The 68,684-nt window shown below is 33.4% G+C and overlaps 2 protein-coding genes and 1 long non-coding RNA gene across 3 annotated transcripts in view; 2 read left to right on the forward strand and 1 right to left on the reverse strand.

Annotated features, from left to right (window-relative positions):
* The window catches only part of LOC134689580 (uncharacterized), a 4,908-nt gene extending 1,192 nt beyond the window's left edge, over window positions 1-3,716 (reverse strand). The window contains exons 1-2 of the long non-coding RNA XR_010101870.1: window positions 3,551-3,716; window positions 510-602 (exon numbers count right to left, since the gene is read on the reverse strand). This is a non-coding gene — a long non-coding RNA (uncharacterized LOC134689580). The remainder of the gene's footprint in view (window positions 1-509; window positions 603-3,550) is intronic.
* Window positions 3,717-27,574: 23,858 nt separating this feature from the next.
* LOC134689581 (perlucin-like protein) lies at window positions 27,575-36,636 on the forward strand. Its single transcript, XM_063549550.1, has 5 exons — window positions 27,575-27,657; window positions 28,468-28,574; window positions 29,227-29,317; window positions 34,834-35,047; window positions 36,507-36,636. The coding sequence occupies exons 1-5, from the start codon at window positions 27,621-27,623 to the stop codon at window positions 36,538-36,540; spliced, it is 483 nt and encodes a 160-aa protein (XP_063405620.1). The 5' UTR covers window positions 27,575-27,620; the 3' UTR covers window positions 36,541-36,636.
* A 9,441-nt stretch (window positions 36,637-46,077) lies between these two features.
* On the forward strand, window positions 46,078-60,744 carry LOC134690814 (uncharacterized). The gene is made up of 5 exons (XM_063550899.1): window positions 46,078-46,218; window positions 53,945-54,074; window positions 54,905-55,081; window positions 57,155-57,325; window positions 58,117-60,744. Exons 1-5 carry the CDS (start codon window positions 46,078-46,080, stop codon window positions 58,782-58,784), a joined length of 1,287 nt encoding a protein of 428 aa, XP_063406969.1. The 3' UTR covers window positions 58,785-60,744.
* Window positions 60,745-68,684: the final 7,940 nt, after the last annotated feature.

Here is a 68,684-nt window from a genome sequence, read left to right on the forward strand (position 1 = left end):
GTCAGTCGGGATTGGAGAAACAAACAATATTTTATATTCGGCCTGATTTTTTTTTTATTAATTGTTATTGCCTTTGAACATGTTGAACTAAATTGGATTGTTTAAATCTTTATATGTTGAGATCTTTAATGAATGACCTATAAAGGAAGTGTTTTCTCATTATTGAAGGCAGGCCCATGATTGGCCTTTAATTTCTTGCATCCGCTTCATTGAACTCTGGTGGATAAGTCACTCATTTACTATACCACATTTTCTTATTTTTTTATGAGTCATCATTCAAAGGCAATTTCTTTTATTACTGTCATTCAGAAATTATCCAAACTTTTTAGTAATGCGAATAATGTGACTGGGTGAGTATCGCAGAAATAAGAAATCATATTTTGATAACAGAAACATATATATATATATCATGTAACTATATAGATCTTTACGCAGATTTTTTTTGTAATCACAATAAGTTGTCCATTCCCTGAAAAATCTGAATTTACAGTATATAGAAGTGGTCTTACCATTTAGGCCTTGTTGTATTCTGTTTATCTTGTTTTGCGCTCATTTCTATTGCAACTGTTTATATTTTATATTATTTTTCTATATTTCTTGTCCTATAAAACATAAAAAGGGTAAAAATTATTATTAAACATCAGTTTGTGTTTTTCTTTATATGCAGTTATATTTAAAAAGAATGGAATATTTGTGCTATTTCATTTCACAAACTTTTTGCCAGTCATGACTTTCAAAGACTTTCACCCTGGTCAATAGTTTAAAAAACAAACATTCCCATACTTTTCTTTGTGTTCGTACTAATTTTTCATTTGACAAAAAAGACATGATTCAACTATTCTTCTATAATTTGTTTCGCTTGACTATGTTAAACTCTGAAATATTGTTAACAGTATTTAAATCTGTATGTGTCTCACTTGTCAAAATTTCAAATTAATATATAAATAACCAATAAAAATGCTATGCATGGCTCAGCTTGATACAAACGTATAGGTTGAACCCAGAACAGTTTGGGCAAGTATGGACACAACATTCAAGCTCGATACAACTCTGAATTTTAAATTTTTATTGTGATTCAATAGTTGATGCAGCATAGGTTTCTGACACAGACTGAATGTGGTCCAAGTACTTAAAAAAATTTAAATTGACAATTAACCTCTAAAATGATCCAATATTCAAAATCTCAATACATGGTTAGATGCAGCATATCAACATGATCAAAGAATCCCATTAATTCATTTTTTGATGAAATCAAATAAAGTTAAATTTTGGACCCTTTAGAACTCAATGTAGACCAATTTGATAATGGGCCAAAATATAAAAAATCTTAACGAATGGTTAGATTCAGCATATCAAAGAGCCCCATATAATCAATTTTTGTTGAAATCAAACAAAGTAAAATGTTGGACCCCGATTTGGACCAACTTGAAATTTGGGCCCTTAATAAAAAAATCTAAGTAAATATTCAGATTCAGCATATTAATCTGAACACCAAGAATTTAAATATTGTTGAAATCAAAATAAGTTTATTTTTGGACCCTTTGGACCTTAAGGTAGACCAATGTAAACAAGACCAAAAAACTAGGAATCTAAAGATTGAAATAAACAATTAATTTCCCCATAGGCGACAATGGTAGCCTTTTTCGAGATACAGACTTTAGAAAGTTGATTTTCCTAACGAAACCTTGCTAGAATCAAAGAAAAGTTATTAGGACAGTATATTTTGGTCTAAAAAATATAGGGTCGCGTTGCTTTTCTTAGCGTATTTTGTACTTATCTCCCATGCCTATCAATTTTGCCCTTAAAAATACGGGTCTTGTCCTAGCGTTGAAAAGTCATCTCAGTGCCTTTAGGGCTACGGAATAATTTTTATTTTGCCTTTTGTATTTTAAAGCAGAGTGCACGAAGTCTCTAAAAATAAAAAATAACGGGAGCACATATCGACCAATCAGGATTCGCCATACTCTTAATTCTGAATACCATGTTATGCTCATAAAATGGCTGCGCCCATAAAATCTAATGGTGTATTGTAACCTATATGCACAGTTAGATTTGGCATATATATATCAAAGAACTCCAATAATTCAATTTTATATAAAATCAAACTAAGTTTAATATTGGCCCCTTTTGGCCCCTAATTCAATTTTATATAAAATCAAACTAAGTTTAATATTGGCCCCTTTTGGCCCCTAATTCATAAACTCTGAACAAAAACTCTGGTCACAAACCTTGTGTTTGAATTTCACAGATTTCTATCAACTTGTACTAAAGTAATTAAGAGGAAACTAAATGTCCTGGGACAACGACGACTACATGATAAAATTGAGAATGGAAAAAGGGAATGTGTCAAAGAGACAACAACATGACCATAGATTAGAGGGTTGGAATACTTTTCTTTTACTGATCAATGCATTTGAATGGGAGATATTATAGTTGGAACCCTTCTTTACTCATGGTTGGGACCCCCCTTTGAAAATGGCTGGATCCGCCCCTGAGAAGCATTATAGAAAAATCTATAACATGTATAAGCTTTAACTCAAAATAAGGATCACTTTATTTTTAAAGGGCAGGCACAGATCCAGAGGGGGGTTCAAGGGATTGGAACCCCCCTTTTTTGGATTATCAATGCATTTGAATGGGGACATGTAATTGGACCCCCCTTCCCCTTTTGTCCTGGGTTAGAATCCCACCCCACCCCTTTTTAAAATGACTGGATCCACCCCTTAAGGGTCTATAATTAAGTTTGACAACATCAGACATACTACTTTAATAAAAATAAATGCCACATTTCATCCAATTTAATTTCATCTCTTACTTGCTATTTCATCCATAATATTTAAAGAAATATAAATTTGGGAGTAGTATTATTTTAATTTGCAAGTCATTAACTATCCAAACTAGAGACCTAATCATGCTAATAGAGTAGATATACTTGTCTAATTTAAATCAAACTTGGGGTGACTGGGAACAAAGATTTAAGGGAATAGATGACAGTTTACCTACAATGACCTAGTTTCATAACAATAGCATACATTAATAAAGACTACATGGTCACTCTTATGTTAAAATTTTGGGTGTTCATTTTTTAATGTTTAATGCTAACAATTTCAACTACATACAAGTATCAAGATTTGATCCTACATTATTTAAATATTGAAAAAAATAGCTTTTTAAATTTGGATCTAATCTAATTATATATAATTGTGTATGTCACATGGATGTATTTTAATGTAAAGCATCTCAAAAATCATTAGCCGTCTCATATTAATTTCAGTTCTTCAAAAGGCAAATTTATATGACATGTATGAGCTTATGCTGACAATAGAGATTTCTTATTAAGGAGAAATCCCTGCCCCCCTTTTTGTGTGAAAAATTTTGTTGATTATAGGCCTATAGGGAATCACAGAAACATGACTGAGGTAATCATCCCCCATCTGAATAGCTAGTGAGTAGTGTAGGTGTAAGTCAGTCAGGAGGCAACCATTTGATTTGTAGGGTGAAAAATATGATTAATCTTGTTTGGTAAACTTGTGCTATAAATAAAAATTACCAATCCATTAAAAAATCCGTGAGCCCAATCTCATCCAATGAAATAGATTATTGTCTGTTTTCGAAGTTATATGGAAGAAAGTTAGTAGTCCAGATAATTATGACGCATTGCAAGGCATTTTTTCTGAGGAGAAGTGTAGAACGGGGGAACGGAACCAATAAATTGATCGGATCCGAAATGTCCTTCCCAGTAAAGGAGCACCTATTATTTTGTAGGTAATTAGCCTTCATCGGGTTAACTTGTAGGAAATAGACGTATTTACACTTGTATGCAAATTTGTCCGCCATTACATAACATCACACAGGTTCCCGTAAACTTTGACTTCATAATTCAAAACATATGACGTCACAACCAAAAAGTGATTATTGCTTGACGTCAAAAGGTTATTTGGAGGTGATGTAAGGTCATTCGGAGGCAAGATACAGCTTAATACCAAAAGTGTATATACGTTTATATCCCAAACGAACAAATCTCAATATTGTCTGAAACGTACGAAACTGACCTGGCATGTAAATTTGACGAATTCAATGGGAGATCGCTCGATGCCTAACACGTACGCTGGTTTATAACATCTCACGAGTGCCACTATAAAATGATTGAGATCTATCAGTCACGGTTCTACGAATGTTATTGAAAACAAATTTAATGTACGATCAACAATGAACAACGACAGTTACATTTAACTGCATATTCAACGGGATTTCAGTGTGAATATTGACAAAGTAATAGAGAATTTTGTTTCTGTCCAGACCTGAAGAGCAGATTTTGGACAATTTTGAGTAAATTATGCATAACAAATATGTGTTGTTTATGTATTACTCTATTCAAAAGATTTATAGTTTTACATTCCTAAATTTTTATCTACATATAGCTCCTTTTTTAATCGTCCTATGACCGGAAACCGAAAAAAAACTTTTTCTGCATATTATGGTCCCAAAATTTTTTCGCCTCCCTCCGCTCGGCGGTATTTGCTTGGATCCACATCGTTTTTTTCTAGCTACGCCCCTGATTATTATTAGTGTCGGTGGTATCACAAGTAAATCATAGTGAATATTGCATGCACATTAACATTAGCAGAGAAGAGACAATTATCAACTTGTGTTTTATTCACGTTCTCGCAGTTATTTACGGTAAATCAGCTATATAGACCTGAGATACATGTATAGACATAGGAAGATGTGGTGTATGTATTTATAACCAAAAACAGATGTTCGGTTCTAGTACTATATTATATATATAGTGGCTATGTGGCTATAGTATAGTATATGACTTTAAAATAACAATCTGTATTCTGTGGCGGGTCGAAGGGGATGGCATCCGGGGTTGGACTCCCCTAGCTTTTTGTGAGCAATCATTGCATACATGATAATCTCGGGAATCCTCTCAAGGACCTATATACAATAAAATCAACGGTACTAATTTTGTTGCACCAGATGCGCATTTCGACAATACATGTCTCTTCAGTGATGCTCGTGGCCAAAATATTTGAAATCCAAAGCATATATAAAAGATATACAAGGTGATAGGACGTTCCGTTGGAATAGGTTACCTGTGCATCAGGGAAAGTTTTAATATAGGAACCTTAAAAATATGTGAACAGGTCGTGAAAAACTCTCTTTTGACACTTAGGTATTGCACTGTTGCATTACACACCAATCAAAACGCAAACAATATGGGAAAAGATAACATTTTAACCTACACAATATATGAATAAGGTATACACTTTTGAAATGTAAATTATATGAAAAGGGTGGGGTAACATAAACCCAGCGGCAATGACACCCCTTATTTAATGGAGACATGTAGTTGGAACCCCCTTTATCATGGCTAGATCCGACCATGATTTTTACTTGTAAATCAAGCCTCGGGTATTTGTTGGCATAACGGTAACCACGAAAGGGGGGGGGGGGGGGGGGGGCTAATTAAAAGCACGAGGAATTATAAATATACAATTCAACAGGGGTAGAGTGCATGGAGGAATGGGAATTAAAATTGTCTCTTCACGATTATCGAAAAAAGTATCTTGCACGTTATTTTCATCATCTTGTCTGAAACCCTCTGAATAATCGGAGCTTCAAGGCGAAAACAAGGCATGTGAAATACTAATAACATACACTTCTTTTTTTATACGTTGTATGGACGAATGTAGGACAGAAAGTCAGGACAAAAAGTCACAGACAAAAAGTCACGGACAAAAAGTCACAGGACAAAAAGTCACAATTTAGTTTTTAGAATATTTTTCTTTAAGCAAGAAAAAATAATTTAAAAAATAAAAGTTTTGTTTTTTTCTTGAAGTGTTAAACTTAAAGCAACTTTGTAATTAAAAATTATTCAATGAATATCAATAATGATCAAATAATTGTTATGAAAACAAGATGGCATCATGACATGGTACTTAAATGGCTTCATGGTGCCAAGAAATATCATTTTTGAATGATTAAAATTTACTATTTTTTTATTTAACAAAGCTTATGAACAATGTCCTACACTTCAAAATGAATAGATGTTATAAAAAGATAATATTTCAAGATCTTTCTTTTATATATTCAAACAATTGTCGAAGGATTAATTGTGACTTTTTGTCCTGTGACTTTTTGTCCTATCTAATTTGTGACTTTATGTCCTGTGACTTTTTGTCCTGTGACTTTCTGTCCGTTTACCGTATGGACAAACCCATAAATCCCTAAAAAAATGCTTGATTCATGTCATATCAAATAAATTACAGCGCGGAAAGGTAACTTTAATTTAATATCAAACCTAAATTGTTCAGTGTTATATATTTTTTCAATAAATTTAAAAATCTTAATTAGGCATGCGTGAGTTCCATTTCATGAGACCTACACAGATTTCTATAAAACAAATTAAAAATTATAAATACAGGTTTTCAATTCTTTCCGGCATAGATTAAAAAAATATGTATATAATCTTTATACGAGTTTGGTTGAATTATTTCACTTCATTATAATGATAAATCTTTTAGTTCTTAAATTTTTAATTAAAAATGAATTTATCATTTTGATATTTAACGATAAACTTTTTAAATTAAAGTGACATGGTCAGTAACCCAATTAGTTGCATGGCTGATTATCATCTTACAGGTGACCCAGTAATTTTCCATATGACAGTAGCGTGTGCCCTTGGGGTTATAACGGGGTGTGTATAACTTATTTTCTGGGGAAAAAGATAAAGAAATATTAACAAATAAAGGTGAAATTGAGTAAACGGGGATTCGTGTTTTTATGAGCTTATTTTTAGTGGACAACAACAAATGCAGTTTTTAACGACCTTGTGTGACCTATAGATGTTGATGTTTGTGTCATTTTGGTCTGTTGTGGATAGTTGTCTCATTGGCAATCATACCACATCTTTTTTTTTTAAATTGACTGGCTATATACATGATATAATATATATAGCACTTGCACGGTCGGTCCAGTGGACATATTTCATACTAGATAACTTATACAGTAATTCTTTTTATATATATGACAATAATTGTCCGATCTGATACACGTACCTATAATGTACAGAATTTTGAACAGCTTCAAATATATGCGGTTCGTAGAAACACCGCAAAGGACCTCATTAGTGCACTTAGAACAAAAATGTGCACTAAGGACCTGATGGAATGGTACAACTGTCACAAAGGATATGGCATATAGAAATAGACTTTGTAAAAGGAGAAGGTCCGGTAAGACACCTTTTTGGCCCCAAAATATAGCAGTTTTACAAAATTGTTAAAAGTAAACTTTTAGTTATTTTTTGGACAGTAGAATGCTTCAGCTTCATTAATATGGGCTTTTTTTGACAATACATGGCACATATATCGGGTACTGGCACCTTAAAGTCATGCTAAATGGCAAAAACCATCTGAAAAGTGACATTTTCCGGCATATTTGGTGGATTTTTCTTATTTGAGCTTGAATCGGATCGTTTTTAATGACAAAATCAGTGAAAATCTTCCACATACACTAATAGAATCAATAAAATAGACCCTTAAGTGTTTCAAAAGTGGTCAAAATCTTTCGTCAGATGAACCTGAAATTTGAGGCCAAAATCGGTCCTAACCGGACCTACTCCTTTATATCTTTTCTATAATGTTTTCTCGACACGTGCCTCAAAAAGTTGATTGTCACTGTTAGTATAATCGGTAGAAATTCATGTTCGCTCAACCTTGAACCGTGAATAATCTGCTAGTATAATGATTAAACATGTACTAGTATATGGTATTTCAAATTGTTCTCTATTTTTTTTCATTTGTTTGTTTCTGCAGTATTTATTCTGTCTGCTATATTTTTTACTTCTAAAGTAATAGCGTATTTTCAACTCTTTTCAGTTTGGGATTTTTTCATCCTTTTAATTTTAAAAATACAAATAATTGTGAACACTTCACGGAAAAGTGAGGATTGATATTTGGTTGCTTAACGTCCAGTTGCCAATACTTCATTCATTTTTCTAATGTCAGGAACTATGCCATTTATCAATATTTCGATTAAATGATTAAACTTATAGAATTAATACTTAAAAGTTTATTTATAGTAACCATACGCCGGATGAACAAAAAGTGTGCCATTTATTGAAAAACATATGGTTTGGTATAACAAGAAAACTTCTCTAGTGTTCTAAACATTTCTCACATAACCCCTCCCCCCAAACCCCCACTTCAAGCTCTGGATCCGCGCCTGCCCAAAGTGCTTATTACATTATAAAATAAAATGGTATTCATCTTCAATTGTTGAAATAAAGATGAATTGTAAAAAAAAAAGCATTGACACCAGTTTAAAGTTATCTTTCATAGAACAGTTATGATTTATTCTATAATTCTCTTTTTAAAACGTAAAATAATTTTACCACTTGGAGTTTTTCTATATTACTTCTGTAATCGGAGTTTGAAGAACCCCATGGACACCACATACTCTCAAATGTCTTTCAAGGAATAATGATAGTATGTGAACTCTTGTGTTGTTTGTAAGGAAATGAAATATCAAAAGCCTTTATTTCTCAATTTGTATCTCAAAATAGAGTTCGATAATTAAAAAAAAAGCTTGCATAGCAATTTCCTTAAAAACTAAATATATATAACAAAGGCAAAGTTTTAAAACACAAAATTTATTTTTTATTTTTCTTTCATAAACTTGAAATTATACCACGCTAATCCGTTAGGTTAACAACCATTGTCAATTTGATTAATCAATAAGTAACGATCAAAAGACAATAGTTTATTGGATTAGGTTGATTGAACATGATAATTCGGGAATCTGCAATAAACCGTTTGTCACGTGGCGAGTGGCACGCGTTTATTAAAAAGTCATTTAACTTCAAAATTACAAAATCTATTGATACCTAACTTTATAGATATGAGGTTTTTAATCATATCCTCTTATATTCATGCTCGCTGTGATCTTAAAACATCGTTTTAGTGTCCTTAATGCAAAAACTTTCTTCTTAGTGCACTATAAGAAGTCTTTTGCGGTATTTCTACACACCGAAATATATGGCCTTATTATTGGTAATATACCATATTAGTGTCACTAATGGCTTAACGTGTTACCAAATTAAAAAGAAGAAATAGGCTCAAAACCGCATTTTTAACTTTAGATTTTTTTCAATCCCACAATAGAGAAGAGGTCCGGTATACAGACTAATTAAAAAGTCCAGATGAGAAGTTTAACTTTTAACTGTTTCTTGACGCATGCAAAAAAATGCAGTACCTGGTTACAGTTGCTCATTGACAAATTATCATCTTTCGATTAAATGATCTTAAATCTTTTTGGTCTTAATTTTAAAAGTTATTAAATCTTAATGTGAAGTGATCTAAAATGTTCAATATTAATGAGTATTTTCGCTGTAAAATGAATCTAAGGTCGTCTAAAAGTATATACATGTGTATTTGACCCGACTACTGACTACATAGTAAACTATTCATTATGTATGTATAAGGGGGTCTGAGCGGGACTCGGGATTGTCGAGGCATATTTTTTGTAAACGTGACACATGAAAGTCAAATTATGACACGAAATCCCGGGCTTAAAAACACGAAATCCCGAGGTCCCGAAATTCGAAAAAAGAATTATCGGATCCCGATAGGGTCAATCCCGAAATCCAGAGCTTAAAAACACCCGATCCCCGAGTCCCGATAAAGGTCCTATATCCTCCCTCAAATTATTGTGCCGTGAAAATGCGAAATGAAGTTTAGCGGGACATGGGAAATTACAAAAATATCAGAATTGTTCACTTACATAGTGTAAGCGTAATGGCATCATGCGGGAATCTAAAAAAATAAATAGTAACTAAGCGGGATCTGTGAACAGAACCCCCAATGAGACCCCCATTAGTTGTGGCTTATTTTGGTCTTTTTAGTTCGTTTCTTTCCCCTGTACATTACTTGACCGTTTTTGTAAAACAACAGCACTCGAGGTCTGACAGTATTTTACCAAGAAATGCACAAAATATTCAAAAAGAAGGCCTAGAAAATTTAAATATTGGTATGCACACATACTCCCCTGTCAGCACAGACAATTATATTTTTGTAAACGCGCCAAACTCGTTTCTAATATTTATAATAGAACTGAAAAGAAAATTGAAATGGAAATGGGGAATGTATCAAAGAGAACAACATGACCAAAGAGCAGATAACAGCCATAGGTCACCAATGGGTCTTCATTGCAACGAGAAGATCCCAAAACCTGAGACTGGGGTGGATCCTGAGTCATATAAAGGGGTTCCTAACGCAGGACAATTTTTTTTTTTTTTGGGGGGGGGGTCAAACTAAATGTCCCCATTCAAATGCATTGATCGTCCATTAAAGAAAGGGGGGCTTCCAACATGTCCAACCCTCAGCCCCCCCCCTGGATCCGTGCCTGTGAGTCATGCTTTAGCTTGCCATTAAACAAAAATGTATACTAGTTGAGTAATAATGGACGTCATACTAAACTCTTCAATACAAAAAAAAAGAAACTAAAATAAAAATCATACAAAGGTCACAAAGGCCATAACTTCTGGCTCCTAAATAAGAAAAAGTGCAAAATGCAGTGGGGATAAAAGCCTTTACTGTAAATTCCTGAAATTACATTTAAATAAATCATCTCACATCACTGTGCATTTCAAGAAATTGGTCGTATTAATAAATGCATGCAATATTTCAGAAAATTTCAATATATAGGCTTTTAAAAGTCAATCTTGTGCATGATTATCAATGATTATACTCGCACAATTAACACATGTGGTTCTCAAAACTCGAAGGTGTCTATGCTATTTATGACAAATTTTCATACCCCCGCTTTCAAAAAAGGGGTGTATACTGTTTTACCTCTGTCTGTCAGTCCGTCCGTCCGTCAGTCAGTCATTCAGTCCGTCCCATGAATATTTTTCGTCGCATTTTTCACAGGAACTACAATACAAGGATTTCTGAAATTTGGTTTCAGGGTTTATCTAAGTCATTTATACCGTGTGATGCGTTTTCAGATTGATCACTTGTCAACTTCCTGTTAACCGAACACTTGTATGATTTTACTCATGATAGCCAAGTTGAAAATTTTCGTCACATTTTTCTCAGGAACTACAATACAAGGATTTCTGAAATTTGGTTTCAGGATTTATATAAGTCAGCTATACCGTGTGATGCGTTTTCAGATTCATCACTCGACAACTTCCTGTTTACCGTACACTTGCATATTTTTACACTATTTATATTATCCACTTGCGTCGGGGGTATCATCAGTGAGCAGTAGCTCGCAGTTTCACTTGTTAATCAAGTATAAATTTACAAAATATGTTTAGAACTATATGATTTTTAGGTTTTTAAGCATAGATATAGTAGGTCAGGATCTGCGAACTCTCACTGACTGACTGAGCACATAAACTCAACACTTGTTTTTTGGTGATGTTGGTGTTGCTAAGTGTTTTGTTTTGTTTTTCTTTTCTGCATCTTATGTTTTGCCTTGGCCTTGTCAGTTTCATTTTCATTGCCTTTGTTTTTTTTTGTTATGTTAAATAACAAGTCACATATAATCATGATAATTAAGGTACTTTTTAATTTTTAGGGATTTTAAATTTTTAATTTAAAGTTAGGGATTTTATTCATAAAAGGGGGGATTTTCCAGTACGTATACTATTAATAATGCTTTGAGCAATTTTCATGAAACTTGGTGAATTATTTTTGTATAACATAAACATGATAATTTTCCTTTTAATTTAAAAAAAAAATCTGATTTATGTCATTCTACTATTATGACTTGGAATTAGGATAGTCTCAAGAATGCTTTCACAAATTTTTATGAAACTTTGGTGAATTGTTTTTATATCTTGACATAAACACCCTTTTTATTATTATGACCCAAAGTGGAGGGGGGCATAATGTTTAACACTTGATTGTTTGTCCGTCTGTCCCAAAGTAGTTTTTTGTTCTCTTACATTACTTTAGTTTGCCTCAACCAAATTCAATTAATCTTTTACAAAAGCTTGTTATCACAATACTCAGATCAAGTTTGAATTTTGGTGATGTCAGTGTTACTGTACTAGAGTATCAGAGTTATGCCCCTTTAGAAATGGGGAAAATATGCTGAATTTTTGGTTTCCTGTTTTCTAAACTTTAGTTTGTCTCAACCAAATGTTATGAAATCAATACACAATGCTTATCACCACAAAATACAGATTAAGTTTGAATTTTGGTAGTGTCTCTTTTACTAAATTCTATAGTTATGTTCTTTAAAAATGGAATTTTTTTTTCGGCCTTCTAACTTAAGTTTCCCTCAACCAAATTTTATTAAACTTTAAAACAATACTTTTTATCACAATTTTAATCAGATCAATTTCAAATTTTGGTAGTAAAACTTTTACCGTTCTTCAGTTATGTTCCTTTAAAACTTTGAATAATATTCAAGCTGGAGTATCATTCCCTATTTATCATGTATATTTTTTTATAAGATGCAGAGTTAAGGAACTTTAGTTGTTGCAAAGTTATTTAAAATTTGTCCATTTTCAAAATCTTTGAAAGGTTTTAGAAATGTATTTGTTAAAAAAATCGCAGCCTTAAACTTATAGTCACTTGAGAGATCTATAAATTGAGCCAAATTATATACATGTTTTATGTCAATGAATACCACTGTTTGTCCATGTTTTGTTTTTTTTGGAGGGCAGGGGTCTTATTTGCGCAGTGCTCATAGTTTTTTAGTCGATCAATAAAATTCATTTAAAGCTTACAGACCAGCTATAAGGGCAAGAAGCTTATCAAGCACTCATGGTTTAGATTTTTATTAAACACACATTAATATACATATAAATGTACATTAAACAGAAAAAAATATTGATGCAAGATGTCATTCAACTTTTACTCTTTTATGTATAGGACAAGAACTATAGAAGATACAGAGAAATAATATACAGCAGAAATGATAGGCAATGTAAAATTTGCAGAAGCCAACTAAACCTAAATGGTAAGGCACCTTTTAATTTAAAAAAGTTATAGAACTTGAAAGATGATTACTAGTATCATGATTACTATAAAAATTCAAAGTAGTGGTATATATTAAATATGAAAACTATCATGGCTTTGAGAAAGCAATTGTAGGCCTGTTACGACCTTCAATAATGAGAAAATCCATACCCTATACTATAGTCAAAGTAGGCAGCTATAAAAGACCTAAAGATGAAACATTGAATCAATCCAAACTGTAAAACTAATCATGCTAATTGTCTAGTTTATAACAAAATAAATTACAAAAAATAAATATGACCGGTATGAAACAACAACAACAACAAGCACTAAATTTTAGTGTCAGACTAAACTGACAAAAGCTACAGGCTCTGAACTTTGGACAGGCACAATAGGAATATGGCAAGGTTATATAAAAATAAGATGTGGTATGATTGCCAATAAGACAACTCTCCACCAGACAACCAATGATGTAAATTTCCTGCAAACATGGACTTGACTACTGTAAATCAACTAATTTTTCGTGAATACTTTATTTGGCATTTTATACTTTCTAGTCTACATCGCAGTTATTTATTTTTCTCGAGTTCAAGTTTACTTAATGTATTTTAATAAGGAAAGATACACATGAAAAACATTTATTGCTGTTTCTCTCTCCATTTATAACATTTTATTTGTTTATTTTGTGTATTTATAGGTGATCAGACATCCATGACATCTTGGTTTTCATGATCAATAGGTTATTACTGAAGAGGAAACTTAAAGTTGAAATTTATTTACATAGTGCATAATTGGATTAATTTGAAATGGAATGTGTGCTTTCCTGCAAAAAAGAAATAGGAAATTTCAACATTATCACATGATAATGACCATATAAAACAAAATGGAGTTCTATCATAGATACACAAAAACACTATTGCATAGAAGCAACAACATATCTTAATCAAAAGAAAGGAGAATGCAGAACAAATACTATTTTGTTGTTGAAAAAAGGAACACCAGTTTTATCCACTCATTTACATCACTCCCTCATATCAAATATACAGAAGAAGATCATTGAAGAACAATTTGCAAAAATGATTTCTCTTAGACATTGTTAGAATTGAAGGGAATTGTTTAGTGAATGGAATAATGTATTCACTGAATTCTTACATAGTGGATTGAATAACTGTACACAAGCTGAAACAGAAGAAATTCTAATTTAAAATAACACGAAAAGTGTTTATTTTATTATTTAATCTGCAAATATATAAACAAATTCTTTAGAACACTACAAATGATATAATGACATTCAAATCGGTTGCTTATTAATGTATCGCATTGAAACAATTACAAAGAAAACAGAAGCATTTGCTCCAAAAAAAATATAAATCAAAGTTAAATTTATATAAAAAGTATAAACAATACCTAGATCTAAACAGTCAGACTGTATTATTTTCAATGTCATTAAAATGTTGAGTCAAACATTTATTAAAGTTTTAAATATCATTTGCATCAATTATACAGTCTTTTAATAATTATATTCATACTGTTTGTATACATGGTGTAGTGAAGAAATGTTTAACAAGTAAAAATAATGAAAAACATTTCCTTAAGGGAAATTTGATGTTCAGAAATTTCCTTGAAGGAAATTTGACGAACAATGATTTCCTTAGAGGAAATTTGTTGTCTTGAACTTTCCTCCAAGGAAAAGTGTTTGTCAAAAATTTCCTCACAGGAAAAAGTATTTCCTCCAAGGAAAATGTGAAGCTACAAATTTCCTCACAGGAAAAAGTATTTCCTCAAAGGAAAATTTGAAGCTGCAAATTTCCTCAAAGGAAAAAGAATTTCCTCTAAGGAAAAAGAATTTCCTCTAAGGAAAAAGAATTTCCTTTAAGGAAATAGAATTTCCTCAAAGGAAATAATTATGCAGCAAATTCCCTAAGGGAAATCTTTTTCCCTTGAGGAAAAAATAATTTCCCTTGAGGAAAAATCTTTTTCCTTCAGGGAAATTTGATTTCCCTTGAGGAAAAGTACTTTTCCTCTGAGGAAATTGTTGAAAAAAGGGGCATAACTTTTTCAACAGTGGTGCTAGAGCCAAAATTTTTTAGGACAAATATCAGGGAACCAATACCAACCAAGTTATCAACTTTGTTTTGACTTAACTCCAAAAATTAAGGTGACAACTTTTGCACTCAGCGGAATTGCAAACTTGTCCCGGAGACTGTTCGTGGCTCTATAACCATTCCGAACGAAAGAGTTCAAAAGGTTTTAAAAACTATTGCTGACGTTGAATATTATGTATCTAAACATGGCAAAGTCCATGCACGATTGGTTGCTTCTTTAGTGGGACAAATAGTGTCCATGTCATACGTCATTGGTAACGTTGCTTATATCATGTCTAAACATTTAAGCGTTGATATTTTAAGTATGACTTCGTGGAATAGTTGTATTGTTTTATCAACAGAAAGCTTGATACAAATTAAATTTTGGAGAGAAAATTTAGAACACGTTAATGTTAAAAAGTTTTCTTCAGATGTGTCATGTCAATCTGTAGTTTATAGTGATGCAAGCAATACAGGATATGGTGGCTATGTTGTAGAAACACCTTTTAATATAGCACATGGTATGTGGTCCGAATGTGAGGCTTCAAAGAGTTCTACGTGGAAAGAGCTAAATGCTGTAAAAAATATTCTATTATCTATGATTGATGTATTAAAAGATAAACGAATTAAATGGTTCAGTGATAACCAGAATGTAGTAACTATTGTGGAAATGGGTAGTATGAAACCTGAGTTACAGGATATTGCTATGTACATTTTTGAGAATTGTTTGATACATAATATGTCTATCGATGTAGTTTGGGTTCCTAGAACCTTGAATGAGAAAGCGGATTTCATCAGTCGTATTATTGATTATGACGATTGGGGTATTGACGAACAGTTATTTATGTATGTAGATTCCCTATGGGGACCTCATGAGATAGACTGGTTTGCAAATGGTGACAATCATAAGTTAACGGTATTTTATTCCCGTTATTGGACGGTGAACTCGATGGGTATCGATGCATTCACTATTAACTGGCAAGGTGCCAATGATTGGTTTGTACCACCTGTATGTTTAGTGTCTAAAGTAATAAGTTACATAAGGCAATGTTTTGCTCATGGGACACTTGTTTTACCTTTATGGAAGTCGGCAAGCTTTTGGTCGATGCTATGTCCTACGGGTGAAGGGTTCATTAAAGAGGTGAAAGGCTGTATAGATTTACCTATTCTATACTTCTGGTAAAGGGAATAAATCAGTATTTGGAAATATTGATTTACCCTTCAGGGTGTTGGCTTTGAGTCTTGATTTTGAACCTTTTTAACAGGTCGAGAACTCTAGATTTTCTGACGTCAGAATATATTTGCATAGTAATTTCCAAAACACACTTGCCAACATGGCTTTGAAAAACTGACCAATCGACTCAATGAACTACAATGCATTGTGGGCTACTACGAGTAAAATACTACTTAAAACACGTGGAATTAGTGGGAAAACAGTCAATTAATATATTGTCTGGGACTCTCATTATCAATTTTTTTATTCTGCAAATATATTTAATGTAAAATATATAACGTAATCTTCAATTTGCATGCTCAGATTAAAAAAATATTGTTTATTGACTTCACGATTCGACTTTCTTTTTCGCCTTGCAAAAGTAGTTGAACCGGTTTTGTGCATTGTTATGAATTGAACCAGCATTAATTTCACGACATGACACAGTGAAATATCTAATGAAGTGACCACTGTCCAGTTAGAAAATCATTTGAGCTCTCTTTTAAATCTGTATAATGTTATTGCAAAATCATTTCTGCCTAGAAAAACACGAAACTTTCATTGAAACACTTCTTTCTGTACTGCATGTGTATTTTTTATTATCAGGACCTGAACTAATAGTAAGAACATCATAATATTCAGTATGCTAAAAATAAGTGTTATGAAAGCGACAGGGGCAGGTCCAGCCATTTTAAAAAGGGGGGTCCTTATCCTGGACAAAAGGGGAGGGGGTTCCTACTACATGTCCCGATCCAAATGCACTGATCGTCCAAAAAAAGGGTGTCCATCCCCCTGAACCCCGCCCTCTGGAGCCGCCACTGAGCGGGTACGGTATATAGCTCAATACATTTTTATACTATAAACAAGGCTGCTGTCCTGTTGACATATGTCAAATATCTCCAATATTAAAAGTCTCTGGATCATAGTGGGTGCCATATTGCCTATTTTTTTTTCTTTCTAAAACGTGCTCTGTATATAGAAACAAGAAGATGAGGTATGAGTCCCAAATGAGACATCTTTCCAACAAAGACCATAATTTAGTAAAGTGAGCAGTCATAGGTCCAATGCTAAAAAGTAAGCATTTTGGTCTCTTGTGGACTGCTGTCTCATTGACAATCATACCACATCTTCTTTTTTTATTATAGATCCAACGCTGCAATTTTCACAAAACATATAAAATTTTCCACCTTGTCGCACATACATATGGATGAAATCATTACAGCTTATATCCTAATGCATGTGGAGCAAAACTTTAGTTAGCTTCCTTGCTTTGTTTGTATATTGTACAAAATATAAAATAAACAAGTTAAACTATGCTTACATATATATATATATATTGTTTAAAGATGTCAATCTTATTTTCAAAGCTTGTATAAATAACTATACAAACAAAGCAAGCAAGCCAACCAAAGTTTTACTTTGCAGGTTTAAGAAATCAGCTGTAATGATTTTATTCAGTTTGGCAAATGTTCGAGCCCGTTAAAAACGAACAAACTGAAACTACAGTTGCTGACTCCACTACCTTCAAAACAAAGGGAACAGTTTGGAAGTCCCACATACTGAAATGTGACCAACAAAAATATTTATAGATTTTGTTAACACTGCCATGTATGTAAATATTTCTTCGCCTTTTTTACGAACACCAAATTCAAGGATCCCACATTTGCCTTTATTATCTTTACGAACATTGCTGTACTCTTGAATATCAGCACCGGCTGTTATCGACGGCTTACTTTACACCAAGTTTGTCTCATGCATGGGTAGTTGTGTTTTTTTCGCCGTTGTTTCGTTGCTTCTGGTGGACAAATACATGAAATCTCTGTGCCATCATCTAACATGTTAATGGCTATATATCGGGTAATTCAAACTCTTTTTTCTTCGCATAGAAACAACTCTTCGTTAATCTGAGCATGGAAGTGATACCTTATATCACGAACTATAAATTAGGATACACAAAATGAAAAACTAAGCGAAATTGTGAATCCCGCATTGCACGAAAAAATGTGTTGTATTTCAGTAAATAACACGTGTTCTTGGTTGATTGTAAACACGTAGTAGTCCATCGTGCATTGTGACTCATTTACTGGATTGGTCAAAAACCTAGGTAAAAATAAATTGCGTCACATGTAAATAAACAATTACATGTGCGAGAACATAAGTATGCTAATTTATGCATTTCCATATAAGGTAGTGGTCCTGACCTGTTTAACAACTAATATAAAAGTTCTTGAGTTGGTGGCGGTAATGTTACAGTAGGTCTGAGGGGCTGTGGTGGTGGTTTAATATTAAGTGAAATGCGAGACGAGTTATGTGAACATTAGATTGTGAAATTGTTTAAATACAAATTGTATGTGCTTTGTACATTATGTTTTAATGTGATTTTTATTTTTACATATGTTTTTGCAGGCTTTCCAAAGCGATCTGTTGGAATTACTTGATACTTTGATTGAGAAAATCCATTTACTTCCTGATCTGTTAACCGAAAGTAAATCTAACAACACCGTTCAAAATTATTATTATGGTTTTTTGAGATGGAAAAAATGGGCTTTATCTAATGGAATATCTAGTGAATTTATTTTACCGGCCAAACCAATACATGTGGCTATATATTTAGCATGTTTAGTGCAACAAAATCGTACGCCCAGTCCTATCAATCAAGCGTTTTATAGTATTAGATGGGCACATAAAATTATTAGTGTTATTTCTCCTACAGATTCTGATTTAGTGAAAACTATTCTTGAAGGAGCTAAGAGACGTCTATCTGTTCCGATTAAAAAGAAAGAACCGATCACTCCAGATATGCTTTCACAGATGTTCGACAGGTTATATTGTGAAAATAACCTTTACAACCAGCGTACTATTTCTGCTTGTTTGTTATCTTATTCTGGTTTTTTAACGTGTTTCTGAATTGCTGAATTTGAAAACCAGTGATATTCAATTTTTTCTAAGTCATATGTCAGTATTCATACAGAAAAGTAAAACGGATATTTACAGAGATGGTGATCGAATAATTATTGCGAGAACCGGGAATAAATTATGTCCTGTGAAGAACTTGGAGAGTTTTTTTAGAATGGAGCAATAATCTACTTGATACTGATGTTTTCGTATTTCAGAATTTGACAAAAAACAAGGAAAATTATGTGTCCATAAAAGAAAACAAACCTCTTTCTTATACAAGAATGCGAGAGCTATTTATAGAAGCATTTTCTCCGATTGTGCCAAATATAAAATCTTTTGGCCTTCACAGTCTAAGGTCTGGTGGAGCTTCTGCAGCTTGTAATTTTGGTATTTCTGATAGACTTTTCAAAAGGCATGGACGTTGGAGGTCGGAGACAGCAAAAAACGGTTACTTTAAGGACTCGTTTTCGGACAGAATGTTAGTTTCACAAAATTTGGGTCTTTAGTACGGAAGCCGATAAGGGCCTTTCAAAAAAAATATTTTATGTCGTAATTACGATATATATAGCATGTCGTAATTTCGACATAACATGTCGTTATTACGACATCGCTATGTGGTAATTTTGACATAACATGTCGTTAAAACGACATCGCTATGTCGTAATTTCGACATATCATGTCGTAATAACGACATCACTATGTCGTTTTAACGACATAGCTTTGTCGTAATAACGACATCGCTATATATAAAAGAATATGTATTATGATTGGCAAGAGACTAAATGACACAGAAATTAACAACTATGGGTCATCATAATGCCCCCAATAATTAGAAAAACCCCGAATAGTCACCTATAAAACAGGGAGAAAAGATATCAGAGGGAGAGTCCCCGAAATGCTGTGTGGCAGACAGTGTTATCATTTAATTATTAGCTCTCTTGGTAAAAATCCAAATTTCATATTTAATGTTTTTTATTGTTAAATAGTTTACATGAAGCTTATGGAGTATATATTTGTTAATTGCATAGCTTTTGCTATTTAAATTCATTGGTTAAAGATTTCTATTTATATTGTAAAGTTTGATGTTTGCATAGTTGCAAAACCTTTGGATACCGTCAGTAAGAAATTTATATATTTTATTGATTTCCTCCATGATCGAAAGCCTATAATGTTGTACCCTTACAGTTTTTGTTTGACGACCGTGCAAGGGCTGTATAGCCAGTTAAGGTCGTTTAATCTTCGATTTGTTGTACACTAATTTTAGAACAGGTATAGTGCAAAACATAATCTGGTACAAGAAACCGAAGGTGTAAATACATTTAATTTCTAATTTTTGTGCTGATTATATATGTGACTATACTTAAAAACATTTTCTGGTGTTATTTATGTTTAATATTTAATATATCTGTTGTATAGATATGTTGAAGAATTGAATAAAGATTAAAAAAAAAATTGATATACATTTTGACATATAGGAAGAATGAGATGTAAAATTATTAGAAAACTAGTCCTACCAAGGCAAGCCATTATTTCGATCTCCGTATAATTAAGCGCATACTATAGGCATCTTTTAATAAGGGTAAATTGAAGTATTGTTTGCTCTTTTTCTACTTTCAAACGTTGAGCACGATGTTCCTACAACCCCTAGGATTTAAAACAGAATCTTCGCAATTTCGTCCGCAAAAAAAAATAAAAATGTTAGAAAACACGAACCAGTATTAAAACAAATTAAATATATGTTTTGAATTATGTTTTTACAGCTCTTGATCATATCCTAAGTAATATCTAGTATATTTGAGTATTTAAATAAGAAAGCTATCTGAAAAAAAAACAGATGTCCAACGTTACATTTATAAAAAAAAAAATGTTTTAACTCTTATCTATAGTGATCCTATTTCTTATTCTCTGATCTTCTTTATTCTTGACAGGAACAACGACATGTGTCGATTCTTTGTGGCGTTAAAGCCGTTATTTTATTTTCGTTAACTCAACGACTGAAAGTAGATATAGCAGAAAAAGAATTAAAAGAGTAAGACGATTTTTATAATATCTTACAAAAGTACAAATATTTGCCTCATGTGATTTCAAATATTGCTGATTCAATAAAATCTTCTCTACACAGTCGTTTTTCAAACGGTAGTCATTTTGTCCAAGTTGATATCTCATTTTTCAAAGCAGTTAACGCGTATTTTTATAATTGATCAAAAAAATGCCAAGATTATTTTCCTATTAACTACATATTTAGGCCTTAAAGGAATAAAATGCTTCCATACATTACAAAACGGTAGCCAATGTGTCCAAATGTCTGAAAACGTCTAAAATCCTAAAGACGCTAATTTCCGACGTTGCATGTGCTAAGGTTTCAATCAAATGTTCATGATGATTAAAACAAATCGTGTTATGAAATTTGGAAAAAGAGGTTAATGATTGCTGCCGAAAAAAAAAGAATAGTGCATGTTGCTTAAGACTTTGCCCGGGAACATAGGTTCGACACAGGTTAAAACTTGCATTTTTTATTAATCGTATATAGCTTTTAACGAGCTATTTAAAAGAATTTGGAAATGGGGAAAAAATTCCATTACATGAACTTCGTCCAACTTTTGCAAAGACAAATTGGAGACACCAAGACAGTCCTCTAAATGTAAAATGCGAATTGAAATTCATGTTACGGAAGTACTCCGAAATAGATCATTTAAAGCCGTCGGCTAAGTAAGGTGCAATCACCAAAATTAAAAGACTTAATACCAGTTCACGGAATGCTTTACTTCGCGATTTGTCCTGCTATTCATGTTATAAATGTCGTGATGAAAGTAATTCCTGTCCTAGCGAAGCCGGAACTTTTCGTGCATGAAATGGAGGTAATTGAAAGGCGAAAACAGCGACGAAAACCGTTTCATCGAATTAATAAAAACCCGGGATCATATTTGCCGTTTTCGCGGACGATCCTGGAGTAGATTACTATATTTTGAAATGTATATATCTGAAGATGACTTGGGAAATAATTCTCAAGCTAAGGTTCCAGTAATTGAAGGGTGTATTTCGACAGCATATGTGCCAGGAAAAATACTATTTTATTAAAATTTAACCAAGGGTAAAAATGTTCGATTCACTTGCAGTGTGTCAGATTTATTTGTATTGGGGTTGAATTAAGATATAGAAAATTTACAATGACAGATGATATCACAGTGGATGATGTGCACCTTGAAAGTTAAACATCCTATGATAAAAAAGAAATATGGAAAACCGTATACATGTACTTCCGTCCCATTATTCATTCCTACATTACTTGAGACAGTACTGCATTTTTAGTTGAAATAACTTAAAGGGTAAACATCATTAAATCGATTTCCACAACTCGAGGTAATTTTTGATAAAAAATGACATCACAAAACGAACAGAACCAGAATCAACCAACGATATAAAAAAACGAATAAACTTGCAAAAAATAATCGAAGTCAAAATCCCTCTTCGACACTGCATTTTAAGTGTAACGTGTTGTAGGAACATCGTGCCCAACGTTTGAAAGTAGAAATAGAGCAATCAATACTTCAATTCACCCTTATGACAAGATGCCATGTAGTTTGCGATTATTTAAACGGAGATGGGATGCTTGACTTGCAAATTCAGTCCCCATACCAATCAACTGAATATTCTTCCAACTAATAGAAGTTGAATACACCCTTATCTTGCTGTACAGCACTTTTAATATCAACCCTGATGTTTGAATATTGGTTCAGTTATATTCTTTTTCTTATTCATATTCTTATTAAATTGGATAGGAATCTTTAGAATATATAAGTTTCTCACTGAAGGTATTCAAAGAAGGTAACCTAGGATTTTGCGACGATGCAAATATTAAACTTTACAATATAAATAGAAATCTTTAACAAATGAATTCAAATAGCAAAAGCTATGCATTTAACAAAATATATTCTTCATAAGCTTCATTTAAATTATTTAACAATAAAATACATTAAATATGAAATTTGGAGTTTTACCAAGTGAGCTAATAATTAAATAATAACACTGTCTGCCACACAGCATTTCGGGGACTCTCCCTCTGGTACAATGTATCTTTCCTCCCTCTTTTATAGGTGAGGGCTATGCGGGGGCTTTTCTAATTATAGGGGGCATAATGATGACCTATAGTTGTTAATTTCTGTGTCATTTAAACTCTTGCCAATCATAATACATATGCTTTTAAATATATACTAGAACACACCCGCGAAATCGCGGGCATTTAGAGCGTGGTTGAAAGAATGTAAAGTGTTGTAGGAAGAATTTTGTAAAAGATTTACTGACTTGTGAATTACGGGAAAAGTATCAGAAGTAATAGGTCCTTGCAGGGGACAGGAAAATGTTTTTTAACCCTCCTTCTTAATTTCCAAAATTCCTTTTTTTTTGTTTTCTATTAATTTCATTATGAACATACATGTAGTATATCATGAACATTCAAGTCAGGGGCCTGTAATTCAGTGGTTGTCGTTTGTTTATGTGTTTTATATTTGTTTTTCGTTTATTTTTTGTAAATACATAAGGCTGTTAGTATTTTCATTTGAATTGTTTTACATTGTCATTTCGGGGGCTTTTATATCAGACTATGCAGTATCGACTTTGCACATTGTTGAAGGCCATAAGGTGACTTTCAAATGTTAATTTCGGTGTCATTTTGGTCTCTTGTGGAGTGCTGTCTCGTTGGCATTCATACCTCATCTTCTTTTTTTGTAAAAAACTTAATGACTGGAGAATTTCAGAAAAGGTATCAAAAGTCAATTTAGGACAGGATAATTGTTTTTCTAGCCCGGCTCTTCCTTTTTCCACAAAAGAAATCCTTTTTTTTTTTGTTAGTTCTCTATTAATTTTAATGACACCTGGATAACTTTAGCGCTTACCGGTATACATGTATTATGAACATTCATAAAAGGGGGGATCGCACCGGGAGGGGTCCTGATCCCGATATCCCGGTCTTAAGAACATGAAATCCTGAGGTTCCGATTTTAATGTAAATTAAATATCTCGACATCCTGAAATTCGAAAAAAGAAATCTCGGATCTCGAAATGGTCAATCCTGAAATTTCTATCCTAAAAACACCCGTTCCCGACGTCCCAAAAAGGTCCAGCTTCATTTATTACTATAAATAAAGTGTATTTCTTTTAAATTCAATTTTCAGTTTAATAATCGATCCACTGATCATTCATTGATATATTATACAGACACTCTCTATTTAATAAACTCTGTGACCGCCGTGGATAGTAAACTTGAAAATGGTATCAGACAGAAAATACACTTTATTCCTAGTATATGTATTTGTATCAAAGTATACAATAAACGCAAGCCGGAGGTCTAATCTGAATTAAAATTTCGTCCAATGACGGATATCAGACAGACAAACACTTAATTGGTAGTATATAGTATGATAAAAGTATACAGAAAACGCAAACCGGAAGTCTAATCTGACTTAAAATTTCGTCCAATGACGGAAACATATCCAGACGCCTTTTTTCTCGTTTTTCTCCCAAAATAACTCAATCTGGATAATCATATGAATCGATGACAAATGCGATTATGCACTGTACATATAGGACACAGAGGCATGAAGATTAATTTATTGTGGAAAGAAGAGAAGCGACACCCAAAATGAGGTCTTCTCGTTTAATAGTATAGATAGCGATGTCGTTATTACGACATAGCTATGTCGTTTACGACATAGTGATGTCGTTATTACGACATGATATGTCGAAATTACGACATAGCGATGTCGAAATTACGACATAGCGATGTCGTTATAACGACATGGTATGTCGAAATTACCACATATCGATGTCGTTATAACGACATGTTATGTCGAAATTACGACATAATTTTTTTTTAATGGCCCTTATCGGCTTCCATACTTTAGTATATTTTTTCAAATTAAATTATTAGTCCTTTTTTACATATTGTCCCTTTCTTTTGTTCAGCAGCGGCGTTGTCGTGTGGCTTTGCACTTTATTTATGAGTTTATTGTTTTCTTCATACTGTTTAGCAGTATGTCATGTACAATTTCATTAATACGAAGAATTTGTGGTCTATGGTATATGAGACCAATACGAAGTATTTGTGGTATATGGTATATGAGACGGCATTGAGTAGTAATTCTGTTTTTTGAATACAGAATGAAGTTTGTTACAAGAGAAATATAATTTCTTTCGTTTGAACGTACTTAATAAGAGTGAAATTATTTTCTCTTGTTTGTTCATGATGTATGTAGGTGTCGTGCTTATCGCACGGTCATTTTTCCCGCCAAAACGGGGGTTTTGGTCATTCAGCACGACAGCGCCGAACCGTTAACACACATTTATCTAAAGTTTAATTCTTAAGTAAGTTGGTGAATTTTTATTTATAAGTCCCCCTTTTATCGTAATTATATGATTGATAGGACTGGAGGGTAGTTTTTTATGTTTGGAAAAAATATAAATTATATTGTTGAAATGGTGTATTGTGTATGCAAGTTATATGAATTGTTTCATATCTTTAATAAACTGAGCAGCGGCGTTGTCGTGTGGCTTTGCCTTTTTTTTTATATTTTATGAGTTTATTGTTTTCTCATACTGTTTAGCAGTATGTCATTTACAATTTCATCAATACGAAGTATTTGTGGTATATGGTATATGAGACCAATACGACGGCATTGAGTAGTAATTCTGTTTTTTTAATACAGAATGAAGTTTGTTACAAGAGAACATCATTAATGTGTGCTATATGACTGACTCGGCTGTTTCTGCATTGTACCGCTCATTATTATTTATCCATCAAACTACAAGTTTTGAAAACTGATACACGTACAACATGAAGTAAACCAATAGAAGAAACATATAGTTGTATTATGATTAGCATTTGCTTTTTAATGAAAACCCACCTAAGATACAATAAGAAGTCATAAATGTATAAATAAACTCATCATATTAAATACTAGGACTTAATTTTGTATATAGATCTACGCCAGACGCGAGTTTCGTCTACAAAAGACCACAGGTGCTTGAGGACAGGATCCTGTATGAGCCCCGTATAGTCCATCCCCCCTTTTTTTATTCATAAATGTCAGATTTTTCGATATATATCACTTATTTGTACCATATATATACTAATAAACCATATTTATGCTCTAAATATGCATGTTTACTATCAACGTGAATCTCAACAGTCGAGATTCACGTTGATAGTAAACATGCATATTTAGAGTATAAATATGGTATATTAGTATATATATGGTACAAATAAGTACAAATAAGTGATATATATCGAAAAATCTGAGATTTATGAATAAAAAAAAAGGGGGGAGGGACTATATGGGGCTCATACAGGATCCTGTCCTCAAGCACCTGTGCAAAAGACTCATCAGTGACGCTCGAATCCAAAAAAGTCCCCTTTGAATTGTATTCACCCTCTATGGATCCGTAAGGGGTCAGTAGTTAAACGTATTACGAATTTATCGCAAGCCGGACTCTTTCTGCTGCGTTATGTTGAAAAATAAACAATGAAACCACAGGTGATTGAGGACAGGATCCTGTATAAGCCCCATATAGTCCCACCCCCTTTTTTTTTTTATTCATAAATCTCAGATTTTTCGATGTATATCACTTATTTGTACTTATTTGTACTTATTTGTACCATATATATACTAATATACCATATTTATTCTCTAAATATGCATGTTTACTATCAACGTGAATCTCGACTGTCGAGATTCACGTTGATAGTAAACATGCATATTTAATGTATAAATTTGGTTTATAAGTATATGTATGGTACAAATAAGTGATATATATCGAAAAATCAGGATTAGCTGCTGTTTTTTTTTGGAGGTTGAAAAAGTCAAATTAGAAGACATATTTTGTCCATCATCCTAGTATTAATTTCATTCCAATTATGCAAATGTGATGTTTTTTAAAATAAGCGAAAGTCTATATAAAAAAAAAAGTTCTACTGAACCTGTTTTTATTGACATTATAAACAGTGGCGGATCCAGAAATTTTCATAAGTGGGGGCCCTCTGACTGCCTAAGAGGGGGCCGCCCCAGTCACGCTTCAGTAATTCCCTATATATATAAGCAACCATTTTTTTTCACAAAAAGGGGGGCGCCCCCCCCTTAAATCCGCCTCTGATAAAAGCCTCCTGCAAGGTTACATCACCAATAAGTTATTGTTAATGCAGAAGATGCTGTATTGATCCTAACGCGTACTGCATTGATTTGTGATGTCATCACCTGACTGTTTTGTGTAAAAATGAAATCGGACTTGGGGAAAACGGAATATCTCTGAACGAAAAAAGCGTCTACTTGTTTACCGCTTGAAATTATTTATTCTATGTAGTATTATGATAAAAAGCGAATGATTACACTGAACTACATAATAAAGATAAGACGAGGATCCTCATTTTTAACCTACGAAGACCATTTGGATATAATGTCGTGTTTATGGTATTTCAGACTTATAATTTCTTGTAAGTTAATATTTATGACACTGAATAAACACATATAGGTCAGTGGTTGTTTGATCAGAGGCGGATTTAGGGGGGCCAAGGGGGCCCGGGCTCCCCCTTTTTGGGAAAAAATTTGGTTGCTTATAGGGAATCACTGAAGCATGACTGGAGCGGGCCCCCTCTTAGGTCAGTCAGGGGGCCCCCACTTATGAAAAAATTCGGATCCTCCACTGTTGATTGATGTCTGTCATATTTTTCGATGTTTCATTCATAAAACAGTTCATTGATTTTTCTCGTTCACAATATAATTGCTGACTATTCAGTATGATATTTACTCATTAGTGAAGGCCGTACGGTGCCTTATGTGCATGTCTTATGTGCTTGCATTCACGTCATTTATTAATTGGTTTAATTGGCATTCATTTTAATCTTCCTAATTTTATACGCAGATCCCGAGAAGGTAATCAAACACAAGCCAAAGAAAAATAGACAAAAAAAAACGGTGATAAACATGTGAAATCCCTCCGCATGTTTGCGCCTGTCCCAAGTCAAGAGACTCTGGTATTGGATAGTCTTGTTTGATTTTTAATTTTAGTTTATTTATATATTTCGGAGTAGTAGGACAAGGATAAGTTGAGTTTCCTCCATTTATCTCTGGGTCTGTTTTTCGTTTTTTCGTTTTTTTTCTTCTTGTGTCCATTTCAGGGCTCCTTGGTCATGTCTGCAACTGGTTTGAGAAGAACATGACATTTCACTTATGTTTAAACTTCTTATGCACTAGTATCTAAAATGTAATTGATACTTTCGGTTGTATTTGACCTTTTCTTTTAGTGTGTCTATCCGGGTATGTCTTGTGTCAGTGCAGAGCTGGGTGGAAATACCATGCTGGAATGTGTTTTTATTTTAGTGACGAGAAGAAATCCTGGTACGAAGCTGCAGTAAGTGCAAACAAACCATAAGAATAGAAAATGTATTTCAGCTTATTAAAAAAGTCAATGATTTTCCCCTCATTTTTTCATATTTGTTTTCCTTTTCTTCAAACTCACAATCCTGCGCATCACTTTCGCGATTGAAGATAAAAAAAAAATCTTTTTTTTTTGTGCTTGACAGAAGAAAACAGTACACGTCAGATTGTTTTGCTAGCGTCATTCGCAAGTCATTCAAAATTCGGAATCTGAATTTTGAAATTGATGTATTCCTCTCGTATTTTCATAAAATTGGTAATATCAAAATAATTGAAAAACCGAACTATAAGGTAAACTCAAAATAAGAACAGGTGGGGTTTCGGGGAGTAGTGAAATATTATCTGAGAAAATATTACATGTAGTATATCAACAAACGAAACGACAGGAAAAAACACTAGTCACATTTCTTACTTGATACAGGTATTTCCGAAGATAATTGTGAGTTAATTAAACCTGATGTAGTAGCTAGGTACGAGGTACACGTATAGACCACTAGTTACCTGCTGTTAATAAAAGTACTCATTAGACGAAGCAACAGCAACGGACGATATAGTACATAGACCGAACATGTAAATTTGATGTGAAAAAAATGTACATTTTAGATAATTAGTTTTCCCTTTTATAGGTTAATTGCAGAACGCACAGAAGTTCGTTGGTAATAGTTAACACACATGATATCAATACATTCGTTGTAAATCAAATCAACAGGCATGGAGGTATTTATACATAGGCGAATCCAGGGTGCCTGGGAATCCAACCCCCTCTCCCTTTTAGAGGGAAAATCAAATCAACAGACATGGAGGTATTTATACAAAGGCGAATCTAGGGTACCTGGGGAGCGCGCCCCTCCCCCTTTTAGAGGGAAAACTTGATTGATTATATAGAGCATCACTGAAGCGTGACTGGATCGGTCCCCTTAGGTCAGTCATCTCCCCAACAAAAAGTTCTGGATCCGCCACTGGTAGATGTCTTTTCAATCGGGTGACTCCGCTTTTTTCCATCCATCAGATGGATGTATTGAAACGGCCGATTTGTGACGAATTGCAGTGTTTTACAGGAGTCGAGATGGGTTTTTCCAAAAAAAATATTAGTGTCCTTAAAAAATGATACAAAAAAAAGACGCCAAAAAATAAGAATCAAACCATAATTCTGTGTTAAATATATAGATTAGATAATAATGAGTTAAATTAAACAATTGGGGAAAAAAGAGAGAAAACTAGTTTTATAAAAAATAAAAATCCAGAAATAAACACTCAATACATTCCCATGCAGAATAAACAGAGCAACAATGAAAGAAGGGTTCCTTAAACTCATAAGGGTTAACACAAAAAAGGAGTTTTCGACACATAATCTAATAAAATTGAGAATGGAAATGGGGAATGTTTCAAAGAGACAACAATCCGACCATACAGAAGACAACAGCAGAAGGTCACCAACAGGTCTTTAATGCAGCGAGAAATTTCCGCACCAGGAGGCGTCTTTCAGCTGGCCCCCAATACAAACTAAAATCTGATGGTACTGCCGATTTATTTTTTTGTAAGATCATACTGGGCAGATGGTACTGATGATTTATTGTTTGTAGGATCATACTGGACAGATGGTACTGACGATTTATTTGTTTGTAGCATCATACTGGGCAGATGGTACTGACGATTAATTTGTTTGTAGGATCATACTGGGCAGATGGTACTGACGATTTTATTTGTTTGTAGGATCGTATTGGACAGATGGTACTGACGATTTATTTGTTTGTAGGATCAAACAATACAGATGTTACTGACGATTTATTTGTTTGTATGATCATACAGATTGGTACTGACGGTTTATTTATTTGTATGATCATACTAGACAGATGGTACTGACGATTGATTTGTTTGTAGGATCATACTGGACAGATGGTACTGACGAGTTATTTGTTTGTAGGATCATATTGGACAGATGGTACTGACGATCTATATGTTTGTAGAATCATACTGGACAGATGGTAATGACGGTTTATATTTTTGTAGGATCATACTGGATAGATGGTTCTGACGATTAATGTGTTTGTAGGATCATACTGGACAATTGGTTCTGACGATTAATGTGTTTGTATGATCATACTGGACAGACGGTACTCGGACGATATATTTGTTTGTATGATCATACTGGACAAATGGTACTGACGATTTATTTGTTTGAAGGATCATACTTGACAGATGGTACTGACGATTTATTTGTTTGTAGGATCATACTGGACAGATGGTACAGACGATTTGTTTGTTTGTAGCATCATACTTGACAGATGGTACTGACGACTTATTTGTTTGTAGGATTATACTGGACAGATGGTACAGACGATTTATTTGTTTGTAGGATCATACTTGACAGTTGGTACTAACGATTTTTTTGTGTGTAGCATCATACTGGACAGATGGTACTGACGATTTGTAAGATCATACTGGGCAGATGGTACTGATGATTTATTGTTTGTAGGATCATACTGGACAGATGGTACTGACGATTTATTTGTTTGTAGCATCATACTGGGCAGATGGTACTGACGATTAATTTGTTTGTAGGATCATACTGGGCAGATGGTACTGACGATTTTATTTGTTTGTAGGATCGTATTGGACAGATGGTACTGACGATTTATTTGTTTGTAGGATCAAACAATACAGATGTTACTGACGATTTATTTGTTTGTATGATCATACAGATTGGTACTGACGGTTTATTTATTTGTATGATCATACTAGACAGATGGTACTGACGATTGATTTGTTTGTAGGATCATACTGGACAGATGGTACTGACGAGTTATTTGTTTGTAGGATCATATTGGACAGATGGTACTGACGATCTATATGTTTGTAGAATCATACTGGACAGATGGTAATGACGGTTTATATTTTTGTAGGATCATACTGGATAGATGGTTCTGACGATTAATGTGTTTGTAGGAGATTAATGTGTTTGTAGGATCATACTGGACAGATGGTTCTGACGATTAATGTGTTTGTATGATCATACTGGACAGACGGTACTCGGACGATATATTTGTTTGTATGATCATACTGGACAAATGGTACTGACGATTTATTTGTTTGAAGGATCATACTTGACAGATGGTACTGACGATTTATTTGTTTGTAGGATCATACTGGACAGATGGTACAGACGATTTGTTTGTTTGTAGCATCATACTTGACAGATGGTACTGACGACTTATTTGTTTGTAGGATTATACTGGACAGATGGTACAGACGATTTATTTGTTTGTAGGATCATACTTGACAGTTGGTACTAACGATTTTTTTTTGTGTAGCATCATACTGGACAGATGGTACTGACGATTTATTTGTTTGAATGATCATACTGGACAGATGGTACTGACGACTTATTTGATTATGGGATCATACTTGACAGTTGGTACTAACGATTTTTTTGTGTGTAGCATCATACTGGACAGATGGTACTGACGATTTATTTGTTTGAATGATCATACTGGACAGATGGTACTGACGACTTATTTGATTATAGGATCATACTGAGCAGATGGTACCGATGATAACTTTGTTTGTAGGATCATACTGGAATAATGGTACTGACGATATATTTGTTTGTAGGATCATACTCGACAGATGGTACATGCGGTTTATTTGTTTGAACAATCATACTGGACAGATGAAACTGACGATTTATTTGTTTATGGGATCATACTTGACAGATGGTACTGATGTTTTATTTTTTTGTAGGATCATACTGGACAGATGGTACTGGCGATTTATTTGTTTGTAGGATCATACTGGACAGGTGGTACTGACGAGTTATTTGTTTGTAGGATCATACGGGACAGATGGTACTGACGATTTATTTGTTTGTAGGATCATACTGGACAGATGGTACTCGGACTATATATTTGTTTGTATGATCATACTGGACAGATGGTACTGACGAGTTTTTTGTTTGTAGGATCATACTGGACAGATGGTACAGACGATTTGTTTGTTTGTAGGATCCTACTGGATAGATGGAACAGACAATTTATTTTTTTGTAGGATCATACTTGACAGATGGTCCTGACAATTTATTTGTTTGAAGGATCATACTTGACAGATGGTACAGACGATATATTTGTTTGTATGATCATACTGGTCAGATGATACTGACGATTTATTTGTTTGTAGGATCATACTGGACAGATGGTACAGACGATTTGTTTGTTTGTAGGATCATACTAGACAGATGGTACTGACGATTTATTTCTTTGTATGATCATACTGGACAGATGGTACTGACGATTTATTTGTTTGTAGGATCATACTGGACAGATGGTACAGACGATTTATTTGTTTGTAGGATCATATTTGACAGATGGTACTAAAGATTTATTTGATTGTAGCATCATACTTGACAGATTGTACTGACGATTTATTTGTTTGTAGAATCATACTTGACAGATTGTACAGACGATTTATTTGTTTATAGGATCATAACTTGACAGCTGGTACTGACGATTTATTTGTTTGTAGGATCATACTGGACAGATGGTACTGATGGTTTATTTGTTTGTAGGATCATAATTGACAGATGGTACTGACAGTTTATTTGTTTGTAGGATCATACTGGACAGATGGTACAGACGATTTGTTTGTTTGTAGGATCCTACTGGATAGATGGAACAGACAATTTATTTGTTTGTAGGATCATACTTGACAGATGGTCCTGACAATTTATTTGTTTGAAGGATCATACTTGACAGATGGTACAGACGATATATTTGTTTGTATGATCATACTGGACAGATGATACTGACGATTTATTTGTTTCTATGATCATACTGGACAGATGGTACTGACGAGTTATTTGTTTGTAGGATCATACTGGACAGATGGTACTGACGAGTTATTTATTTGTATGATAATACTTGACAGATGGCACTGACGATTTATTTGTTTATAGGATCATACTTGACAGATGGTACTGACGATTTATTTGTTTATAGGATCATACTTGATAGATGGTACTGACGATTTATTTGTTTGAAGGATCATACTGGAAAGATTGTACTTCGACGATTTATTTGTTTGTAGGGTCATACTGGACAGATGGTACTGACGATTTATTTATTTGTATGATAATACTTGACAGATGGTACTGACGATTTATTTGTTTGTAGGATCATACTGGACAGATGGAACTGATGATTTATTTGTTTGTAGGATCATACTGGACAGATGGTACTGACGATTCATTTGTTTATAGGATTATACTGGACAGATGGTACTGACGATCTATTTGTTTGTAGGATCATACTGGACAGATGGCACTGACGATTTATTTGTTGATAGGATTATACTGGACAGATGGTACTGACGATCTATTTGTTTGTAGGATCATACTGGACAGATGGCACTGACGATTTATTTGTTTATAGGATCATACTTGACAGATGGTACTGACGATTTATTTGTTTATAGGATCATACTGGACAGATGGCACTGACGATCTATTTGTTTATATGATCATATACTAGACAGATGGTACTGACGATTTTTTTTTTGATAGGATCATATTTGACAGATGGTACTGACGATTTATTTGTTTGTAGGATCATACTGAACAGATGGTACCGATGATTAATTTGTTTGTAGGATCATACTGGACAGATGGTACTGACGATTATTTGTTTGTAGGATCATACTGGACAGATGGTATTGACGATTATTTGTTTGTAGGATCATACTGGACAGATGGTACTTGCGGTTTATTTGTTTGAAGGATCATACTGGACAGATGGTACTGACGATTTATTTGTTGATAGGATCGTACTTGACAGATGGCACTGACGATTTATTTGATTGTAGGATCATACTTGACAGATGGTACAGACGATTTATTTGTTTATAGGATCATAACTGGACAGCTGGTACTGACGATTTATTTGTTGGTAGGATCATACTGGACAGATGGTACTGATGGTTTATTTGTTGGTAGGATCATAATTGACAGATGGTACTGACGGTTTATTTGTTTATAGGATCATACTGGACAGATGGAACTGATGATTTATTTGTTTGTATGATCATACAGATTGGTACTGACGATTTATTTGTTTGTATGATCATACAGATTGGTACTGACGATTTATTTGTTTGTAGGATCATACTGGACAGATGGTACTGACGATTTATTTGTTTGTAGGATCATACTGGACAGATGGTACTGACGGTTTATTTGTTTGTAGGATCATACTGGACAGATGGTACTGATGATTTTCAAGAAGGAGAATGGGAATGGCCATCTAGTGGTCAGCTCTTTAACTTTACAAATTGGTATCACGGACAACCAGATAATCACCACAGTCAGGGAGAGGATTGTTTAGCGATTCACGCACAGCATTCTAGCACGTGGTTTGATGATCAGTGTACATTAAAACAGAAATATGTATGCTATGAAAGGTTAGTTTAAGGTCGAAAAAGCATAGACATGGACATTTTTATTATTCTAATCAAGATTTTCTGAAATGAAGAAAAACAACTAATGCTTTATTTCTGTACGAACAGCTTATTGGATTTATACGTGATCAGTGTAATAATAATCGGTCAAAAAAACAATATACAGCATAATCACACTTATTTCGAGTAAGAGCGTTACAGTCATTTTTACTAAATAAACTAACACGTACGCAAATAAATATAACACAGTTTGTATAATCAATTTTGAGCATAAGACAAAAAAACAAATCTATGGAGGGAGCTCAACCTGGTAAAGAGAGACAACTCTTATTAAATGCATATGTACACATCTACAAAAACAAACAAAATATTATTATCGAAACTTTATTATATAGATACGTTACGTGTCGTATCTGCGTTTTCTAAAAGCAACTTAAAATATTAAAATCACCACTTTAGTGCCGTGTTGTCATTTGATCTTTGGTGGGTAGTTAGTTGTCTCATCATACCACATCTCCTTATACTGTCCTATACTATTTGTATACGTATGATTAAAAAAACGTCTAGATTCAAGAGGTGAGTTGACCGCACTTGTATATGAACCACGTACACACGAAGAAAGAAAGTAATATTTCACGATTTTCTTTTAATTTTTTGTTGTCTCATTGACGTATATATAAAGAAGGAGATGTGATAAATGGGATGTTTGCCTGTAAGACAACTATCATCCAAAGACCTGTCATAGTTGACGTATATGTAAAGAGGGAGATGTGATAAATGGGATGTTTGCCAGTAAGACAACTACAAATGTATCATCCAAAGACCTATGTCTGTTGCTTTCTCCTTGACGTATATATAAAGAGGGAGATGTGATATATGAAATGACAACTATCATCCAAAGACCTATCATAGTTGACGTATATGTAAAGAGGGAGATGTGATAAATGGGATGATTGCCAGTAAGACAACTATCATCCAAAGACCTATCATAGTTGACGTATATGTGAAGAGGGAGATGTGATAAATGGGATGATTGCCAGTAAGACAACTATCATCCAAAGACCTATCATAGTTGACGTATATGTAAAGAGGGAGATGTGATAAATGGGATGATTGCCAGTAAGACAACTATCATCCAAAGACCTATCATAGTTGACGTATATGTAAAGAGGGAGATGTGATAAATGGGATGATTGCCAGTAAGACAACTATCATCCAAAGACCTATCATAGTTGACGTATATGTAAAGAGGGAGATGTGATAAATGGGATGTTTGCCAGTAAGACAACTATCATTCAAAGACCTATGTCTGTTGCTTTCTCCTTGACGTATATATAAAGAGGGAGATGTGATATATGAGATGACAACTATTATCCAAAGACCTAGTCTACTTTTGTACAGTACTTATGCAATAACTGTTCTACGTGCATGCTCTTTGGGTTCACTTTGATTTTTGTTTCAGCTCGATCCAGGACGGTGGTTTTGTCATTGGATAAACAGTTGTACCTTCAATACTGTTATGACTAACAATAAAGTTCAAAAGCTGATGGATTTTGATTCTTAGTACCACAGCTTTTGAAAAAAATAGTCAATATTTGTTTTTTTAATTGTTCGTCGGAGTTTGCTATCGAAGGCCGCTGTTCTATCCGGCTACTCCGGCTCCTTTCGCCAATAAGAACTGAGCGCCCCCATATAACACAATAGAGTTGAACGTGGCGTTAAAGACTAATCAATAAAGCAAGCAGGTTTTTTACAATTGTTCGTGATTTTCATCAATATTTTTGTTTATAAAGCAAATTTATGACCATGCATTAACTGACAAAATATGTTTTGGTTACTAGTAATAATAATTATTATGTTCACAAATAAATTGCGGACGACCAATGCAAAGAAACTGAAGTCAACTATTTCAGTCTGAGGAGTGCGATTCACTTGCAAAAAGTGTCTACCAGTCAGGATCAGTCAGATTGTGTTATGCTGTATAAATAACTAGCAACATCCAGCCCGAATGAGGAGCTCTATTTAGCGAAATATCTAACCCTTTAAACTTTTAAGAACACTTACAAAAAAATACCTCTTTGCAGGGCAGTCAGTACTGCCGTCAGTAAGTATAGTTTGTTTGTTTAACAAGACAATATCTGTGCCTACGTAAAAAAATGTCCTCATGTTCCACTGATAGATTAAATCTCTCGACCTTCATTCTGTAACGTCATCTTTGGCTTTTTTTTTAACTGATTTGGATTCGAGCCTCATTTTTGAGTCCTTTGTAGACGAAACGCGCGTCAGGCGTATATACAAAATTTAGTCCTGGTATCTATGATGAGTTTATTTATAATGTGTATAGAGCATTCCTTTTAACTTATAGTTATGCATCAAACATGCACAACAGCCTGATGGTGTATAAAAATAACAAATAAAAATCTATGAACCAACCAACCAAATGGTTTCGTTTTCTCATCATGCTCATATACAATGTAAAGCAGTGGTAAATATTTCCAAACTTATCCATAGGACAGGAATGACGAATTGATTGGAAACTCCCATTATATGTAGATAGCTAATTTAAAATTGACGCAATGATTAATTTCTCAAAACCCTAGCTGTGAGATTAACGGTTTCACTTTCTCTTATTTCCCCTAACTTTGATGACCATCCTCACGATAATTTTGGAATTCTCACGCTTATATAGAATTTGCATCACCGTTCGTCTGGCAATTACCCAAATTAAATGAAATACGATATTAAAATATCTATAAAGTCATCTTTCACTTCCGTATGTTATTTAAATCACTATAACACTTAACATGCACAAGTAGTTCAACTTTAAATTTAGTTTTTCAAAAGAATATTCACTTCCTTGTTGGTAATTGTAAAGAAAAACAACAAGATAACACAGGTAGGCCATTTATAGTAGTTAAAATAGGGTCATTTTTTTTTAATCCTCTTAGGGCCCTTCATACGAGACATCCTCATAGGTTTTGTCATTTTAGACAACACAGGTAGGCCATGCATAGTCACTATAATAGGTTAATTTTTATATAACCCTCGGGCTTTTATACGAGACATCCTCATAGGTTTTGTCATTTGGGACAACACAGGTAGGCCATGCATAGTCACTATAATAGGCTAATATTTATATAACCCTCGGGCTTTTCCTGCGAGACATCCTCATAGGTTTTATCATTTCGGACAACACAGGTAGGCCATGCATGGCTTTTCATTCGGGACAACATAGGTAGGCCATGTTTAGTCACTGTAATAGTCTTATTTTTATATAACCCTCGGGCTTTTCACTCGGGGCAACATAGGTAAGCCATGTATAATAATCATATAAATATGGTTATCTATATATCAATCTCTAGTGGCTTTTCATTCGGGACATGAATAGTAATTATAATATCTCCATGACCCTTTCAGGGCTTTTCACTAAGATTTCCAGTGCCAATTTTGCATTTTGTACTCATTTTTTAATGCAAATGGATTCCTATTCGGTTTCACTAACCATCTATTTCTAATTAGACCACATCAATTCATTAAAGCAATATGCTGTCCTCAGTTCTATAAAAGTTTACCGTGTGTAAATAGAAATGCATGTATGATTAACACTTATAAAAGTATTTGCATGCATGTTATTAGAAAAAGTTAACATGTACATTTTGTCATGTCGGAACCGCCTTTTATAGCTGACTGAACGGTATGGGGTTTTGCTCGTTTACAATGACACATGCTCATTTATAATGACACATATTTGTTTGCTCTCTCGTCGTTAGATCTCTGATGTATGGTTGTTTCATTGGCTGTCATCCTCTTATTTTTCTATAGCTGTATTCATCTTTTGTTAACTTTTTTTTACTTTGAAACGAATATTTTGAACAAAACTGTCAGCAGACTTTACGAATAAATAAGAAGATGTGACATGAGTGCTAATGAGACAACTCTCCGTCCATGTCAAATTTTAAAAAAGTAATCATTTATAGGACAAAATACAGGTTTCAACACAGAGCCCATTGACTCACACTGAACAGCAAGCTATAAAGGGCCCCAAAATGACTAGTGTAAAATAATTCATACAGGAAAACCAACGGTCTGATATATGTAAAACATGAGAAAAGAGAAATACTTATGAACCATGTAAACAAACGACAACCACTGAACGAGAGACTCTAAATAGAACTGAAATTGTCATGCTCGATGTTAATATTAATATTATTTTAAAATAAATAATCAGATCTTATTAGTTACTTCGAAAAAAACACTTTTTGTTTGGTAACAAAATCCAAGTATTTCATCTCGTATACAAAAACACTGTAAACAATAAACCCTTTGAACTGAACAGTTTTAAAAACACTATATGAACTATATAAAATATGGATCCTCATTAAATGTAGATAATATAAAAGGAAATAGTGTTTGTTCATGTAAGTTAATGAAAAAACAACTTAATTACGACACAAAAATGAAAAGACAATTACTTATCAAAAAACGATATTCAATAATAAAAAAAGAAAAGTACCTATATGTCTTGAATCGAATCATTTCTCAACGGTTTTGCTTTACGTCATATAGGCCATGTCTTTATTTTTGTTTCTGTTTTTTTTCTAAATATCTTAGGTGCTTTTATAGTTGTTCTTCATCTCAAACTTAGAGTTTAGCCTTTAATGAGCAAAAGGATAAATCTCATTGCAAGTTTAACGTGAACCCAAAACGTTGGTTTGGATGCAATTCTATGCCATCTTTCATTTTCGATCAGTGTTAAAATAAAAAGCGTACAAGAAGACTGAATGTGTAATAAAATAAGAAATGCAGAGTCAACTCTTATTGAATTAAACAAGAATAAAAATATTATTGTCAAAAACAGGTACATATTATACATAAAATTGAGAATGGAAACGAGGAACGTGTCAATAAAAAACGACAACAACACGACCAAAGACCGGAGAACAACCGTAGGTTCCTGCATACTGGGTCTGCAATACAGCGAAAACATCTTTAAAAGAACGTTAAGAGAGTGTTTCGAGAGATTAAAAATGTTAAGAATCTGTTGTTGATTGGCTATTTATGGCTTCAATATAATACTATTGTCTATTCTAATTTCTTTACTAATCTATAAACTAAACCCACTAAGTAACATGTACCTGAAAATAATATAAACAAAATAATAGAAAACACAGTAGTTAACAATCTAATCCTTTTCTCTTTTCATTAGAAATGTTAATGTCCAAATAAAAATGAAAATGAAGGCAATTAAAATGTAATAGTATCAAGTATTTATCTAATCTTTCTTCTCCCTTTTTTTTTGTCAGTTGCACTTATTACAAAAGGCTTAAATTCAAAAGTCCTTTTTCAAAACAACGTAAGATGTCTTGTCCAGAAGCACCATGCTTTGTAAGAACATTGGCAATTTGTTCATTAGTCTGAATCCATTTTACTTCTTTAAGCTCTCCATCTTGAAGTAGTTGCTTTATTGCATTGATCTCCACCCTCAACCTCTTTTCTCCAACAGGTTTATCAGAGTATATTGCATGATAAAGGTCTTTGTTGTCAACGAAACAATCTACTGGAGTATGCATCAAATCGTTCTCATTATGCATTAATTCCTTAAACAGAGCTGATAAAGATATAACACAGTCCACACCATCAGCTAAGGCCAAGGCTTCACTTGCCAAAGTACAACGTACAACCCTTCTTAATTTCTTAGACTGCCAAGTGATTGGGTTCACTTTACCATCTTCGCCCATCAAAAACACAACGTAAGCACCCTGACTTCCACCATCTGGAAGATTTCCAAATGATGCATCACTGAACAAAATAAATTTCACATTTTGTCCAAGATTCTGGAATTACAGTGAAACGGGATCGTTTTGCACCTTCCTAATTATTTTATTAACTTTCTTTAGATCTGCTAGACTTAATTTTTGATGAAATAGCAGTAACATCAAATGCAATGTCTAGACGTGTTTGTCTTGCTAACCATAATAATTGTCTTATTTTTGACCTCAATTGTGTCTGTTCTGATGATAAAAGAGGAGATGTTTTAACTCTATCTTTATTAATTAAAACAGTCTTCAACATGTTCAACATTCTGACATAGTCTTGCTGGCTGAGAACAATAGTTTCATTTTCTTGGTTGAGGTCAAGACCCAAATATTTGAAAGACTCACAGGATTCTTTCCCTACCTTGAACATATCCCTAATTCTGGACACAACACTTTTCTCAAAGGAACTGGATCCTGCCGAAAGAAAGTCATCTACATGAACTGCTAGGACACCAGTCAAACCTTTTTCATTATACCAATAAAATACTGCTGAATCAATTTTGAACACTGTTCCTCCACAATCTAGCAATGTTGCTTTAATTTTTTCGTACCACTTTAAGGATGCATCAACAAGACCATATACACATTTGTTAAGGCGCCAGACTTTACCAGTTGCTTGTCTTTAATATTGATACAGTAATGACCACTTGAAGTTAGGTTTACATCCCCTAACTGTCCAAACATGGTGACCTTGTCATTGCTGAGATCTAGGATAGTGCTTGCTCTTTTCAGAGGGATTTTACTTAACAATAACGGTATTTCACAATCCACCACTTCTGTTTCAATTGAGCACTTAACTGACCCAATTAGTGCAGGAATTTTCACTTTCTGATACGAATATACTGTTTGTCCATCACCAAATTTGAATGGTACATGACTTTCATTACAAGTAAGTTGATCAAGTCATGGATCAAGGGATTCTACAAATTTGTATAACCATTTAGAACCACACACTGTCTTGGAACATGCAGTATCAATAACTACAGCATTGTAGGCTTCTGCGACAAACACTGTCAAAGGGTTAAATTCTTGTGCTGAGGTGAATAATGTTATATTTACAATTTCATTTAACTCATCACTCTCGTGTTCTGTTAGATTCACATCGAGCTGCTTGTGAGGACAATCCTTGACCCAATGAAATTTGGAATCACATATTTTACATCTTGAGACATTTCCATTGAAGACTGGATTCATTTTAGTCTTAAGTTTACTAGAGTTGGTTGATCTATCAGCTCGATTACGAGGAAAACTTCTTCTTGAACTAAATTCGACCTCTCTGATAATACCCATCACTGACAAAAAAGCTGATTCTTCTTTGATAGTTACAACAGAGTCTTGTTCTCCAGGAAGATTTCGAGATTTTGATGCGAATATCCTATTCAAAGCAGATTTCATTGTGTCGAATTTAAGGTCAGAACATGCAGTTAATGCCAGCTGACGATTACTTTGACTTAACCCAGCATTGTCAAGAAGTTTAAAAGCTAGAATTGCATCTGGGAGTACCATTTCATATTTCTTACATTTATTGTATCTCTGCTCAAACTCAATGATATAATCAGACATGCTTATATCATCTACTCTGTGGAACTGATCAAATACAGTATATGCAGCATAAGCCTGGTCTATTTTATCCTTCTCAAAAAGCTTGTCCAACTCAGTTATCAGCTTATCTACTCCCTCATCAACATTTAAATCAGTGGGATCTACTTCTAGGGCTACTTCCCTTGGTTTTCCTTGTAGCGACAAAGCTAAAGCCAAAACTCTCTTCTTCTTGTCAAGATCTGTCACGAGTTGCCACATTTTGACTTCATTTTTCCATTGTTGATAACTTTTATCTTTGGTCAAACCTGGTGGGTTCTTGCAACTAGGTGCTGTTGCCAACTTTGTAAGCTCTGCTACCACTGTTGATTGGCTATTTATGGCTTCAATATAATACTATTGTCTATTCTAATGTCTTTACTAATCTATAAACTAAACCCACCAAGTAACATGTACCTGAAAATAATATAAACAAAATAATAGAAAACACAGTAGTTAACATCTGTTATTATATTAATAATAATTATATATCTCCATGACCCTTTGAAAAAAGTATTTTGTTTTTTTGTCCATGGATTTATGTGTTTTGAACAGCGGTATACTACTGTTGCCTTTATTTAGAATCTGTTATTATATTAACAAATTTAGAATCTGTGAAACAAATTAAAAATCTGTCAAACAAATTAAGAATGTTAAGTATCTCTGAATGTTAAGAATCTGTTAAAACAAGTTCAGAATGATGAGGATCTGTTAAAACAAATTCAGAATGATAAGAATCTGTTAAAACAAATTCAGAATGAGACTATGAAGAATCTATTAAAACAAATTCTGAATGATAATATGAAGAATCTATTAAAACAAATTCTGAATGTTTAGAATCTATTAAAACAAATTCAGAATGATGAGGATCTGTTAAAACAAATTCAGAATGATAAAAATCTGTTAAAACAAGTTCTGAATGTTAAGAATCTGTTAAAACAAATTCAGAATGATGAGGATCTGTTAAAACAAATTCAGAATGATAAAAATCTGTTCAAACAAATTCTGAATGTTAAGAATCTATTAAAACAAATTCTGAATGTTAAGAATCTGTTAAAACAAATTCAGAATGTTAATAATCTGTTTAAACGAATTCTGATTGTTAAGAATCTTAAAACAAATCAACAAATTAAGAATTTTATGAATCTGTTAAACAAATTAAGAATGTTAAGAAACTGTTAAAACAAATTCAGAATGTTAAGAATCTGTTAAACAAATTCATCATGATAAGAATCTGTTAAACATATTAAGAATATTAAGAATCTGTTAATACGATATAGAATGTAAAGAATCTGCTTAAAAAAATTAAGAATGTTCAATTTAAAATAAAATTGATAACAGAATGTTAAGGTTTTCTAAAGATAAGCTGTGAATGTTAAAATTATGTAAATTAAAATTCAGACATTATTCTTCAAAGTGACTTTCCAAGATGTTAATTAAAAACAAAATGCAGACAAAAAGGAAACATTTCAGACTAGTGACTTTGTAGTGATATCGGCGGATGAACTCGAAGTTAAAAAGATAAAAATATTCACTTGAAACAATTGCTTATATGAAAGTGGTCCATGTATAAACATAAAACTTAAGTTAAGTGTTCATCTTATCTCTGTGAAATAACCACTTTTATTGGTTTAGCAATAAAATGGGAAATTGTATACTTTACTTATTGTACTTAAAATAAAAATGTAAAGAATTCAGCTCATTCAGATGATATCGGTAAAACAAAAATGTGAATATAGAAATAAGGAAAGTTGTATGATTGTGCCTGCATGGAATGAGATAACTATCCATGAGGGTGAAAAAAACGCAGACTTAAGCAGCTTTAAGTTTCCATACGGTCTTTAACAATGAGCAAATCCAAAACCCCTAAAGGTCCCGAATTTGAAATATATGCTAAAAGAAGTGTTAAAAATATTTAAGGTGGTACCCAACACTTTTACTTAAATTAATTTGGCTAGTTAATTTTTCATAAAATTTTGTCAAAGTATTTACTTTGGCCCTTAAACAAAAACATAAAATTTTAAAATCTTTGAACCAACCGTTTTGTCAGAAAAATTACACTGGTTATATATAGCAGTTTGACAAACAATAATTTTGATCATTGAGAAGCTTAATATTCCCTAAACAATGCAACGTAATCAAAACGTTTAGCTGATTTTACAGAGTTATCTCCCTTTAGTGTTAGATACCACCTTAAGATATAACCATTGTTAATGGATCGGAATTTCTATTATCTACTCTATAATTATTCTGAATATTGATTTTTATATTTGATTATATTGAAGTATTGCTCTTAGATAAATTTGAAAAAAAAACTTCTTTTATAAGTTGGAACAAAAGACTTGTTCTCAACATAAGAGTTTAAATAAGTTCGCTACTCAGTTTCAAAATAACAAACTTTTTATTACATTAGTAAATATTGATAGAGGATTAATAAAGAAACCAAAAGAGCAAAACATAAAATGTAGGTCAATGTGCTTGTTTTTCCGATATTATAAGCCATAGAAATTTTGGTGGTAAAATGTTTTTCTCTTGACTTTTCATAGCTTTATCATTGACAAGTTTAACTTTCTCCAAAAACTTGTAAAAATAACAACGATTTTATAAGACTTTTACAGATGGCTTATAATGATACGCGTAAAAGATTTATAAAATAAATGGGGGTGAATGGGCAAATTTGTTTAAGGCATTCAACTGAATACAACTAGAGGATTCGGAAAATCTGACAATAATTCCAAAATCTGACAAGCGAACTTCCTCAAAGATTTACGACGGTTAACAACATTTTAAATATTTCAGTAGTGCAACAAAACAACTATCCTTAACTGTTAAATATGATATTATAATATATGCACATATTTTATGTGTGTAGTTCAAAAACGCTTAACCGCATCTCTTTACTTACATTAAAGTTTGCTATTTAGAGAGAGGCGAAATACACCAAAAGAACAGTCAAACTCGTAAGTCTAAATAAACTGACAACGCGATGGCTAAAAAGAGGAGGAGAAGACAAACAGACAAACAAACAAACAGACAAACAACATATAATAGCAAAATAAAGACCTGTCAACAGACTCTTTCGAGGAGTGTGCGAAGAAACGATTTATTGCCTGCAAACAAATATGTCCACACTTTTCCATCTTTGACGAATTGCATCATATTTGGCATTATTCAAACTCTGTGAATCTTCTACAATTTAAATAAAGAATGTAGTATGTTGGACTCCAAATCCAAAAAAAACTTTCTTACAAAAGTATGAAGGGTCATTGCATATTAATATTTAACCTTAACCATAAACATTTAACCTTGACCATAAACATTTAACCTTGACCATGATCATTTAACCCTGACCATTCATATTTAACCTTGGCCATTAATATTTAACCCTGACCAAGAATAATTAACCTTGACTATGCATATTTAACCCTGACCATGAATATTTAACCTTAACCATTAATATTTAACCTTGAAAATCAATATTAAACTTTGACCATGAATATTTAACTTTGACCATGAATATTTAACCTTGACCATTTATATTTAACCTTGACCATAAACATTCAACCTTGGCCATAGAAATTTACCTTTACCTATGCAATTGCTGTTTCCAGTTTTGCAATCAGTTTTATTGTTTTTAGAATGGAGTTTAAATATGATGAAGATTCAGAATTGAACCTGAGGGACTACTTTGATAAATACAAGAACAAACTCCCCCAGTTGGCCATAATTACTGGCGGGGTTTATGGGAAGACGAAATTCGACGATGTCGCTTCTGATCAGGTAAGGTATTTTTTTTTAAATATATATATAGATACTTAAATATATATTTTTAAACTCAGCAACGAGATGCGATACACTGTAAACTGAATCAAGAAGTTAAGCCATTTGTAGAGATTAGAAAAAAACAAGACATATTTTACACTTTCAAAAGTGAAACTTTAGTATAACCTTAAACCCATCCGCGTTGGATTCCCACAAACTACAAAAAACACCTACATATATGTAAACCTTATCACAGGAAATAAACAATATGAAAATAAGATCGTTTAACCTATAGCTGTACAATGTAACCTATGGGCATGCAACAAGAGTATAAATCTAAATAACCGAAAATTATACCATAGCTCTCTACCATCTATGGTATAATTTTGACAATTAAACCATGGTGTTGTTGTATATCTTAAGAAAGATAGTAAGACCCGACCATGGTCTCTTGATTTTTTTGACACATGAAGAACGGGGTCACTAAGCTTAACTACACGCTTTGCACCAGCCGATTTAAATAAATGCCTATGGTGGTTATTGAAACGTATATATGACGTCGCGTACGGTGTTGGTGTTAGTTTTGGTAACGTTAGTTTGACGTTATTTTTCATGCATTGTATAAATAACGTCGTACGTTTTTTCATTTCGTACAGCTCAATCATACAGCATAATTTATATGAGCGGTTTGCTTGAATTGCTACGTATAGAACCGAAATGCAAAAGCGGCACATATTTTTTTAAGTACAGTTAAATTAAAACGGAAAAATAATATTCATTTGAATAAGTTTTCCTTTGGAGCAAAGATATTTTCTCTTCTTTTGATTGTAACAGGATATTTATAATTAATCCGTTTCCACTTTGAGGGTGCGAGTAGTTCCTTGTAGCCTTAGCCTGCTCTTTTAAAATCTAAAAGGGTGACTTTTATGTGCAAGAGATATTGCTCTCTCTTAACACGGTTCAGTCATTTATCACCCCCTTCAGACGGACTATCATGGTTTCACAAGACCATCATACTCGTAAATGTTGTCAAGGGCTTATTCTTTTATCCGCTTTTGATAGCCGATAAGGGCCATTAAAAAAAAAAAAATTATGTCGTAATTACGACATAGCATGTCGTAATTTCGACATAACATGTCGTTATTACGACATCGCTATGTCGTAATTTCGACATAACATGTCGTTATTACGACATCGCTATGTCGTAATTTCGACATTACATGTCGTTAAAACGACATCGCTATGTCGTAATTTCGACATATCATGTCGTAATAACGACATCACTATGTCGTTATAACGACATCGCTATGTCGTAATAACGACATCGCTATTTATAAAAGAATATGTATTATGATTGCCAAAAGACTAAATGACACAGATATTAACAACTGTACGTCATCATAATGCCCCCAATAATTAGAAACCCCCGCATAGTCAGCTATAAAAGAGGGAGGAAAGATACCAGAGGGAGAGACCCCGAAATGCTGTGTTGCAGACAGTGTTATTATTCAATTATTAGCTCCCTTGGTAAAACTCCAAATTTCATAATTAATGCATTTTATTGTTAAATAATTTACATGAAGCTTAATAAGTATATATTTGTTGATTGCATAGCTTTTGCTATTTGAATTCATTGGTTAAAGATATTTATTTATATTGAAAATTTTAATAATTGCATCGTCGCAAAATCTTTGGATACCTTCTTTGAATACCTTCAGTGAGAAACTTATATATTTTATAAAACACAATTGAGGGTATATACTATTAACGTTTGACAAAGAGGTGTTATAAAGAAAAATAAGAAAAGCTGTTCAGACAGTTGAGGAAGATAATACTACTAGTATATGAATATGAGAGCCTATCCCATCACCCTCTAAATAAGCGCATTCTACATGGCTTCTTGCAATAAGGGGAAATTAAAGTATCAATTACCCTTATGCTACTTTCAAACGTTGGGCACGATATTCCTACAACAAAATGCGACGTCGAAGAGTTTGCAAGTTTTATTCGGTTTTTTATATTGTTGGTTGATTCTGGTTCTGTTCGTTTTGTGATGTCATTTTATCAAAAAATTACCTCGAGTTGTGGAAATCGATATAATAATGTTTACCCTTTAAGTTATTTCAACTTAAAATGCAGTACTGTCGCAAGTAATGTAGGAAGGAAAGATGAGACGGAAGTACATGTATACGGTTTTCATATTTTTTTTTATCATAGGATGTTTAACTTTCAAGTTGCATATCATCTGTCATTGTAAAATTTCTATATCTTAATTCATCCCCAATACAAATATATTTCTGCAAGTAAATCGAACATTTTTACCCTTGGTTAAATTTGAATAGAATTGTATTTTCCCTGACACATAAGTTGTCGAAATACACCCCTTCAATTACTTGAACCTTGGCTTGAGAATAATTTCCCAAGTCATCTTCAGATATATACATTTTAAAATATAGTAATCTACTCCTGGGTCGTCCGCGAAAACGGCAAATACAAATATAATCCATATTTTTTATAATTCGATGAAACGGTTTTCGTTGCTGTTTGGGATTCGTCTTTCAATTACCTCCATTTCATGCACAAGTTTATATTTACGAAAAGTTCCGGCTTCGCTAGTACAGGAATTACTTTCATCACGAAATAGCAGGACAAATCGCGAAGTAAAATGTTCCGTGAACTGGTATTTAGTGTTTTAATATTGGTGATTGCACCTAACTGAAGTGACGACTTTAAATGATCTATTTCGGAGTACTTCCGTAACATAAATTTCAATTTATTTTATAAAATGGGATTTTCCCCCCATTTCCAAATTCTTTTAAATAATCCGTTAAAAGCTATACAATTAATAAAAATTGCAAAATTTAACCTGTGTCGAACCTATTTCCCCGGGCGGAGTCTTTAGCAACATGCACTAAAAAAAAATTCGGCAGCAATCAGTAACATCTTTCTCCAAATTTCATAACACGATTTGTTTTAATTATCATAAACATTTAATTGAAACTTTAGCACATTTAAAAAATTGGCTACCGTTTTGTAATGTATGGAAGCATTTTATTCCTTTAAGACCCAAATATGTAGTTAATAAGGAAAGAATCTTGGCATTTTTTACTCTTCGTATATCTAACTTTTGTTTTGACCAATTATAAAAAAAATACGCCTTTTAACTGCTTTGAAAAACGAAATATCAACTTGGACAAAATGGCTACCGTTTGAAAAACAACTGTGTAGAGAAGATTTTATTGAATCAGCAATATTTGAACTCACATGAGGCAAATATTTGTACTTTTGTTAGATTGTCTGACTATTTTTATTCATTTTCTACTATAATATGCAGTCGAGTCAAATGAAATTTGGTAAAATAACGGCTTTAACGCCACAAAGAACCGACACATGTCGTTGTTCCTGTCAAGAATCAAGAAGATCAGAGAATAGGATCACTATACATAAGAGTTAAAACAGTTTTTCATAAATGTAACGTTGGATTCTGTTTTAAATCCTAGGGGTTGTAGGAACATCGCGCGTGCCCAACGTTTGAAAGTAGAAATAGAGCTATCAATACTTCAATTCACCCTTATACCAAGAAGCCATGTAGTTTGCGCTCGTTTAAAGGGAGATGGAAAGCTTGGCTTGACTTGGTTATACAATTTCAGTCCTCTAATAATTCCACATTTCATTCTACCAACATGTGTGACTGCAAAGCTATTACGACCGGTATCTTGTTAATCTTAACGGCTTTGTTTGACTGTACAGCCTAGCACTATGGTCCAGGTTAATCTAGATTGTTAACTATAACATATATAAATTTCTCACTGAAGGTATCCAAAGAAGGTATCCAAAGATTTTGCGACGATGCAAATATTAAACTTAACAATATAAATAAATATCTTTAACCAATGAATTCAAATAGCAAAAGCTATGCAATTAACAAATATATACTTATTAAGCTTCATGTAAATTATTTAACAATAGAATACATTAAATATGAAATATGGAGCTTTACCAAGGGAGCTAATAATTGAATAATAACACTGTCTGCCACACAGCATTTCGGAGACTCTCCCTCTGGAAGCTTTCTTCCCTCTTTTATAGCTGACCATGCGGGGGCTTTTCTAATTATCGGGGACATAATGATGACGTATAATTGTTAATTTCTTTGTCATTTAGTCTTTTGCCTATCATAATACATATTCTTTTAAATATAGCGATGTCGTTATTACGACATATCGAAATTACGACATAGCGATGTCGTTATAACGACATGTTATGTCGAAATTACGACATAGCGATGTCGTAATAACGACATGTTATGTCGAAATTACGACATGCTATGTCGTTATAACGACATAATTTTTTTTTTTTGAATGGCCCTTATCGGCTTCCGTAGAATAAAGATTTTATAAGTTGAATCGTTTGTTTCTTCGCCTGTATTAAATGTCAAAAGAATCAACAGTTAAAAGCAAATTCAAAATTAACCACAATAAAATTAATTTAATCAAATTTGCCAATTTCATAAACAAAAGGAAATTTAATCTCAACTATGAACAAGAAAACAGATGGGCGCAGATAATTTTAGCGAAAAACTACTAGGGGACATTTTAGCGCAGACATTAGAGCCCATTTTAGCGCTGGATTTATCCGTTCAGCTGTATTTTCGAAAGCCCATTTTTAATAGCGAAAACTTTCCTAGTTGAATAATACTAAAACCACGAGCAGTAATTTATGCTGGCTTAATATCAAAGTTGTATGTATATTTGTATGTTCACTTTGGTTCATCATGGAAATAAAAGTAATTCTATAGTTGTCACTCAGCTATTTACGTTTTTCTTGATACTTTCATCAAATTGCAAACAACAACATATATAAAAATACAATGTATAGGTGAATAAGCACAACAATCTATTATAGCTGACTATGCGGTAATGGCTTTGCTCATTGGTGAAGGCCGTACGGTGACCTATAGTTGTTAATGTCTTTGTAATTTTGGTCTTTTGTGGATAGTTGTCTCATTGGCAATCATATCACATCTTCTTTTTTATATAGACAAGATAAAGAGAAAAATCAGTTCCTACTGCAACTTTATGAACAGTATTGTGTGAGGAAATAATTTTTGTACAGGGGATATACACAGAGCCCATTACGTACGTTCTTTGGAATATAAATTCCAGGCTAGAACGGACTTTTAAAATTTGATATATCAGATCCCTTTTGCACTGATTGTGCATGGGTTTTCTCTTCTAGATCTCGCGCATGGGTCTTTGTTTTTAATAAAAAGTGTGCAAACAAAATAAATATTGAAACAAATATATAGGAAGGATGAACTTAATGATGAGTTATCAATCCTTGTATGTGCCCGTCGAAATTGATAAAGAAGCATGCCAGCATTTGTTTATCCTTGCATGTTCCTATGTCCCTAGAAACACACTATCCATTCTTTCTGATTTGAAATGTGCAATATAAATTGATCCTTTTTCTATTATAATCGTTCGTTCTGAAGACACCAAGTCCCATGTTCTGAATACAAATAACGTTCAAACTAGTCCCGCAAACTGCCTCAAAAAATAGATAAAAGGGGAGGAAGAGGGTTTCAGAAACATTTAACCTGTTAAGAAAGTTTTGAATAAACATTCAATGACATATTTGTCGCTGGACGTCAGATAAACAATGAATCAATACACAAACAAATGCGCAAATTTGGGTTACGCAATGTTTCAATCAATCTCATTATTATAATTAAATCATACTATTGGTAGAGAAATTCACAATTTGTTACATCAAATTGACTATTTGTTATCTCTAATTGATATTAAATTGTTATATCAAATTGATACTCTGTTATATCAAATTGACAATTTGATAAATTGTTATATCAAATTCATAATTCGTTATATCAAATTGGAAAAAGTAAATAAGCATGACACGTAAAAGCTTCCGCCATTTTCGACGTTAGGCACTACATGTCAAGTTTTACAGAACGTAACGTCAAAACAAGTAAAAAAGCATGGTGTGACATTATGACTAGACAAAAGTACTCGCTGACTGTGTCGTTAATACTTCCGACATGTGATCGAAAATGGGTTCAAAAAAATCCCTGAACAATAGATTTTAATGTTATATAGTATTTTTTGTGCTATTATTATTTCAAATTTTCCTCCCTCCAAAACTGTATTATATGACTTATCATACTTGTAACAAAAATGTAAAAAACGGCGTTTTGTGACATTTTGACTAGACAAAAACAAAAAGATCGCGTTTATTTGTTTTTCAATATTTTCTCTTAAAACTTCGACACAATTTGTTTTTATACACTTAAAAAAAAGTTTTCTCGTTTGAATAAAATTTCATATCGTAGAAAAGACTGCAACTGCCTATTACTTTTCATAAGACACTTAACAAATACGCCAAAACGTCAGAAAACGGCGAGTGTGACATATCAACGGATTTAATAAAATGAACAATTCAGGACATAATTTAAACAATACTTACTAATTGAAGACTTAGCAAGTAGTATATTTATTGTATAATTTTGACACAGGAAGGATGAATATGTAAATTGTGGTTTGGATCTGCAGCATTCGTTCGAATTTTGAAGAACTCCAAAAAATATGCGAGATTTGGGATTTGTGACAGAAATACAAATTTCAAAAAATCATTAATTCTGCCACGATCTTTTGGAATGTTGTGACAAAACTTTTTAATTTTTTTTCCTTATTATATACGGAATAAAAAGATATATCATTTTCGGAATAATTTATTTGAGTTACCTTTTGAAATCACTCTTAACTTCACCCCTATCCATATTTTTTTTCGATTTTCGGCTTGACCACAAAACAAAGTGAACTTTTCGTCCTGGTCAGACGCGTCCAGTTAATGATGACTTCATAAATAAAACATACACCATTAACACCAAAGACTACTCTTTCTAGGAGTACAATTTTTTTTTAATGAGTTCAAAAAATTACAAGAATAACTTCAAAGCAACGCTGATCATATGTCGCGGTGTTACTTGTCTACACGCTCAAAATCAGTGTTATTAGTGATCATTCGAGTAACAAAATGAATAAAAGTATTGATTTGAAGGCATATTCCATTTCTACTTTTAATTACGCACATTTTGATATATACATTTATATAGTTATCAATTCCGAAACTTCTAACAAATGCAATAAAGGCGAACTGGAAAGCAAAACCCGTATTATCACCAACACCGTACGCGACGTCTATATACTAAGATTGAATCCTCATAGTCTCCACTGTACAGTTACATGTATAGGTTAACCGTTACCAAAACGATTTTTTTCGGGGGATGGTGCAGGGGACACGCCGCTTTTGAGAAGCTTCATATGTAGTTAATACATTAGACTTAAAAAAGTATTGTTCAAAATGTTGGCTTGCTGGATCCCCCTTTCAAAGTCCTGAAACTGCACCAGATTTGTTTTTATGACTAATAAACGAGGTTTCTAAAGTAATAACAATTAATTTTGGGCCGTTAAAATTAGAAAGCGTCTGATAACTCGAAATGCGTCCTACTTTGTACAAATCACAACGTGAAATGATTCATCCGAATGATCAGAACGATACTTTTGAAATGCATTTCTTCAGAATAATAAATTAATATTAAAAAATAGAATTTCAGATAGACTAAAAAATCACTCACCCGTAATCTGGAATTCCAGAAAGCATCGTTTAACACGAATCAGTCAACAAACCTTTTATTCATATTTGACCTGCTTTTGTGTGTTTTCAGGTTGTTCGTCTCCATCGTTACATTACACAGAAACGTGTAATGGCCAAGCGATCAACGACAAGGGAACAGTTCTTCAGTATACCAGTGGATTCTGACTTAAAGTTTCAGGTTGTAAAGGGACGTAACAAGTGTGAGTATCAGCTTACAGCTAAATGAGGTTCATGTTTGGTTTACAAAATAGAGAATATCTGACAAAAATAATTAAGAAACAAGAAAATGCATGGACATAAAGAGAAAAGAGGAAAACGATTAAAAAATCAAGATAAGGGAACAATGGAAATATAAAGAATAGTTAATAATAAACAAACACGTGAAATAATTAAAGGAATAGGACCAAAAACTAAAGATTATAGAAATATAAAGGTAAACTAAAAAGATCGAGAGTAGGGACTTGGATCCGGAAATTGAGGCGAAAGATACAAATGTAATATTCAAATGACAATCCCATTTCAAAGAAAGCAATACATGCTGAAAGACAAACAACAAACACAAATCCAAAAAACCAAAGTCTGATAAAAAGATCTGTTGATAACTGACAGGTTCCCTAACATTCTTGACCTTTTATTTATCAACTCATGCTATCAACCATAATAAAATGGAAGACATCAAAAATGTAAATTACTGAGAATTAAGCATTACCTTTTCATTAAAAAAAAGAAACCCTAGCAAAAGTAAATGAATAATAATGAAAAAAGTTAGAACTACGATAGAAAGTATAGCCATATACATGTATCAGTTTCTGAAATAAACAATAAAAATTGCATTTTATATTGTTCGATAAGGGTGAAAGATAAACATTACATAGGTTTAAAATTGAGCAGCAAACTAAATTTAAAAAAAGGACGAAACATCGAATTTGTAAAAACTTTAAAATGAGGTTACATTTAAGTTAAAACTTTAACTTTAACCAAGGAGGTTATATAACCTCCTTGCTTAAACTCAATTGTATATATTTTACAGTAGGACCAGAAGAGAACTTAAAAACCATACTTAAAAACAACAAACCTCCAGTTTTCGTAAATTTTACCTCCTCCCGGAAACATAATGATATTACTGTTGGACCTGAGGGTACTGCACAGTTACTCATCACAGAGGAGTTCAACGAGTATTACTTCCAAGGACATTGCTTATTGGATGGTAATTATGTTACACGGTAATCCTGGGGAGGGTGGGTGGACTGATTGTAACGCCTAGTTACTCATCACATAAGAATTCAACGAGTATTACTTCCAAGGACATTGCTTATTGGATGGTAATTATGGTGGGTGGACTGATTGTAACGCCTAGTTACTCATTACAGAGGAGTTCAACGAGTATTACTTCCAAGGACATTGCTTATTGCATGGTAATTATGTTACACGGTTATCCTGGGGAGGGTGGGTGGACTGATTGTAACGCCTAGTCACTCATCAAAGAATTCAACGAGTATTATTTACAAGGACATTGCTTATTGGATGGTAATTATGTTACACGGTAATCCTGGGGAGGGTTGGTGGACTGATTGTAACGCCTAGTTACTCATCACATAAGAATTCAACGAGTATTACTTCCAAGGACATTGCTTATTGGATGGTAATTATGTTACACGGTAATCCTGGGGAGGGTGGGTGGACTGATTGTAACGCCTAGTTACTCATCACATAAGAATTCAACGAGTATTACTTCCAAGGACATTGCTTATTGGATGGTAATTATGTTACGCGGTAATCCTTGGGAGGGTGGGTGGACTGATTGTAACGCCTAGTTACTCATCACAGAGGAGTTCAACGAGTATTACTTCCAAGGACATTGCTTATTGGATGGTAATTATGTTACACGGTTATCCTGGGGAGGGTGGGTGGACTGATTGTAACGCCTAGTCACTCATAAAAGAATTCAACGAGTATTATTTACAAGGACATTGCTTATTGGATGGTAATAATGTTACACGGTAATCCTGGGGAGGGTTGGTGGACTGATTGTGACGCCTAGTTACTCATCACATAAGAATTCAACGAGTATTACTTCCAAGGACATTGCTTATTGGATGGTAATTATGTTACACGGTAATCCTGGGAGGGTGGGTGGACTTATTGTAACGCCTAGTCACTCATCACAGAGGAGTTCAACGAGTATTACTTCCAAGGACATTGCTTATTGGATGGTAATTATGTTACACGGTAATCCTGGGGAGGGAGGGTGGACTGATTGTAACGCCTAGTTACTCATCACATAAGAATTCAACGAGTATTACTTCCAATGACATTGCTTATTGGATGGTAATTATGTTACACGGTAATCCTGGGGAGGGTGGGTGGACTGATTGTAACGCCTAGTTACTCATCACAGAGGAGTTCAACGAGTATTACTTCCAAGGACATTGCTTATTGGATGGTAATTATGTTACACGGTAATCCTGGGGATGGTGGGTGGACTGATTGTAATGCCTAGTTACTCATCAGAGAAGAATTCAACGAGTATTATTTACAAGGACATTACCTTTTGGATGGTAATTATGTTACACGGTAATCCTGGGGAGGGTGGGTGTACTGATTGTAACGCCTAGTTACTCATCACATAAGAATTCAACGAGTATTACTTCCAAGGACATTGCTTATTGGATGGTAATTATGTTACACGGTAATCCTGGGGAGGGTGGGTGGACTTATTGTAACGCCTAGTTACTCTTCACAGAAGAATTCAACGAGTATTAATTACAAGGACATTGTTTATTGGATGGTAATTATGATACACGGAATGTGCAAAGTAAAAAAGAACTTTTTCCGATCATTTTTGGTTTGTGATTGTGATCTTAAAGATTTCATGTATGTTCAGTCTCTGGATTCGGGAGTCATGTGGTTAAAAGTACGGAGATGTGGTTCGAGTGCCAATGAGACAACTCTGCATCAAAGTCAAAATGTGCAAAAATAAGCAATTATAAGTCAATGTACCGACTTCAGTTTTAACATGGCTCACATAAAACTACAACTATTAAAGGGTCCCTAAGAACCTGTATTAACTTTTGAATTTCTGATATCGGTTGTAATTGTCTAAGACGGCATTTTATGATATTTATTTCTTAACAAATAATATAGTTTTTATTAGTTTTCAAGTATTTTAATATATAAAATGTCTATCTTTCTCCTCTCCTGCTCACAGAACATTTTCACTATTATTGAAACTAAAATTATTATATTTTATGAATATTAAAATAAAAATCTTTTACTCCAGGATACATAAAACCAGACGACACCACTACAATAATTGTAATCCCAGATATCACCATAGTTAATATTGATGGGATTGAAGACCAGACAAAAGAAAAGTTCCAAGAATATCTAAGGAAAATGGACGAACAAGTCAAATCCATTACTAAATTCAACGACCATGATTTTGACACAGGTGCGTAATGCTATGAGATACAATGTATGATTGTAAACGGCATTGAATGAACGAACTAACAAACAAACACACACTAAATATATTCCATGCATTATGTAATTTATGTTCCATGCAGTTTTTATATTATTACATGATCTTACATAATTTGATAGTGAGAGACCTACTAGACGATTGAAGTAAATCTAAAAGTTTATAAAACTTTGGTGAATTTTGCGTTCGCACAGTTCTTTAAGCTGCACAAACTAAAACAAAATGGTATTAGTCTTCAATAACATACATTTCGTGATACCACATATCCTTGTGTTCATAATAAGCGTATTGATATATGTCATTTGTCACATTTAACATTTTATTCCTTATATACTTAGGTTAAGCCGAATTTACTAAACACACATAAACGTATTTATTCAAATTCAGTGAAAGAATGCACTGTTACCCATGTCATAGAAAACCAGTGTATTGGTATACGGAGTAATAATGAGTGGGGAGAGTGGTCACATGTTAAGTCGTTTCTGATGAAAGTTAATCCCAAAAGCGCTTTGGACAGACGAGATATAAAAAGTGATATGCTCATGGTCTAACGTTGGGCGATATGATTAGTTTATAGGTTCCGAGGTATCATCAGCTCAGCTTGGTTTTGGTTTGTAAAGTGTACTTTTCATCATAAGTAATAACGAATTCAGGGAAAAGTAACAGACAGATTATTCAGCGGTATTTGAATTAAAATTTAAAAACTGACGTCTCACTGTTTTATCATTTTAATCAAATCTTGTATTTAAATTTTTTGACAGAGATTCGAATAATTGAGGAAAAGAAAGAAGCGCCAAAAACTAGCACAGAAGCAGATTCCGGAGAGGATTACGACTATATTGAACCTCCTATGCCAGCACCAAGAAAACAATCGTCGTCATTTGATGAGAAGCCAAAAACTACATCGGTTGGACGACCGCTCCCAAATATACCAAATGACAAAGAAACGCCATCTTTACCTCCACGTGGACCACTTCCGGTACCACCATCAAATGAAGTATCAGATAAAAAAGAACAAAAGAAACACAGACCTTATGAAAATAACAATGTGCAACATGTAAACCCTATTGTGAAATGTGCAGAAAATGAAGCAATTTATGAACCGGATATATATGGAGATGATGATTCGCCAGACGGCGTGTTTGATGTGACGTCACAATTGAATCCACTCAAAGTAGACACTACGCAAATCGATCATGAGGTCGATAATGATGCTCATGACATTAGCAGTAAAAACATTTCGGATGTCGTTGAAATACTTAATAAACTGAAACTGGAAAAATATTCAGAACTTTTTGAAGGAGACATGGTAGATGGAATGACACTAAAGAACTTTTCAGAAGGGGAATTGAAGGAAGAATATAAAATGCGACATGCCGAGGCGGTTCGTCTGATGAACTATGTACGACATGGGCATATCCCAAAATAGAACTATAATAAACGGCTTATCTGTCTACATATGATCCTTAGTGGCGGATTAAGATAAAAAGGGTCGACTTTCCCTTGCTCTAAAATCGCAAATAAGAGTGAAAGCTTATGCGTTTTATATATGATCTAGGTTTTAGTTGTCTTTTTTTTAATTTTTGTTTAATATTGTCTTTTTTATGCTTTTAATATTTATGTAACCTTTTTTAAAACCCTAGGCTGGATCTGTCAAAAATCGTAAAATAGTGCCATATTTATACAGACTCAAGTTTCGCCGATGTAAGTAGTGTCTCAAATGTTTAATCTTGCCATTATGCTATACTTGTGTTTTATTATAGGCAATTAGTTCTTGTCTCTTTAAGTGCATATAATCAGATTGTCGTCTTTGGGCTTGCTTTAAGGGTGTACTTAGGTGATCTGGGGTGAAATTAAATAAATCAAGAATTTAAAATTGGTACTATAAGTTGGAAAAGTACTAGTTTAGGAACCGGTAGTTAAGGGTCAAATAAACTAAACACCTAGATGGGTGACAGAGGTCCTTTTCGAGATATTTGATTTATAAAATAATGGCAGAAAAAGGCTGACTCGGACTTTTACCTTATATTTGTATTGGTATTATTTGGGACTTAAATCAAAAGAAAGAAAATAAAGGAGTGGGTCCTATAAGGGCCGATTTTGGCCGCAAATTTCAGGTTCATCTAACGAAATATTTTGAACACTTTTTAAACACTTTAGTATCTATTTCAATTGATTCAATTAGTTTATATGAAAGATTTAACTGATTAAGTCATTAAAAATGCTCCGATTCAAGCTTAGATATGAAAAATCTATCAAATATGCAAAAAATCGTCACTGTTCAGATGGTTTTTGTCAAAGAGCAAAGTGGCCGCATCAGTGTTCATCCTCAACCTTTATATATGTTATGTATTATCATCAAATACAACTTACAATGTACATTTCAATATTATGAATGAATACGAATGCGACCAAGTTCATTTAAGACGGAAACCGTCTAAAATTTAACTAAAATGCTAAAATTGTGAAGATTTCAGTAATTTAGCATGGCTTAATGAAAGTAGTACCCGATATTTGTGCATTGTATTGTCAAAAACAGCCCGTATTTATGTAGCAGAAGCATTCTGCTTTCCAATAAATAGCTAAGAGATTACATTTTCACAATTTTGTAAAACTGCTATATTTTGGGGCTAAAAAAGGTTCTTACTGAACCTACTCCTTTTGTCAAATGACCTTTTATGAGCTATCAAGTCTTATATTAGTAGATAAGTATGTGTTATGGGGCAAACATATTGTACCTTGCATCGTATGGAAAAACACAAAGGAGTCTGAACATCTGACACCAATTTCAAAACCTCATCATGTACATACTAGCCCTATTTCTCAGTAATAAAAATGTAGAATAAAAAGTAAAAACACAAACATACTGAACTCAGAGGAAAATTCAAAAAAGAAAATCCAAAATCAAATGGAAAAATCAAAAGTCCAAACACATCAAACGATAACAAATGTCATATTCCTAACTTGGTACAGGCATTTTCTTATGTAGAAAATGGTGGATTGAACCTGGTTTTAAAGCTAGCTAAACCTCTCACTTGTACGACAGTCGCATATATAATATTGTACTCAGACTTAGAATTCTACAAGTCAACATTTTTTGTTTTTCGGGTTCTTTATACTGAGAGTACTGAGTAAAGTTTTATGATGACTCGAGTTATTTCTATACATTGTATATGCAAAAAGGGGGATTTGTAATCCCGTAGAATATTTTTTACCTCAGCAAATTGGTGCCAGTATTAAGTCCTGCTACCTATACCACGTTGTAGTTGGTGTTGTTCATGTTTTGTCGGTCTTTATCGTCGGAGTAGTGGGTTTTCTTAGCTTGTTTTATGTAAGTGTTGTATTGTATGGCAATTCAATGCCGGTCAGTTGAGGATTTGACATAAAAATAAATTTTAGCCAATACACATATTTTTACATACATGATGCATTAGAGTAACTTTTTGGAATACCTCTTATCCGTTTATGTATCATTCGAAGCGCGGCATACTAGTATTATCGCTTATTAATATTTGTTTTCTTGTTTTAATTTCAACTTGATTATACGACTCGGTGTTTTGCTATGAATTACACGTTCTTGTTTGAGTAATGTGCTTATCTTGCACTGATTTTTTTTATAGTATGTTCTTTGTATGTACAAATGTAAGTCATACAAGTACCTGCCCAAAGACAGGAATATCGCCTATACGGATGTCGCAGAGGCGGATTTAGAGGGCTTTTTGGGGAAAATGTTGGTTGCTTATATAGGAAATCACTGAAGCGTGACTGGAACGGGTCCCCTCTAAGGCAGTCAGTTGGCCCCCACTTATAAAAATTTCTGGATCCGCCACTGTGTCATGTCGTGATATACTATTAGCCTTTGTTTGCGTTGTTGCATCGTCAAACAAACTCTGAGTCTCGGATCAATAGCAACACAAGTATACAAACAATATATCCATAACATGAGGGTATAGATGGGGTCCTTTATTTCTGTATTTTTTTTCGCTCTTATTCTTTATCTTTTTAAAATTCTGTCTACACAAAAAATAAACGACAATACAGTTTTGTATGCAAATTAGTTCACAGAATCCAAACTAAACTAACTTGCATACAAAATTAATTATGCCGCCCAATTTTTAAATTAGGTAACAAAACTAAAGTCTGTGTTACAAAAATGAATTTTGCCATGACAAAAGTATCTTTTGTCCACTGAAAGATAATTTGTATGACAAATTTTAAATTTGTAGTATGCTACAAATTATGTTAAACTGAACTCATTTTTGTTGAACAAAACCCACTTGTGTCCGTACAAAATTGAATTTCGAGTACAAAAACACAAGAGTCCCTAGTCATGACTCCCTCATATACAAGATCTGAATTTATTTTAGTGCAATAGTAGTAGTAATACCACAAGGTGTACCACCTATATAATATACATTTGTAATTTGAGATGATCATTTAATTTGTATGATTTTTTTTACTAAATGTTTACAATATTTTTCACAGAAACAAAGATGTATGGTAAAATTATTTTGAATTATTTCCTGCATATATAAATATACTGGCGATGTATGTAGTTTTGTTTGAAACGGCCATTTGTTACAATCAATTGTGTATAAACATTTTGCATATCACCATATCGCTTTTTTGAATGTATATTTTTTACAACCTTAATTAAAAAATTATAGTGAAATTATGTTTTGTTTTCATCACGGTGTTTGCATTTGGCGATGCTTATTGCGCGTCTTTGTTCACAGGATCCGTCTGTCCGTTTCTCTCAGGTACTCTGTCTCTCTAACGGGAGAAGAGTGGATATGGAGTTGTTATATTGTCTAAACTACTGTATTTTAAAATTTGAATAAATTCGAAGTGAATCAGAAATTTACTTAAGACAAAATATAGTGTTAGTGACATATGTTTACCTCTTAGAATATTATTATCTTTTGATCATGAGTTGTTCGGTTGTTTTCGTTGACATAATCTTTATCGCTATTTTGTGCATTTTTCCTTTGATCATTTTTTGTGATAATTTTCATATCATAATTCTCGCTTGAGATGGAAACTAAGGAGGCCACCTGGCGTTGCTTACGAAATTGACATTGAAATTGACATCGTTGTCATATGAAAATAGCGATAAATAGATTATCATTGGTCATCTCAACTCGATTGCTTTCCTCACTTTCGCTGTACCAGCTCAAGCGAGAAAATCAATCTCGTTGAGATTATCTACGATAATCTATAAATATATATGAAGTGTTTAATTATTTTTTTATTCTTTGTGCCACTTTAACTTATGTAGAAACCGTTTAAAAATATATTAAATTATTTTAAGTTAGGGTCTCATCACGCTCTAACTAAGGCGTGTTATTTTTGTATCGAAAGAAGTGAGGACACATATCGATGTGGATAGTCATTGTTTTATAATAGTGGTTTTTTTTTGTCTATGTGTTGTTTCCGAGAGATCATGTATGCTGGTACTCTACCAGATATGTTCTGTGCTTTTCTCGTGGCGTCCATTAATATACATTGTTCTATGACGACGGCCACCTTGTTTCAAAGTTCACGGCAAATGATATGTTTTATAGTCTCAGTTTTGTAGATACAATCTTAGGATTGTACTTAACTAACACACCTCACTAGCTGAAACAAGATGTTTGTGTTATCTGGGTTTTTTTTGGTTTTGTTTGAAAATTGTTCAAAAATTAAACTGAAAGTGGATAAAATATTTTTTAAGTTCACACTTTAGTTATCACGATTACAGCTCATCACTACTTGCAAGTTGCTGAATGAATGAATAGGCTTTAATCCGGGTTGGTACCTCTTCCTTGATTACACAGAACACACTATACATTGCATATATTACACTAACATAGATGTGTTATAATTTATCAACTAAATGTTCAGTCTTGGCAATCAAACCAAAAAATGGCAAGATAGAACAGCGATTTTAGTTCCAATACAAAAGTAGTTATAAGGTATAATTATGATTTAATGAGAGAAAAATAGAATCATTCAAGGAAGATTATTTCAAGTCTGAGTCTATAAAATATCTTCTACAAGTATAAAGTTTCCTTTAACATCTACGTATGATGACCTATGAAAAAATCATCAGCAACAGAATGAAGAAGTTTACCCCAGCGTCTCCCGACAGATGAGAGGCTGAATCGAACAGATCAAACAGCAACGACTTGGAAACGAAAACGGACAACGACACAGATGGTGGAAACAACTTTGACAGGAGAGAAAGCTGAAGCTAAATGCCATTGTGGAAATATCTGCAAGAACTAAAGTGGGTTAAGGATTCACCAGTCAAGTTCTGGATGCAGTCGATAAATTGGTTTCATAAAAAATGAAAATCCAACGTGGATACAAGTACTAGTATCTTGTCTTCTAGATATAGGGATGGATAAATCCTAATCTGTCAAGAATCACTCTGATTCAAACAAAAAATTCTCTGACATTATCAAGATGTTTCATTTCTTGATTGACAACATATTTGTTAAGTTTGGAAAACGTGTTTCTCAACAAACTAATGGCATTCCCATGGAAACCAATTGTGCCTCTCTTCTTGCCGACTTGTTCTTTTTATTCTTATGAGGCTGCGTGACTTCTTACAGAATTCTTAGGAAGAAACTAAAGAAGCAATATCCTTTAACTTTACTTTCCTCTATAAAGTTGATGTTCCCTCACTAAGATAGGTGTACCGCATGTCTTGACTTTCATCTAGAAATTGACAAGGAGGGTCGGTTGAAAATAAAACTTTACGACAAAAGATATGATTTCAGATTCCCCATTATGAACTTTCCATGTTTACGTAGCAACATTCCAGCAGTGACTGCATACGGAGTATATCTCGTAATTGATACGATGCTTGTATTTCCTATCATGATTTCCTTGATAGGGGATTGATGCTCACTAGCTATAGGTAGCTATCAAACCAAGAATCAGAAAATGGTTAAGATGAAATCGTCCCTTCGTAAATTTTACGGACGTTATCACGAGTTGGTTGACCGTTATGGAATATCCGTTTCACAGATGATATCAGAGGATCCTTTTGTCGTTACTATAACCCCGTTCCCTTTTCACGAATGTGACCTACCGAATATGACTATTAACTGGGTTTTTAATAACATGAGCAACACGACGGGTGAAACATGTGGAGCATGATCTGTTTACCCTTCCGGAGCACCAGAGATCAACCCCAGTTTTCGGTGGGGTTCGTGTTGCTTAGTCTTCCATGTTGTGTCGTATTTACTAGCATTTGTCTGTTTTTTCTTTTTTTTTTAAGCCATGGCGTTGACAGTTTATTTTCAATCTATGACTTTGAATGTTTCTCTGGTATTTTTCGCCCCTCTTAAACAGAGCAGTGCACATATTTATCCGGTGAGACGCAGGAGAGTCGTAGCTAGGGCATACACAATAGCGTAAGGAATCTCACAGCATCAGTATCATTCCACGAATGCTACCAAAGCTAGAATGATGATGAGCACATTGATTACATAGCAGAAACAAGATACATCACGTCAGAAATAATGAATAGCATAGCCAAAGATGACCAGTGAAGTCTACTGGAGAGATCTGGACGATGATTAAGGTGTTACTAGTATTCTAGAAACATCATAAGGATGTGTTGAGAGAAGAATAGAAACACTGACGACGCTAGTATTTAACATATGGAAGGAGATATTTGGTGTTGAGAAGAGGAAAGAACATAGTAACACCAAGCAGACTCCAAACAGGAGAGAACAGAAAATTAAACCCCAAACGGAGGAGCTCAAAGATCTAATTAAGCAAACAAGTACAAAAAAAGCAATGAGATAGAAAATATGAGAATGACTTGCCTTACAGACAGTGTAGAGAGGGGTTGAGAAGAACTAGATGGGCAGAAAAACTCAAGAATAGCTAAAAGAAGTAGGCGAAAAATAGAGCGAACTTAACTAAGAATCCATAAGACTACACAAAAATACTGTTGGGTGGAGAAAGAACAGGGCATCTGCATCGAAGTAAGGAAGAAGTAAAAAGGTATCTTCATGAAACATGATAAAGAAAGAGAAACACCTTTAGGATATTGCCCAAGTGTTGAAGTAGAAAAACAACCGACAATAGAATTTGAAACGAAGGAAGCAACATGGAAGGATTTGTGAGGTGGTGAAAAAGGCAAGAACAGGATCAGCACCTGTTAATAGTGGTGTACCATACAAAGTCTAAAGGATACTTAGACATTTATGGAAGCTTTTCCGAACACTGTGAAAGATAAGAACTAGTCCTAAAGGCTGACAGAAGGCAGATGGGTGCTTTGTACCAAAGGAAAAATTTTAAAAAACACAACTTACAGTTTAGGAAAATTTCATTGTTGAGCGTAGAGGGGAAAAAATACTGGCAAATAGGATGACGAAATATATGGTAGAGAATTAGTAAGTCTGTACATCTATGTAGAATGGAGGCATTGCAGGTTTTTCAAGATATGTAGAACACACTAGTGTTCTAAACCAACTCAAACATGAGACAAAGACAGGAAAGAAGAATTTGGCAGTTGTATGGGTAGACCTGGCAAATGCATATGGATCAGTACCACACAAATTGATATAGATGGCAATTGATCACTACCACATTCCAGATCATATCAAGACGATAGTCCTAAAATATTTCGGTGAAATAGAGTTGCGATTTACTTTAGATTACGAGACAACAGTATGGCAGAAATTAAAGAAGGAATAGTTACGGGTCGTACCATCTTACCGATACTATTCATTATGCGTATGAATATCATCATGAATGCAGCAGAAAAAGAAACAAGGCGTCCAAAGACAGATTCAGCAAATAAAGGCAACAGTAGTACACCTGTTTAAAAAGAGGATTCATGGATGACCTTACATTAACAACGTCATCACATATTCAAGCAAGATGGATTATGTTAAAACTGGAAGATTTTATCATTAGGATGAAATTTAAGGCAAGGACGTCAAGATCAATGATACCGAAAAAGGGTCAGATAACAACGAAGTACCAGCCTCAGATCCAAGGGGACGATTTTTGTTCCAGCCTCAGATCCCAGGGGACGATTTTTAAAATGATCTTTTGAATCTCTACCTTTAATACTACAGGAGAACATATTTAAGTTATGATTATATTTCACTATGTATTTAAGAGATTAATATAAAGAAAGCTTGAATAGACATAAAATACCAAAAATAGTAGATAACCCTATAAAGTGCCTTAGAAAATGGTTTGATGATACCCCTACAGTTAATACAAATGTGAAGAAAGTACAAACACAGGGTGCAGAATGGTTCAAGAAGGTAGATGAGAGTGGATTGACTGGGAAGTTTGAGGCTCAGATTTAAAACGTGAGTTTTTACCAAGACTGACATGGCTTCTCATGATCTATGAAACAACAAAAGAAGCAGTCGAAGCCATATAAATAAAGATAAACAGTCACCTCAGAAATTGCTAGGAGTACCGCCAAATTTCACAGCCATGGGTATTTACAGTATCATCACAATTCAAGCTACCTTTAACATCAATGCAACTTTGGAGGAATACAGGGTATCGAAGAATATACTTGTTATGAATCTCAGAGACTAAGGGTAAACAAGATAAGTAAGACTGGAATCGATAAGTTTTAAAACGCGAACGGTCTATTTTTTCTAAAATAAGATGCAAATTCTTGAAAACTGACGCATGTTAGAACAATTTGTTTAAAGTAAATCTTCATTTGACTAATTGTTTGAATACAACAAAATTTTCTATCATTTATCATTATAACAATAGCAACTTATTAGCTTTATAATTGTAGAACCGAGGTGGTTGTGTGGTCTAGCGGGACGGCTGCAGTGCAGGCGATTTGGTGTCACGATATCACAGTAGCATGGGTTCGAATCCCGGCGAGGGAAGAACAAAAAACTTGCGAAAGCAAATTTACAGATCTAACATTGTTGGGTTGATGTTTAGACTAGTTGTATTTAAGGAATGACTGTAATATTTTTTCTGTCTATGAAGAAATAATACAAAAAATTTGGTGCACACTGAATAATGCGCGTAATTTTTCCAAGACCCCTGGATACGCCGGCCTGACTTACCATATGATGAAAGTACCAGGAACTTTAAATCACATCTGCTTGTTTTGTAGTAAAACATTAAAAATGCTTCGATGGCCACAGCCTGATACGACCACAGAGGTCGAACAATAAACGAACCAAAAAAAATTGCGGTCGTTTAAAAACAGCACTTTGATGGCCAAGTCAACAAACACCTAGACAACAAGCCTTATAAATTTGAGAAATGCGAGAAGTCATTTTTTATCAAACATAATTTAAAACAATATGTACCTAGAAAACAACAAAAAGCAACAGTGTTATTTGTGTAAACAGGAATTTAAAACTTTAAAAGGCCTAGCAAATCACAAAGCAGGAAAACATGACAATACAGTTCACACATTCCAATACTGTGGGAAAACGTTGTAAATGGTCAACCAGTTTTTATAGACATATACAAGTCATAAACTAAATATTAAAGCAATCCAATAAGTTGTTGCAAGTCTAATTATCACATTAATCTACAATAAAAATTCATCGCATTTTTGAAAATTCTACATCAGAAATGAATGCCAAAACAGTGATAATTCATCGCATATATAGTAAAAATGGATCGCTTTGAGTAATCGATATTCTATATTATGTAGCTTTTATAACACATATTTGAATTTTAATACTCTTATTGTACATTAAAAAGACATATCACAATGAAAATAAGTTAAAACTTTGTTTTAAACCAATTATTTTGGTATTTTCAAGACGAAACAAATACAGTTTCTCCATGATCCTTTATTCTACAATGAACATACTCGCATACAACAGTGAAAATGAACTTACTGGATTCGCACTTTATATACACTGATGTCACTGAAATTTCTTTAAATAAAATATCTCAATACAAGATACCTATTCATATAATATAGGTATTGGCGTGACAAATTACACAATGAGGACAATGCGTGCATGCATGTTGTAGGAATTATTCAAAAATTAAGACATGAACATGACCGTGTTGATATCGATGATGAGTTTAATTTCATAAAAGAAAATAGAAATAGAAAAATTATAGCGAATTAAAATAATGTTACCAAATATTGTAACAAAGACTTTTTTCATTATATTTCAGTAAAATTGAAGATTTCAACCTTTAAAAAGATATATATGATCAAAACTGCTCGTCAAGTTTTTAGTATTTTCAAAGTTTGCTTAAACATCTACTTAACAAGATGAAACAAATTTTATAATTTAAGTATTATTTGATGAAATTTTCAAAAACTGAAACTTAGAATACTTATATTTCAATACTTTGATGAGAA

Source organism: Mytilus trossulus, chromosome 11 (assembly GCF_036588685.1).
Source record: "Mytilus trossulus isolate FHL-02 chromosome 11, PNRI_Mtr1.1.1.hap1, whole genome shotgun sequence".
NCBI lineage: Eukaryota > Metazoa > Mollusca > Bivalvia > Mytilida > Mytilidae > Mytilus > Mytilus trossulus.

Excerpts from the sequence above, each read along its gene's own strand:
- LOC134689581 (XM_063549550.1), top strand. The coding sequence starts at position 27,621 with ATGTCGTGTTTATGGTATTTCAGACTTATAATTTCTT. Across the intron at positions 28,575-29,226 it reads AATCCTGGTACGAAGCTGCA|GTTAATTGCAGAACGCACAG; the intron begins GTAAGTGCAAAC and ends TCCCTTTTATAG. Across the intron at positions 35,048-36,506 it reads AAATATGTATGCTATGAAAG|CTCGATCCAGGACGGTGGTT; the intron begins GTTAGTTTAAGG and ends TTTTTGTTTCAG.
- LOC134690814 (XM_063550899.1), top strand. The coding sequence starts at position 46,078 with ATGGAGTTTAAATATGATGAAGATTCAGAATTGAACCTGAGGGACTAC. Across the intron at positions 46,219-53,944 it reads ACGATGTCGCTTCTGATCAG|GTTGTTCGTCTCCATCGTTA; the intron begins GTAAGGTATTTT and ends GTGTGTTTTCAG. Across the intron at positions 57,326-58,116 it reads CGACCATGATTTTGACACAG|AGATTCGAATAATTGAGGAA; the intron begins GTGCGTAATGCT and ends ATTTTTTGACAG.